This window comes from Dermacentor andersoni, chromosome 2 (genome assembly GCF_023375885.2).
Source record: "Dermacentor andersoni chromosome 2, qqDerAnde1_hic_scaffold, whole genome shotgun sequence".
NCBI lineage: Eukaryota > Metazoa > Arthropoda > Arachnida > Ixodida > Ixodidae > Dermacentor > Dermacentor andersoni.
In genome coordinates, this window is record NC_092815.1 from 187189944 (window position 1) to 187250891 (window position 60948).

General features: G+C 44.2%; 2 protein-coding genes across 2 annotated transcripts; one reads left to right on the top strand and one right to left on the bottom strand.

Annotated features, from left to right (window-relative positions):
- Positions 1–4281: 4281 nt before the first annotated feature.
- Positions 4282–15560, bottom strand: LOC126540328 (uncharacterized). Its single transcript, XM_050187122.3, has 4 exons — positions 15187–15560; positions 13623–13768; positions 12066–12149; positions 4282–6075 (listed from the first exon to the last, which is right to left on the bottom strand). The coding sequence occupies exons 1-4, from the start codon at positions 15434–15436 to the stop codon at positions 5956–5958; spliced, it is 600 nt and encodes a 199-aa protein (XP_050043079.3). The 5' UTR covers positions 15437–15560; the 3' UTR covers positions 4282–5955.
- Positions 15561–16026: 466 nt separating this feature from the next.
- ATP6AP2 (ATPase H(+)-transporting accessory protein 2) lies at positions 16027–60673 on the top strand. Its single transcript, XM_050187121.3, has 8 exons — positions 16027–16136; positions 16727–16869; positions 21104–21235; positions 26493–26594; positions 29550–29741; positions 40353–40499; positions 44415–44531; positions 58045–60673. Exons 1-8 carry the CDS (start codon positions 16109–16111, stop codon positions 58300–58302), a joined length of 1119 nt encoding a protein of 372 aa, XP_050043078.1. The 5' UTR covers positions 16027–16108; the 3' UTR covers positions 58303–60673.
- Positions 60674–60948: the final 275 nt, after the last annotated feature.

Genomic DNA, 60948 nt, shown 5'->3' on the forward strand with positions numbered 1-60948 from the left:
AGCCAGGTACTCGCGGCCAGTCGGTGACTCTTATGGCGACGAAGGACGTCGACCACCATCGCCGCTACAAGGGAATGTGCGAGACGAATCGCAGTTACCAGCACCCCCATCACTACTACTACTACGACAAAAACGGCAGCAGCAACAGCGGCAACATCGACACGGCCGGCCGACGGCGGCGGCGCCCGCCTTCTCCATGGCAGTCGTAGATACAAAGGGAACGATCCGAGTCACGGCATCAGCGAGGCTGCCGTCAGCCAAAGCAGCGGGAGAGATGGCCATAGCCCTTGCGGTACTCCACGGAGGTGCGGAGGATAACCTGACCATCAGCGACTCCAAATCAGCGATTCGGAACTACACCAAAGGTTGGGTGTCCGCGGATGTGGCGCGCATGCTTAACGCCCGGACCGGGGATTTCGGATCCGGCACGATTACAAACAAGTCCCTCAAGTGGTTCCCCGCGCGCGTCGGGGAGCTTGGCAGTAACAACAACAGCCGCGACAATAATGACAACAACAATGCTAACGGCCGAAGACGCACCGACACTCCACCCAACCACAACGAGCGCGCCCACCTCGTCGCGAGGCAGCTTACCCGCCACAACGTGGTCACCCAGAGGGCAGCCGCTGCCGTTGTTGTGCGGGACCCCAGCGAAGGAGCGACGGCGGCGGCCATCCCGTCTGGCGCGGCCGCTGTCGTTACCAACACAACACAAATCGCGGCGGACGGAGCTGGGGATCATGCGGACCCCGACTGCGATGTCAAGGAGTTTCCGGCAACGCACAGAGAGGTGCTTGGCCACTATAGGAAAGAACGAAGAAAATACCCACAACCCCACCGGCGCCTAGACAGATCCCAGGCGGTCGACCTGAGACGGTTGCAGACGGGCACTTTCACCAACCCCTACCACCTACACCGCCTGTGACCCGCGCTGCACCCGTCGCCCGGCTGCCCGTGGTGCGAGCACGAACGGGCCGATATGGCCCATGTGCTTTGGGAATGCCAACGCCATGAGGAATAAGGACAAGGAGGAAGGGGGAAGACAACAGCAGGGCCCTCTGAAGCGGGGCACCTCGCTAAGGGATGGCAAGCCGCCCTCCTCAGCGAGGCACCCGAAGACCAGGAGTGGGCCGTCCAGCGGGCCAGGGCCATTGCTGAGGGTCTCGAAAGATTTTCCTCGGGCGATGGACCCCTGGCAGCCTAGCCCCATGCACCAACATCAATAACCGTTGGACAAATAAAGTTTATTCCTATCTTATCCTGCGGCAAGAGGAGTTAATAACGCAATGCAAAAACTTCAGTGATTCCGTGCATCGGCGATCTGAGAAACGGTTGTAGCCTAGGGATGAAAGCGCTCTATAAGGTGAAAAATCCCTATCATACCTACAGCATATGAAGCGGCATATGATACAAGATTCAGGCCCTAAATCGAAATTCCGCTGCCAACAGTCACTAGAATTTAACTCTCTCTCTAAAATCCAACAGATTTCATTAAAATAGGACCAGGGATTATCCTGGAAAGGATGTACTCGGTCTCCCACAGATGTGAGAAGGCGTCTCGGAGTAACTCAGGTCCTGTCAGCGATCGTACAGCAGTGTGCACGTAAATGGGGAACCTCAGATACGTGCTCACCACCTAAAATTAGCAACATTAACAGCCTTCAGGACTTATTTCTACTTCAAGTATTCGCGATACAATAGCTAAATAGACGCCTGAAATAAATAGAGCATCAATGCTACACATACTGAGGTGGCACTGGTCAGACATGAATGTGAGCGTTTCCTCATCATTTACGCTGCGCTATAATCACGAGAAACTGCACCTCTGACGATGGCTCCCAAACTCAAATATCTGGTAGCAACAACTAGCAACAAGCAATTCACCCCGTACAGACCAAAAGGTTCACAGAAGGGGGAGAAGCAACACATTATTCCAAGTTCTTTTGTCCGCTTGACGCAATTCGCAATATGGCGGGCAGCACTCAGGCAGCTCTCGGCCTTCCGTGCCGCAACTGTCTTGAGGACCTCGACCCTCTTAATGGATGTGGAGAAAGGTTAACTCCCCCGTGAAAAGAAAGAAAGGACAAACCAGCATTTCCGCTAAAAACATGGTTTTAAGATGCTTTCGAGAAGACAATCGAGAGTTTTAGATTAGGGGGACACAAGGCTGGGGACCCCTTGCGCTTAAGGCGACGGTACAGCGCATGTGCAGTACCGTCGCCCCAGACGCTAGGGGGCCCCAACGCTTGTGTCCCTCTAATCTAAAGCTCCCCAATGATATAAATAGTTTTTTTGAAAATGTTTGGTAAGAAATTTTAATAATGAAACGGTCTGACTAGTCCGAGGCGTCTTTAAGACATTGAAAAAGGTCAGAAACCGTTTGTCTGGTGTATCCCTGAAATCGACGTGTTTAAGACTTTGTGTGCTACCTGGGTTGGGGTGCTACCCTCAGTGGCGTCACAGCACTTTGCCTACTTCAGCCATCTTGAGCCCATCCACTCACCCACCCACCCACCCAACTTCGTCCGTCCATCCGTCCGTCCGTCTGTCTGTCTGTGCCAACATAGTGGGCCAAGTTGTCTACCAGCTTTTGTAGTCAAACACTTGTCATCATCCCATTGTCCTCATACCTTTGTCATGCTTGTGTCATCATCATAGAGCCGTCATGCTTACACTGTCATACCGTCTTTGTGATGCCGTCGCGGTCCTTCCATTGTTGTCATTCTAACTTCGTCATGCCATCATCGTCATGCTGTCGCTTTACCATCGTCATCACTTAAGTAAAACAACATCCCATTGTTGTCATGCCTCGTCGTTTTACCACCTTCGTCGATCCATCGATGTCATTCCTTGTTCACTATTCTATCATAATCATATTGTCGTCATTCAGTTGTGATTATGCCACCACTGTCATGCAATCGTTGTCAGAGTTACTATCATGCATCTGTTGTCATACCGTTATCGTCATGCCATCATGGTTGTGCCGTCGTTGTAATTCCAGCTTCGTCATTCGGTTGTCATCACACACCCATCCTCATCCCATTGCCTTGTTGTATTCACATCGTCACCTACGTTATCGTATAAAAATTGACATCTCATTGTCATCATGCTATCCTCGTTATACTGCACTTGTTGTTCCATAGGTGTCATTTCTTCGCCATTCCATCGTCGTCACTGCATCGGCATCATACAGTCATCGTCATGCCACCACCGCCATGCTTATGGGTCGACCTTGGCAAATGAGTGGCATAGCAAAGTGGGATGACACTGGAGTATGTCGTGTATAACCGAAGCAATGGAAGGCTCAGAATAACCACTATAAATGTTAAGTAAGTGCGACTTCAAGAATTTGGTGTGTCACTATATTCCTCGAATATTAATTGCATTACTGTCGACTGTCATCATGAGATGAGTTCTCTTGTAATTTTTTTTGTCCTGATACACTCACTCAATGTATGGTGCATGCTGCTTGGATAAACTTTTCATGTCCCTGCTGTCCCCACAAGCTTAATGATGGCTTTTTCGAAATTGACCATAGGTCGGCAACATATATCATAACTCAGACTGACTCACAAAAATTATTTTTTGCTTAAGGCTTACTTGGACTCGGACTCACTAAAATTCTTAGCAGGGCTCAGTCAGACTCAGACTCACCAAATTCTACTCAGACGGGCTTCCCTGAGACTCAGACTCACCGAAATTTAATTAGTCGGACTCGTTCACTCACTAAAGTTCTGTTCAGCCAGACTCACTCAGACTTATGGTTCAGTCTGTGTAAGTCAACTCACGAGTCTTCCGACCTATGATCATAAGCAAAACTTGTAAGGTCCATGTGCTGAAAGACCTGGTGTCCTTAATTACAAAATGAGCATGAATACAGAACAGTTCTGGGGTTTTAGATGTCAAAATCAAAATCTGATTATGGGGCAGACTGTAGCGGTGAACTTCACGTCAGTTCTCACAATCTGAGGTTATTTAACGTGCATCTAATGCCTCGTAGAGAAGTATTTTTGCATTATATTTTCATCGAAATGCAACTATTCTTGTATATAAGGCCAATGCACTGGTATGGTATAAGATTTTAATGTAATAACTTGGCTATGAGATGCTATAATGGAGGGCTTCAGATTAATTTTGACCACATAAGTTACTAATTGTCCACAAATTAGACAAAGATGTGGGGTGAAAGACAGCTTTGGTTTTGACATATATTAATTGAGGCAGGATAATGTTGAAAGGCAAAAAATTACCTAAATACCAGTGTGCATCATGCAGTCAAAGTCTGGGCTGAATTTGGCCTTTTATTAGCGCATGACAGCAAACAACATAGATAAAAGTTTACAGAAGAAAACGCACTCTTTTCACCTATGTGCTTGATGTCACTGCATGGTTCTTTTAATATGTTTTTTCAGTGCTACCTGTCTCATTAAAAAAATATTTCAAAGCCTTCCGAAAAGAACACACTTATTGCCTGGTTCCGACAATACAAGAGACTAAAACATGAAACATTCACATTACAAAAAATGACTGGTAACTGTGATACGCTACAATAATAAGCATTTGAAGAGCTCACTAAACTTCAACTGCTAAGGAATTGTTAACATCCGTATACAATGACAACCTAAGAATGCTGTGGCAAGTGAGCCTTAAAGAAAGACATGTGCCAGCAAATCACTTTCTCTACCTTGTCCTCCTTTTGTGCTACACCTGTCCACCTTGTGACACCGTGCAGTGGCTTGAGCATTTCCTATAAAAGAAGCATGCAACTCAACCCAACTAGTTGTGTTATTTCTCCATCACCTCTCCTTGAAAGGAGGTTCTAGCCACCACATTCCTTATGAATGGAAGCAGCTGCCTTACAACAGAATGGACAGGGAAGCAAAGCAATTGGCCAGTCCATGATATTTGACGTATTCCCCTAAACTCTTGACCTTTCATTGATAGAGATTGCACGCAAGCAAAAATGCAAGTTCTTCATAAGCGGAGAGCTCAGAAGCAAGCAATAAAACAGCCCTTACAAAAGGTTGAGCTGCAAAAATAGCATTTACTATCACATTGTTCAACAAGTTGAGCATGCTCCAGGGTATCTGTGTTGTAAGTACATTGAAAAACATTGTAAGGCATGCCCTACACGTCCTTGCCAATGCAATACTTTGTGTTCTTGGTGCTCCTGTTTTGCCAGACTGTTTTCTGTCCTTTCTTGTATGGTGGCCTGATGATCTTAATTAAACAATTCTCACAAGCTTCTTGCACTAATGGTCCCCATCAGCCATCACCAGCATTAGTTAGAACAGGTCTAAGTCTCCACTTTTCTCAAATATAGCTGTCTGGTAACCTACCATATGTTTTACTTGCAAGTGCAGCATGACTTCCCGTGATATGCTTTACTTAAATATGCCATTACACCATCAGGACCGAGTGTTACTCTAACCATAATATGGCATGTGAAACATAAAAAAAAAAAAATGAGTAAGTCTGCAAACCGCATAGCAGGCATTTCGATTTTGAAACTGGAATTTCTTTTTTTTTTGTGCGCAAACAAACAGGGACGTCCTTGTGGTGGAACTTCTGTGCAATCCACCACCAAGCATGCCTTTTGGTACGCTTTAATATGGATGGTCATGTTCTAAAGAATCAGATATTCCGGAGGCAAAGCTATAACAGTTGAACACACTTTATCCAGAACTTTTGTTTTGTTAAAAATTAGTCTGGTACATGTGGCAAGAGAACAAGATAAGTTTTTCATGTAAGTTGTTCACACACTGTGCTTGTACTTCATCATTGTCAAGGCTATTCTCTCATTCAGTGCAAGTGTATGCTTGAGTGATTCAGAATACTCTCATTGCATATCACGTGCGTAAAAAGATGTGATGAAAATCCAGTTGGTGAGTTCATGTTCTCGGTGATTAACGAAGCTGCTTGCAAAGTCACCTGAGGTAATTTGTATTAGCCTTTTCAGTAGCTCCGCTGGGTGGAGTTCATGTTGGCCAGGATTTCTGCCACTTCTTCATTTCCAGTGTACACGTTCACCACAAGTTCCTCACTCTTACACTTGAGATATTCTTGGGGTGTCTCCTGCAGTAAGAAAATGAGTGCAGCAAGCATGTTTCTTAAAGCAGATGTTCATTTGACCTAAACCGCAACTTATTTTGTATTTTAGTGATTAAAACGAATTGTCGTGCCAAAAGGAAGATTCAGCAAGTACACTGAAGCACAGAAAAAAGCAATCAAGAACACCAACAAAAAAACAAACAAGGTAATTATGGTGAAAAAAATTCTACATTCGAAGCAGCAGCGTAAATACAAAAATATCTAATGTTACACTGTGACCTCTATGGTAGTGCTGAAATAAGCACGTTGATAGTTACCAGTATGAAAAGTATGACAATGGTGGCCTTAACACAACAAACCACAAGTCTGCTCATGTGTCATAACACACACATGTGAGCTACTTTACATAAATATAGTTAATATTACAAACGAGTCAAATTTATCATATATTCTTTCCATACCAGTATTTTCACAGAATCTGATAGTCCTGAAAACATATCTTCAAAAAGTGCTGTACTCAAAAGAGTCATGAAATGTACTTATAATATATTCTTAAAGATGCACAGTGCTGAAACTAAAACTGTATCATTCAAAAATTTTCAAAAACGAGACAACTATATAATGGCGGATGTCACAAAGATCTAAGCCTATATAAGCGGAGTGATGGTCAAGGCCCTTCACATTTCAGCGGTGCACAGCATGCTTCACTGATGCTGTTTTTGTGAAAGAAACTGCTTTGTGAAAAGAAAGACTGTATGTAGAAACACTGCAGAAAGGAACCACAGAATATGTCACTGAAAGAAAAGTATAGCATGATTCAAGAGAAGGTAACGTCAAACCTGAGATCAGTAAAGAAACAATACTTTCGTAAAGAACTCTCAGAGAAAAAATGAATGTAAGGAAAACATGGGAGATACTGAATGAACCAATGAATAAATAGGGGAAGCTAACAACTGACGAAAAAGTGAAAGTAAACTTCAAAGACAGAGATTCGCATAACCTAGCAGCTGAGTTCATCAAGCACTTTTTAAAGTTGTTAGAATATTTGCAAAACTCTTCAGTTTATGACAGCGCTAGTGATGAGAATGCCATTGTTGCATCTCGCTTACATTTGGGGTTTCTCCTACCAATGACTGAAAATGATATTAGGAACATATTGAGCTCAATGCCCATCACTAAGTCAGTTAGGGGGCATGAATGGTATTAAGCCTTCAGACATATACAAACATTGTGAAACTCAAAGGGATGATACTGCATATCATAAACAAGGCCTTTACGACTGGTATATTCCAAGAAAGTTTTAAGTATCTGTTATTAGGCCTTTGTACAGTAAAGCTAAGAAGGTGATGTTATGAACTGCAAACCAATATCATTGCTTCCAGTAATATCAAATATCATATAGAGTCTTTCGCCAAAATTATTACAACATTCCGTGAAAAAAAAAAAAAAACGGTCTGCTAGTGAAATGCCATTGACATTACACTACGAAGAAATCCCGGGATCCTAGCCATAGACAGCTGCACTGGAAAAATTAATGGAACTGGGCAGGCCATGCAATGCGTAGGGCAAATAACTGGTGGGCCATTAGAGTTATGGAATGGATGCCAAGGGAGGGGAAGAGAAGCACATTCAACGACAGCAGAAAGTTAGGTGGCGGGATGACATGAGGTAATTTGCAAGCTCTAGTTGGAATCAGCTAGCGCAAAACTATCGCGTTCCACTCTTAAAGGCAAAGCTTAAGCATCCTCCAAGTTTTTACTGTGCTTGGCATTGCAGAGTGCTAGATTATAGCACTATAGTCAAGGCGAGAGAAGACAAGGCTCCTGTACAAGTTCAGAAGGAATTTTCAATCACTACCCCAAGTTGTGCTTGATAGCGCTTTAAGAGGTTCATTGTGCTTACATGTTTTGTCTTCAGGTATTTAATATGGGGAATAAGCTTAAGTAAGCTTTGAGTGTATAACGATTCCTAGGAATTTATGTTAGTTGCAATACTTGGCACTGGTGTTAGGCCATTCTTTTTTAAGAAGAGTATGCAAATACTTTTCTGGGTACTTAATTTAAGCCCATTTTCATCTGCCCATTTGGACAATTTGTTTATACAAATTGCACTTGTCATTCGCAGATGGCAATATTGCATGATTTGAAGCCTATCTGCACATCATCGGCATAAACAGAATAAAACATTGTGTGTAGAATGACTGCATGCTGGGAATTTATTTTTACAATAAACAGTGTGCAACTAAACACGGACCCTTGCGGCACGCCAGTCTCCTGGGTGAATGGCTTAGATAAAGCTCTGCCCACTCTGATGCAAAATGTGTGCAGCTAGACAGATAACTTTTGATAGTGTTTAACATGTTGCCACAGGCACCCATCGTGGAAAGATCTCCAAGAATTTTGAAGCGCCATGTCGTATCATAAGCTTTCTCTAGGTCTGGAAACACTGAGAGACAGAACTGCTTATGTACAAAAGCATCTCTAACGTATGCCTCAATATGAACAAGGTTGTCTGTTGTGAATATGCCTTCCCTGAAACCAGATTGGAGGGAGTCTAGGATATTGTTAATTTCCAGAACACAGCTCAAGCACCAGTTTACCACTTTTTCAAATAATCTGCAAAGACAGCTTGTCAATGCTATTGGCCTATAACTGCTGGCTAATGATAGCACTTTGCCTAGTTTGAGTATGGGGATAATAATACTTTCCTCCCAAGAGGATGGAATTTAGCCAGCTTCCCACATGGTATTGGAAGCACTTAAGAGCGTATTTAGAGTATCAGGGTGTAGATGCCTAATCATTTCATACATTATACAATCGCCACCTGGTGCCGAGTTCTTGCAACAGTTGAGAGATGCCTGACGTTCAGCAAGACTAAATGGTCAATTGTATGCCTTGTTTCGTGCACATTTGCGTTCGAGGGGCTGTCACTCTGCACATTCTTTGAACTCCAGGAAAGGTTTGGTGTAATGCGATGCACTTCGTATATATTCAAAGTGTTCATCCAGAAAGTCTGCCTGACCTTCTAGGCTATCACAGAAGAGGAAATCTGCTATTAGATGTCCTCTTCCATTGCAACTGGGAAGGATGTATATAGAGTTGATAGTGACTAACTTATCAAGCGACACCGCTCGGACAGCAATTGCCTCTAGGAGCGTACAGAGTTTTAGTTCCTGACAGGCAATGCCTCTGTCTACTATGAAAGTCACACCACTGGATGGTGCGGCAGTGTCACTGCAGTCTTTATGAAAAATAGTGTATAGTCGAGAAAATAGGTCTGTTTCTTGAACACACAGCAGCCTGGGACTAAATGTGCAAAGGAGCTCTTTAACGGCATCAAGTTTGTGAAAACGGCCTCTGATGTACCAATGAATTATACGAGTGTCCATATGAAAAAAGAGTTTTGTGCTGTGTGTTTAAGAAAAGAAAGCTTACAGAGCCTTTTTTGGGCCCTGTGACGCAGGGTTTATCTTTTTTTTTGGAGCAGTCAAGAGATTCTTGCCTATCCTTAGGTATTGGCTGTGCTGTCTGGTTGGGAGCCGTGTCCATTGCCCTTTGCGGGGCACTGGACGGCCACTTCTGCAAAGAATGGGGAAGGCCTTGTCTCTATGGATGAAACCCTGGAGGCCACCAGCCCGGAGTTTGATTGGCCTCTTTTGGATGGCGGATCAGTGTTAACTGTAACTGCCAAGGGGCCAGTTGGCATTGCTGCTCATTCACTGAGAGCGGGCCAGACAGCTGCCGAAAGTCATTGTGACGCTGCTCCTTGACGCGTCACTTCGACAAATCTATTTTTTGGCAGGTAGAACACCCACCTGCATGTCTCTTTAAATGATGTGTTCTCTTTGACTTTCAGTGCATGAATTTCTTTTTCTTTTTGCGATGTAGGGCATATGATGACCACGAGTATGCGGCATGCTATTCATCACAGTTCACACAGTGTAGATCCTTCTCGCATGTTTCAGATGGGCGTCATATGTGCTGCGTTTATTAGTACAGGCCCCTTGACCTTGCCAGTTCTGGGAACTATGGCCGAATCTTTAGCATCTGAAGCATATAAGAGGGTTTGGTACTTATGGTCTTACACGGATCTTTGCATACCCGGCCTCAATGGTCTCGGGTAGCACACTTTATCCAAAGGTAAGAGTTAGATGTTTCGTCTAAATTTCTTTTACATTGTGCCTCTTCTTAATTAATCTGTTTTAAGTTAACCACATTTTGTTCTTTCCGTGCTTCCAAAAGCTCCTCCCTCAGTGTTCTCCATCAAGTCGTCTGAGCTGAAGCTTCAGATGGTTTTCATGGTACGGTGAGGGGCGACTGCAACTGGGATTTCTCCGGAAGACACTAGGTTAGGTAGCTTTTCGTACTGCTTTTTATCATGGAGGTCCACGAGGAGAAAGAGAAATGATAAGTTAATGAAAATGAAAGTGGATGAAAAAACAACTGGCTGCAGGTGGGGCACAAACCCATGTCTTTGCATTACACGTGCGGTGCTCTTATCAGTTGAGCTACTGCGGCACCGTTTTCCCATCCACTTTCTGGGGTACTTATTTTTATCTACTAGAACTAAGCCTGGGACTGTTAGCCAGCGCCACACTTCCCGGCCTTGACGGTGTATTTGGAACATCCTCTTTTGGCCGCAGGCATCCCGTGTACATGATCATTTTGGATGAAGGCAACTGGTTAATAAATCCACACATGCTACCTGAAGGCATCAATGCTGCGGGATTCGAGGCCTTGCTGTGTAATGAACAAGCAGAAAGGAAGCCAAGGGCCCTATTTTTGTTAGTCATATCATAAGAAGCCAACAAAGACACCAACGACAGCATAGGGGAATTTACATGGATTTATTAACTGAATTAAAGAAATTATAAGATCATGAAAATGAAAGTAGATGAAGAAACAACTGGCCAGAGGTGAAGAACGAACCCACGTCTTCGCACTTCGTAGAGTTGTAACCTCAGCCTATAGCTTCTGTCATACATTTGGAAACGAAAAACAGTGAGATGACTCTCAGTGTCTTCTCTGGTCTCTCACTGTGTGTTCTCTATCTGGAGGCCAAGAAACTTGAAAACATCAGTGCACCCTGTTTGTGCGTGCGACCTGGGAGTTGGCGGAAGGAACTAGCCATGAAGGTATTCTTATTTTGGCAGTAACACCAGCCACCCACCATGGAGCCTAACAAGGAGATGCCGCAGAACGTGCAAAACAGGTCCTGGAAATGCCAGTTGTGCATTACTGCTATAACCTAACATGGTACAACCTAGATTGGTTACGTCATCCACCATTAACTCTTGCTGCCTAGAAAATCACCAGTTAAACGAAGTGAAGAGCAGAAAGGAGAGATGGAAAGTGATCGAGAAGGACGAGTATTGGAGAGGAAGACAAGAAAAGGCAACTACCGATTTTCCCCACGATGGGTCAGTCCGGTGGTGCTGTTTATGTGAAGCTGAGGTTGAGGCCAAAGAAATGTGTTGCCTTGACCGAGGGGCCATAAAGGTCCAAACACTCAGCATCGGCACAACCTCCAGTATCCCCTTTTCCTCAGACACGGCCAAGCTGCACATGGCTAGACTTCGGAGAATCCAAATCCCCATGTGCTCCGGTTTTTGGTGTCGCAACACACCAAACACCTGCTGACGCAGATGCTCCTGCGGGCTAAAGTCTTATTCTGGCTGTACAGCATACCCTACATAAGCATTAATTACTGTTTGATGTGCATTAAAGAGTTACTGCAATCCTTAATTTGGAAAGTGCTTACTGTCCTCAGAGAAATGTAGCGCAGTCTCTGTGTTACTCAACTAAAGAGTACGCTCACTGCAGCACAGCTTGTTCATGGCGATGTCTTAATTTGAAGGAACACAACATAGAAACTGTATCACTCAGGTCTCGGGCACATGAAATGCCACCTAGATAACAAAGTGATTGCAGCTTGTATGTCAAAGTTTCACTTTCATGCACACATGATCCACCTGCTTTCATGAGCACCTGTGGGTTAATACTGCGCATACTCACCTCTAGTATGTCTGGCTTTATATAGCTCTCATTTGGGCTTACAGGAGTGCCAGAGGTAGATGATCCAGCACCACTTGTTGCTTTCTGCATTGACATGAGTGAAGATACATTTACAAACTTGCTTTTATGATGACACAATAATGAACAATTATTACCTCTCAGTAGCCAGAGTGTATAAGAAACAACACTAAACGAATGTATGGTTGCAGACAGTTTCTCAACATCAGCATTAACTATTTCAAAGTTTTCTAATGTTCTGCAGTGTTCTGTAAGTGAATGAGAAAGCACACAACTTCAATGTCAACATAAAGCCTTCATAAAATGCAGAGCTCGAATGACTAAACACTTAGTCAGTACTGTCCAAGCAGCTTGCAGCAAGGTAATGCAGTGCAATAATAATCAACTTCAATTTTGTTTACATAAAGAATGGAGAAAGATCTCAACAAAAAGAAAAAAAAAACTTCCCACTTGACAGAGATTTCAGTACCCAGTGCGAAGGGAACATGCAGCAAGTAGACCAATGTCAGACACAATACACTTTCAAACACATTGCAAAAAGTGAGTCGGATATTTGCGCATGCCTCGTATTTATGCAGTAATCAAAGTCTGACAGATTGCTTAGCAAGCACTTAAAGCAACTCTGTTATCACTTGCTGTGGACATAAATATATGAATGATGCCTGCAGGTTCAGCGTGTGTGATGGTGTTACAGGTAAATAAAATGGCACACCTTTCACACACAGTCACTTCAAGTTTTTACAGGCACAGCATCCAAATACCTGCAAGTGGCCTGCAAATATTTGCTTCTTGCTTGAAGATTAATATGCAGAAAACAAAGATAATGGTGAACAGATTGGCAAGTGAAAAAGAGTTCAGGATTGTCAGTCAGCCTCTAGAGTCTGTGAAGGAGTACGTTTACCTTGGTCAACTAATCACAGGGAACCCTGATCATGAGAAGGAAATTCACAGAAGAATAAAAATGGGTTGGATCACATACCGCAGACATTGTCAGCTCCTGACTGGAAGCTTACCATTATCATTGAAAAGGAAGGTGTACAATCATGCATTTTACCAGTGCTGACATATGGGGCAGAGACTTGGAGACTGACAAAGAAGCTTGAGAACAAGTTAAGGACCGCGCAAAGGTTGATGGAACGAAGATTGCTAGGCATCACGTTAGGAGACAGAAAGAGAGTGGTTTGGATCAGAGAGCAAATGGGTATAGCCGATATTCTAATTGACGTTAAGAGAAAAAAAATGGAACTGGGCAGGTCATGTAACGCACAGGTTAGATAACCGTTGGACCATTAGGGTTACAGAATGGGTACCAAGAGAAGGGAAACGCAGTCGAGGACAGCAGAAGACTAGGTGGAGCGATGAAATTAGGAAATTCGCGGGCACTAGTTGGAATCGGTTGGCGCAGGTCAGGGTTAATTGGAGATCGCAGGGAGAGGCCGTTTATAAAAGTGGACATAAAATAGGCTGCTGCTGATGATGATGAATGTATGGGGCCTTAAATATAAAGCAGAAACCTTATGTTACTGTATGACACTACACCTTTGAACGGTGCTGCCTCCTGCGAAGTCTCTCTTTGTCCCGCTGCTGGCATCTTGCTGCCTTTGAAGCATCAAAAGTACTGGACTGAGGTAAGTTCCGGCTAGGCACCGCTGTTTTCTTGAGCACACGGCGGGCGCAATAGATTCCTGAAAAAAATTGCAACAATGGCAGATATTACCATTGCATTCCTGACAATTGATATACCCAATAAGTCCAATTAAAAGGCCATAAATGATACTATCATATATATTACACTGTGATCAAGACAGCATAAAGGTGTTGCTGGGTCAAACTGAACAGCCACTGTCGAGGCGCACTAGCCGCTTCGGGCGAAATACCATTCGCAAATGAACACCTCATTCTAGTTAAAACACAATATTGACGCAACAATCTTTGAACCAAAGCGATTCCTTGTTGTTTTCCTGTTCTCTGCTATAACAAACCGTGCAATCAGTAGGTCAGATCTACTTGATCCGAGCTTCCCGTAACACACCACTCTGTGTATATATGCAGTTGTCCGCACGATGCATGCAATTAGCGAGGTTTGCCGGCAACGTTACTATAGGAACGTGAAAAACACACTGAAGAACGCTTTAAGTAAGTATGCTATACATGCATGTAGTGCTTTTCGAACAATCCAAGGTTTGTTATCACTAGCTGAAACACGTACCACCACTCTATTAATCGCAGAGCAAGTTAGATGCTAAATACCATGGCTGATTCCATCAGAAGCCGCTTAAGTGTGAAAGAAGAGTGACCCTAGTGAAAGAATGCCAAGCTAGTGACAACAGCATCAGCTGGTGATTCACGGTGAATAGCAAAATGATTGTATACTTCTGACTGGAGCGATGTAGGCAACTGTGCAAAGCTAAATATTTCGCTTTAGCAAACATTTTTAACTGTGCAAACAAACGATTTTAGAGGGAGCAAACAAGGACAGGTGCAGACTTGTAACTAATTTTTATTCCTCATGGACCACATATAAGTACATCCCAAAAATACACCACTGCACGTGATGTAAAAACAGAATCACACACACACACAGAGACACACCTTACTGTTCATGAAATACGAAACCTAACTACGCTCATCAATAAACCTCATCTAACTGCTGTGCAGATAAACAGGTGTCGCAATCATGTCCCTTCTTTCTTATCATGACACAATCATGTCCCTCGCGTAACTCTCTCACGAGCGAGTGTACGATATAAGAAACCTCAGTTTATCTGCACAACAGTGAGATGAGGTTTACTAATGAGCCTAGTCAGGTTGCGTATTGAATGAGCATAAAGATACGTTCTTTTAATTTCTTTATTTTGTTTTTGCCGCGCACGCGCAGTGGTGTATATATCTGGGTTGTACTTTGTGGAAAAAAAATTTGTTGCAAGACTCCGCCTGTTCTTGTTCCTTTCTCTGTGGTCGTTTGTTCGCCCAGTTAAAAAATGTTTGCTCGTCCAACAACAAGTTCTTCTAAACTAGTTAGCTTTAGCTACAGATCGATTTAGTTAAAGAAAACAAACAAACAAACAAACAAACAAACACAAGATCAAGTAAGTTCTCTTACCTGGGAAGAAGTAGTCATCTGGCTGAAAATGCCGCGAGCATACAACCATTGTTGGCGTTACGGGCTTGCCCATCCGTAGTTTCTGGATCCATAGCTGCCTTCTCTTCGCCTCGTTGGCTTTTGGGAAACGATGGAATGACAACTCATGACTTTTCCATCTTGTAGATGTGCAGTATGGCACGCTGCAATGCTCTTTAGACTTCCTTTTGCAGGGTTGCTCTGGCGACGACGTCGAAAGTAAGGTATCCATAAACGCTGATCGAAACAGAGCTTGACAGGCTACCGTGATTACGGCATTCACTCGTACGGCGCGCACGGATCCCAGATAGAGTGCTTCGCGGCGCGGCCGCGCTGTGGCGTGTTTGGTGAAAATTGAGATAATTGGCGATATTTTCATGGTTCTTCTTCTCAGAACATGCTCCGTATACATTGTTTGCGTCCTGAAGACCATTGAAGCTTAATTAAAAGTTGTAAACTCCGTCTCATGTAAACTAATAATGTGGAAAACGTGCGGAATCTTAATTCACAATCACTTCTAGCCCATGCAGCTCCTAAAAGCATAGCCTTTGAGATTCGCCATTGTTTTTTGGGGGCAATTGTAGCTGGAATTTAGATTTGGACACCACCTATAAAATTAAATATATAAATTTAAGTCTTCTCTATGAGCCAAAGCACTTATTTCTTACTTCGATAAGTCCATAACGAAGCAAACATATACTTTGTGTGCTTAGCAGACAAGAGAACTGGCGCGCCATGAACAATTTTACGCAGAACGTAGTTTCATAATCATCGGCAGAGCGCGCTGCCGTGTTTTTGACAGCGTCGCCATCTGTTAGCCGAGTTCCAAAATTGCAGCGGCTTATTTCGTCTGTGGTCGGTGTGTCTGCTTGCCATAGGTGCTGGTTGCGAAGTGGTCGCTCAAATGCAGCTTTCAACGCTAGTATTCCTAGGTACGTTCGGCCAACGTCGTAGTTGAATTTTTTCTAATAGATCGTTTGAAACAAAGCCTTAAAAGCGAACTTTGGAAGCGCAGTCGGGGGCAGCCCTGTGAAGGCGGTAGTAAATACAGCGCCCAGGCGCTTCGCGTCACATGATTGTTTCGCTTACGGCCGGTGAAGCTTTCTTCGTACCTTTTACACTAATTCTCAGTCATTTCATTACAACCTTTATATTTTTTTTCTAGACGCTCACGCAAAATTTTTACTCCGGCTTACCCTTACTAATAGGAATAATACACGCTCACCATCGTTTATCAAATTTAATTCATTGAGTTGTTTGCCATAAAGACGGCCGGCGCTCTGATAAGCACGATAGTGTTGTCTCATGTAACCATGAATGTAACTGCAGTTAGAATGGAATAACGGTGATCTACAAGCATTGCAGCTGTTAGTGAATCTAGGGGAACCCGAAAATGTTAACGTGTAAAGTGCGGCGTGATTTGATGCAGTCCATGTAAACATGAACTGATTGATGTGACCGTTCTGTGGGCGCAGGGCTCTTCTGGCCACTCCGTTGATGTGTCGCTCCGTCTCTCTTGCAGGTTTAGTGGGTGCAGTATGTGCGACCGAAAGGGTCTTCATTCCGCTCGCTCCTCAGGCGGTGAAATTCGTGGCCAGCGAGACCATCAAGTCGTCGCAGATCGGCGATGTCCTGTCGAGCATTCTTGGTTTTACAGTTAAACCGGTAAGCACACTGTCTCCATAGTCTTCGCTTGGGCTTTTAATCCCGAGAGGAAATATCCGCCAGAGTTGATCTGAAATAGGACCTACAGGGACCCTGCAAACGTAGGAGAGACTTGTTCTTTCTTGTGGAAATAGCCTACTTCAAAAATATTCCTGTCCGACGACAGCCCATTTTGATACGTGTGTTGTCTCTCCATGACCTCTTCAGTTGCCCGTGTACTTTCATAATAACTAGACATCTAGTAGCACAGGGATATCGTTTTCAAAATCAGAAAAATCTGTTTCAAAGGAAGAAATTAGCACTTTCTTCCTGAGCATTCAGAATAAAATGATGGCAGATACATTAAGTGAAGTTGTGCTCTCGGTGGATGGATGCAGAGATTCATAAACATGATTCCCACAAACTGCCTCATGGCATCAATGAAATACTGATATCAGGTCTTTGTTTTCTCTTCTCCAGCTTAATCTAATGCACATGAAAATGTAGGACTTTTTTTCAGAAACACTCTTGCATCTGCATACTTTGCCTCCATAGCTTTCCCTTCCTTGCCATAGAAAGTTGTCTGTTAGTATAGTAACAAACACTCAACGCTTGGTCAGCTTGTTGTCTACTGGCCCCTTGAAAAAGCATGCTCTGCGCTTCAATACGTCATACAGGCAGAATGCATTTGCGACTTAGGCCATGCTAATAGATCTTCAAGGTATGCCTTGAAGGGTTCTTCATGGTGATATAACTTCAATCCACCTGCTGCAGTGACTTGGTGGAAGTGGCATTCTGTTACTGACAAGGTTGTGGGATTTAATTCCAACCATGGCATCTGCATTTCAATTGGGGCATAATGCAAGAACAGTGCATACCGATTTAGATGCATGTTAGTAGTAATAGCAATTTATTGTATTCAAACATTGGTAGTCCAAATTAATCCAGAGCCCTCAGCTATCGCATCCCTCATAACCCACTGCACAACTTTGGCACATAGCTTCAGTGAACTTTCAAAGGTGCCAGTGCCTTGCATGATTCCCATAGATGTCTGCTATTGGCCAATAGCTGACATAAATCAAGAAGGATGTTTAGATCATTGTGCCTCTTCCTACTATTACTGTAATAGAAGTAAGATTACTTTGTAATAATTAATTATGTGTAATTGATGCAGTTAACTAAACAAGCTGAAGTAAGCAAAAATCTGCGCAGTGAATTTCAATAAGAATTATGCACTACCGGAAGAAGCCGACTATCGTCTGTCCACGCTCGGCCTCATCTGCCCACGTACAAATGAAACTTTGGCCACGCTGCTTATCATTGTTGTAGCCATTGGGTCTCGCTAATTTTAATTAGTTTTGAATGCTCAATTTGCCTTGAACCACGGGAAACTTGAGCCTGGACCACGTGCCTGCTGCGCCTCATGAAGAATGGCAGTTAGCATCTACAAGGGACGCATGCCACCGTGCATTCACTCCTGGCCAACATTACTCCTGGCTCCTCCTGGCTAAATGCCTTGGCAGACATCGCTTCGTATTTAGCTATTGATAACACTTCAAAGTACTCAATTTAGATTGTCTACTGTTCCTGCAGGACAAGGTTGATCCGCACCACATAGCACGGCCAGGCTGGAGCATACGACTGCCCACTCCAGCCCTGCTGTTCACATAATAAACTCACTACAGTTGCTCATAGCTGCATCTGCTGCCTACCGTAGATACAGCGACCACCGCAGAGTGCTGTCACTAGACCTCTTGCCGTCGAGATATGCTGAGAACCGTGTGATTCTATTGGTTTCTGTGATTGACAAGCCTTAGGGGCCAGCCTCTGACTAGGACAGGTCATCTGCTTCCTGAGTTGCACACCGTTGAGTCGCGCCACTTCAGGGTCAAAGCTTGTTACGTTAGGAATCCTTTCAACGCTAGTCCGGAGCGCGGCATCCATCACTGAGCTGATGTGTGTGCTGCTGACATACTTGCACGAGCAAAGACAATGTTTTGTTCAAACCTCAAAAATTATGTGATTGCCATAGAGATTTGTGCGAAAGGAAATGTGCTACCCACACCTTCTAGTATGGGAAAAAAACGTACTAGATGTGTGCCGCTATCTTGTACACTGCAGCACAGCAAAGTGATGACTGACATTACCATAGTACTAACAGTGACTGAAAATATGTGTTGCCAACAGCGGCCATCAATTTCTGCTGAAAGAAGTACAGCATTGTGATGAAACAGAAGAAACACAACAGGTGACTTAGCACCGTAGGTGGGGCACCTCAGCCAGTGCCACTTTGTTCCTTCAGAACGGAGGACATTGAGGAGGAATGAGACGGATAAATATTGCGCTCATAGTATCTACATTCTTACTGGCCTTCTTGAAAAAATTATTTGCTAGTGTATCCCTGGGTGACACAATCTTGTTCCAAGGTGTTTTTGAGGGTCCAAAGAAAAGTGGTTCAGGACACCTTTCAAGGGATCATGTGGTGCTACGATAAGAATTATAAGATTTGGTGCTTCTCATAGTCTTTAATCTGTAAAACAACCAATACTCGTTTCTTGTGGCATCAACAAACCATCAAAACATTTGCAAGAAGCATTTCTTTCTTGGATGCGAGGCTTGACATCATATGGCTCATCTGCAATGTGTCCAGCGGCTCTCGGAAAAAGCCAGTGTTGTGCAATGAGTCTATGAAGCCCATGGAACCATGTTATGTGTGAAAGTACAATAGTTAAACTCAAGGGTGACTGGGGAGACATGTGATGTCACTGTTTACAGCGGAATTTCAAGCTTGCTTGAACAATGCATCAAATAAAGCTTCACTATCATGCCGATTTGGTCAGCCTAGCTCTATATATACAAGCTTCTATTACATAATGTCACAGTTCGCCACATTTAACGTCGCCCAACCCTTTCTTAAAAACAACCACTGCAGTAGCTTAGCACTAGGCTAAGGCATTGTGCTGCTAAGCTCAAGGTTGCAGGTTCGATCCTGACCATGATGGCCACATTTTGATGGGGGTGAAAAGAAAAGAAACTATGCTTGTGTACTTAAATTTGGGTGCACATTAAAAAAACCCAGGTAGTCAACATTAATCCGGAGTCCCTTACTATGGTGTGCCTCATAATTCCATTGTGGTTTTGGCACATAAGACCCCAGAATTTAATTAATTTTTAATTAAATTGCTTAAAAGCAGCTTGGTTGTTGTTGCTGAAGTGCTTCAGCACTTTACAACAAAGCAGTGGCTATGACGTACTGCTGCTAGACCTTAGGTCATTAGTTCGATGCCCAGCTGCAGTGGCAGCATTTTGACGAGGTTGGAATGGAAGAACGCTCCTGTACTGTGCATTGGGCGGGTGTTCAGGGGGTGGTCAAAACTAAGCCCTCCTCTACAGGGCTTCTCATAACCCACTGTGCGGTTTCAGGATCTCAAGACCTGATGATTTTTAATGTTTTACAATTTGCACAGCTGGCACAGTTCTATGTAGACAGCAAATGTAGGTTGCTCAGCGAGGTTTGAGTGCCTAGAGTAATTAAGACAGGCAAGATTTTTTATGCATTGAATAAAAATTGCCAGTGTTCTCTGAATCAAAAAACAAAAAAACCAAGGAGTGAGCGGTAGCCTTTGAGTGAGCTGGCAAATTGATTATATTTAATTTTTTTTTTTTGCTGCTGTGCCAGTTTGTTGAAAAAGCAAATGGGCTGCCATTGGTGGCCACATTTGTAGCTTTCGTAGGCCTAGTGTGCACATGCATGTCTCATGGCTACTGACCTCGGCAGCACACTGGTGAAGAATGTCACGAAACACTTTTGAGATGCTTGGTACCTGGAGTGAGAGCTTTGGACCCACTATGTCATTTTTTGTGCTCATGGGGTAGTGTTATAGATCATAAGTGTAGGAGCACCTGCAATGGCATTATGTTCCTGCTAATATTTTGCTGGTTGTCTCCTGCCTCGGAAATGTCTTGATGTAGCTTGAAGAGAATACAAAGCACTTCAAATATCGGCTGTTTACCTTAAGGCAAGATGGCCCTTCAAGATGTACAGGTTTCTGTAATGTGAGCACATTGATGGAAATGTATACTATTTATTCATAGTATAGAGAAACGTGGTCTTGCCAGCACAAAATAGAATGCACATTATGACATTTGGCACCCAGTATGGGCACTTTGTTTACAAATAATGAAGATTGCAGCATCCATTGTACATGTGCAATTAATGACATTGCGTCTGCTAATATATCTCCATGTTCTGCAGTCTGACCCCTGGAACAGCCTAGCACCTGTGAACCCTTTCAAGGTCCCCAAAACGACCCTCGTACTGGACTTTGATGGCTTTGATGGCGACACAACATTGGATGTCTCGGGAAAAAATTTTCCTCTAGAAAACGTACGTACGCTTGTATTTGCACCACTCGTGCTAGAACTTGAAGCTTGCTGTTCATGTAATCATGAATTAAGGTGGGTTGTGTAGTCATTACTAGTGCTAAAGGCTTTTCACAGCTCTGAAGAGACAAAAGAAAGCAGTTCTTTTGTGACTTTGGAGAGCAGCCAATGGTTTGGGAGGCTGAATGTACTGCCGAGCAAAGCTTGCATTGGCATGTGAAGGGACCCACCTATCTCACTATAGGGACCCACTATATCTATGGTGGCTTAGTGCACATGGTGTTCTGCTGCTGAGCACAAGGTTGAGGGTTCGATTCGAAGCCACAGTATTCCGGTAATGGCAGATTATAAAAAAAAACATATCTGTTTCATCCTAAGGTGAGAGCAATAACAAGGTTTAGTGTTCCACTGAATGTGTCTTGAAATGTTAGTGCGATGAGGAACGTGCCAGTGGTGCTGCAGGTCTCGCTTCTCAATGGCGCACAAAATGGGACCAAAGGAACACCGTCGGTGTTGTTCAATGTCCAAAGAAAGGATAACATAAATTTAGCTCAATGTTTACCACGATGTTGTGTGCACGCAGCTGCTCAGAAGAAACGTTAATGTATGTGCATGCACACAACGCTCATGTCAGCAGTGGAAACCAGAATGCTGCCCTGGCTCCGGTAAAACCGGTTGAGTGAAGTGCAATTGTGCTTCCACTTTGCTTCGTCACTTCTAAAGCCCCTGGAGGCCTTCTAACGTCCCTGGAGGCCTCGTAGTCCTCCACGTGTGGACCACACGTGCGTTGTTGATAGCAGGACACCACAACAACATTGATGGTGCAGATGTGCCTCAAACGTCCATATACCTAATTGCTATCACAATAAAACACTTGTGTACTGGTTTAGGAGCATGTTAGAAAAACCTGGAAACCCTCCCCTATTGCTTGTCTCTCGCAGCCTCTGTGTGTTTCTTTGGTATGTCAATACCACAATTTGATTTGACACATGAAGTTGTCCTTATGAACTTTTGAAATAAAGAGCTCATTTTTGAAACAATAAGCTGCTAGTATACCTGCATGTAACTGTTACGTCTGCCTACTTACATTCGTTAAGCTAGTAGGCATGACAGAAGAACAGCATTGGCCACTACTGCATCCATTGGCATACATCATCCTGGCTAAGGTTGCTTAGTCAGTCAGTGGCTGATAATAAAAATCTAATTACTGCAATTGAAGAAGTGTGCCACGCTGGACTGGTTGGTTCAATATGGCTTTTGAAAGTAAACAGCCCAGAAAGCGAAGACAGAAGGAATGGACATGTTCATTTTTTGTGCTGTTTACCATGGTGAGCCATTGCACTTGAAGACAAAAGACGCACAGTTTGACTGCTTTTATTAGGCATTTCTACCAATGAACTTGCTCATCCCTTGACACTGTTTTACCAACAAAATTTTTGGCACACGGCATGCTCTGTTTCGACCTCGAAATTACCATTTTGTTAAATAATCTTGTATGGGGTTGACTATCTCGGATGTCATGGAGAGGCTGCAAGGTCACAACCCATTCATGGGCTTTTGCAAGCAATTTAGAATGTTTTTTTTTTCTTCAATGTTTTGCTCTTCTCTAAGAACAGAACAATTGCTTGCAGATTTTAATGACTGTAAGGAAGGGCTGCACAACACTTGGCCCATTGGGTGCATGCAGCTCACCGTTACATATTTAGTGGCACCTGGCTGAGTTCGGACTTGTAGGGTGCACTGGTTTTCCAATCAGCAAGTGGCCATATGAGGAAAAAGCTACAATTTTGGCTGTGTTCCAATAGTCGCCATAAATGGCAAAGTATACGGCTTTGGAAGAGGACCCAGTAACCCAGGAAGAGGACCATAGTGTTGAAGCAATGAACGACAATCTTATGGGCATCATTAAGGAGTGCGCAATAGAAGTCGGTGGTAACGCCGTTAAACAGGAAACCAGTAAGCTATCGCAGGAGACGAAAGATCTGATCAAGAAACGCCAATGTATGAAAGCCTCTAACCCTACAGCTAGAATAGAACTGGCAGAACTTTCTAAGTTAATCAACAAGCGTAAGACAGCGGACATTAAGGAACTATAATATGGATAGAATTGAACAGGCTCTCAGGAACGGAGGAAGCCTAAAAGCAGTACAGAAGAAACTAGGAATAGGCAAGAATCAGATGTATGCGTTAAGAGACGAAGCCGGCAATATCGTTACTAATATGGATGAGATAGTTCAAGTGGCTGAAGAGTTTTATAGAGATTTATACAGTACCAGTAACACCCACGACGATAAGGTGAGAGAGAATAGTCTAGAGGAACTTGAAATCCCACAAGTAACACCGGAAGAGGTAAAGAACGCCTTGGGAGCTATGCAAAGGGGGGAAGGCAGCTGGGGAGGATCAGGTAACAGCAGATTTGTTGAAGGATGGTGGGAACACTGTCCTAGAAAGGTTGGCCGCCCTATATACACAATGCCTCATGACCTCGAACGTACCGGAATCTTGGAAGAACGCTAACATAATCCTAATCCATAAGAAAGGGGACGCCAAAGACTTGAAAAATTATGGACCGATCAGCTTACTGTCCGTTGCGTACAAAGTATTTACTAAGGTAATCGCAAATAGAATCAGGAATACCTTAGACTTCTGTCAACCAAAGGACCAGGCAGGATTCCGTAAAGGATACTCAACAATAGACCCTATTCACACTATCAATCAGGTGATAGAGAAATGTGCGGAATATAACCAACCCTTATACATAGCCTTCATTGATTACGAAAAAGCATTTGATTCAGTCGAAACCTCAGCAGTCATGGAGGCACTACGGAATCAGGGTGTAGATGAGCCATATGTAAAGATACTGGAAGCTATCTATAGCGGTTCCACAGCCACCGTAATCCTCCACAAAGAAAGCAACAAAATCCCAATAAAGAAAGGCGTCAGACAGGGAGATACGATATCTCCAATGCTATTCACAGCGTGTTTACAGGAGGTATTCAGAGACCTGGAGTGGGAAGAATTGGGGATAAAAGTTGATGGAGAATACCTTAGCAACTTGCGATTCGCTGATGATATTGCCTTGCTTAGTAACTCAGGAGACCAATTGCAATGCATGCTCACTGACCTGGAGAGGCAAAGCAGAAGGGTGGGTCTGAAAATTAATCTACAGAAAACTAAAGTAATGTTTAACAGTCTCGGAAGAGAACAGCAGTTTACGATATGTAGCGAGGCACTGGAAGTGGTAAGGGAATACATCTACTTAGGGCAGGTAGTGACTACGGATCCGGATCATGAGACTGAAATAACCAGAAGAATAAGAATGGGCTGGGGGGCGTTTGGCAGGCATTCTCAAGTCATGAACAGCAGGTTGCCACTATCCCTCAAGAGGAAAGTGTATAACAGCTGTGTCTTACCAGTACTCACCTACGGGGCAGAAACCTGGAGGCTTACGAAAAGGGTTCTGCTGAAATTGAGGACGACGCAACGAGCCATGGAAAGAAGAATGATAGGTGTAACGTTAAGGGATAAGAAAAGAGCAGATTGGGTGAGGGAGCAAACGCGGGTAAATGACATCTTAGTTGAAATCAAGAAAAAGAAATGGGCATGGGCCGGACATGTAATGAGGAGGGAAGATAACCGATGGTCATTAAGGGTTACGGACTGGATTCCAAGGGAAGTAAAGCGTAGTAGGGGGCGGCAGAAAGTTAGGTGGGCGGATGACATTAAGACGTTTGCAGGGACAACATGGCCACAATTAGTACATGACCGGGGTAGTTGGAGAAGTATGGGAGAGGCCTTTGCCCTGCAGTGGGCGTAACTAGGCTGATGATGATGATGATACGGCTGAGCAGACAGCGGTCCCCTTAAGCCTTGTTCCAATCCTGACGAAGCCATCAAAGTGGACAGCTTTGCAAAGACAGCATCGAAGTAAAAAATGATGCAGGGTACTTTGCTGTCCAAACAAGATGGCTGAGGAGCATGTTTGAGAACTGGGTGGGAAAGTCGTCTTAAAGAAAACTGTGGTCACGTTTTCTTACGGGCGCAAATGTAATCTATATAGCAGGATTGCAACTGCTGCTCACTAGTTCATTTGTTCATTCGTTTGTTCATTCGTTTGTTCATTCATTTGTTCATTCATTTGTTCATTTGTTTGTTTGTATGTGCTATTCGCTTACATTGACAATCATTGCGAATGTCTTCTGCATAATATTTTGACACTTGAATGAAAATGGCTTTTTTTTTCAGTGATTGCTAGCATCAGACAACATTTTATAATTAGAAAATAAACGTTCATGCATGGGGAGCAGAAAGTGCAACACTGTAACTTCTGAGCATGTTGAGAACCTCCTGGCGCAGTTTCAGCAATGCCTCAATTCATTTGGAGATGGAAAACGGAGCGACCATCTGTTTGTCAGCCATTTCCCAGGGACACAGGAAGACTGCAGCTCCTCAGTGCAGCTAGAGGTCATCAACCTACAGTGTTAGCTGGAGCTGAAAGGCATAAACAGGGAGTGGTACCTTGTTTCGTTTTATAGAAACCTTATTAAGAACAAGTACGGAAACGTAGCTAACAGCACCTTGAAACTGCTAGCTATGTTTCCGTATTTGTTCTTATCAAGGTTTCTATAAAACCGAAGGAGGGACTGCTCCTTGTGGCAGCACTCTCCGTGGAAGCCCTATATCTGTGAATGGAAGCTCTGTTTAATGTGTCTTAACAAGAGCCATCTTCTGGATTCTATTTCCGACAGGACAGGACAAGAAGTGTTGATGTCTGCAAACACAGACAGCCTTGACTGCTCTCATAGCCTTACTTTGCTTCTTGCTTATTGCATTTTTGGATGAACATGCACGCTGTGCAATGCCAGCTGTACTGAATATTGATGCCTCACAATTAAATTAATGCACTGTTTTTGAAGTAACACACATACACAGAGGTGCCTTTTGATGGTATACACTTTAATTACTTGAGCTGCAGTTCACTTACGCTGAAATTGGGCTGCAAAACTGATTTGAAAGTGCAGATGGTTTTTGTCATTGTAAAACTGAGCCACCAGCTTAGTTCCGTTAGTCACTGGCAGAAGGTTGAAAAATGCTTTGTTGCCGTGATTGTTTCAGAGAACTTGCACTTGCTGGACCGGGGTTCAGTTGTTGCACACTAGTATTGTACTAGTACACTTTCATTATTTCATTAGAACACACTGTGGTCCAACTGCCATTGTGTAGACATTGCCGAGTGTCTTATTCATGCCTTCATTTTGTAGGATGCAAGCCTTCAGCAGCAACTGGAGCTGCTTTCCGAGAGAACACTGGAGAGGTTTGCAGAGCAAGAACCTGTGGTCCTCTACATGAAGACAGGTGAAAAGGTGCGTACAACGTTGTCTGTTACTGTACGTTGTTATTTGCACTTCAGAGGGAAACAAGGAATGCGTAATGAAATGTTTCACATAGGTGTGAACAGACAATTTTTGTATGCTTCACAGGGGCTCTTTTCCTTGTTGCTCAAGTTGATGGCCCTTGAAATTCCTTTAATTGAAGGAGTTCGTCAATGCTATGTAGCATATTAGTGTGAACATACTGTGGGCAAGGGTACTTTTTCATGCCATCCACGGTGCAGCTCGGCCCACTTTTAAAGGGTACATGGGAGTGTAGAGCAAGTGCAGGATTTTTTCTCTGGCAAGTGTACAACCACCTGGCTTTGTAGCAGATGACGTGCAGTTTGGTAGCGCTGGCGCCTGTCTACACCCCTGTGACGTAGTGTTGGCCTGCTGTTGCAGCAAGAGCTCCAGCAAAGTGATAGCCACATGTTAGAGTGATCCCTTTAAAATGGGATTGACCTGTAAATTGAGTGCTCTTGAGATTCTCACCACCGAGTCAGTATCCTATCGGTCAGCTCAATAAGCTATTTTGATGACTTTTTAAGGGTGCCCAGTTATACTCGTAGTAGAACCCTGTTGACATGTTTCTCACTGGTCTATAAATGAAAGCATAAGAGCCAAGCAAAGGTAACAGTGAGGTAACTACCAAAATAAATGAAGGCAGTGTGCTTTTACCTTTAAACTTTCATTTGCTAGAACTTGCTCTTAAAGGCTTAAAGAAATCAAGAATTAGGCCTGCTATTTCTCTTGGCCATTCGTCACTGCCACACATTCTCGAGCATTTGAAGAGCCACACTGCATTGAGAAGCCACATACCTTCACAAAAAATTTACCGTCATGAATCTGCTTAGCTTTGGCACTGAAGAGCATGGAATTTTCTTCGAAACAGTGCTGTTAAGTGCCAGAGGTTGCAGTCCCAGCTCCATTGCAATGAGGATTTTCTTCCCCATTGGCTGGTTGTCAAATGTGCAGAGTTCTTCTTGGAATTGGTGCATTTTGCATTAGAATTGGATAACTACTGTAATTATTCATTGTGAGCTGCCATTTTCGCTTTAAAGTCTTCCTGGGGCAGGCAAAAAGTAGACGTTTTCAACAGGAGAGGACATATGTTTTGATGCATTCACTGTAAGTCCTGCCAAAACAGATGCTGCTGCTATAGGTGGTGTCCAAAACATGGTGTCTGTGACATGTTTCCAGCTCTGCAATTGCTTCCTGCACATGCTGTCTGCAAAAGTATGGCCTTCGAGATCGGCTTCTTTTACCCAAAGAGAGCCATTACAGGGATGTGACTTGGACACCACCCATAAGTCACCACTGCGGTCACTTTTGTGGTTGGGTGCATGCATTATGAACAGCCAAGTTTGAATTATCTGGCGACGACTAATTTTGGGATTCAAATAGTGAAAGTTTGGTCCCACAGGTATGTATGGGCACCATCCGGAATCTTTGGTCAGGATTGAAGTACAGTAGGCAGATATTGTATGCAAATGCAGCATTGGACGCACTTTGTCCCAATTTTTGTTATCCTTAGCGGCATACATACAAAGCTTATATGCAATTAATTTTTTTTATTCATTTAGTTAGACCATTGCTTGGCAGGTGGTATATGGTGTGAGGTGCCACTGAATTGTAGGATCTCTTGGAGCAGCTGTGCTGTCACCACTGTGCCACGATCTGTTGTGACAAGAGCTGAAGCACCTTGGCAGAGGAAAATGTTTTTAATAAAGTAAGTCAAGCTGGAAGTTGTAGCTTGCTGAAGGTCTTGGGTTTCACAGTACCATGTGAAGTCATTGGTGGCAACAACAATTGAACGTTTATCAGCCAAAGAGCTTCGAGAACCTGCCAAGTAAATCCATAGCGACCTATTCAAAGGGTGCATGAAGGAGACTTATGGGCTGGAGAGATCGGCCGGCCTCATGGGGGGAACCTTGTGGTGTTGGCAGTTGTGGACAGTTTTGATACTGTGCTTGACATTTTTGTTTTCAGCCAGCATTAGCAGTGCTTGATCTGTGCCGTAGCACGTGTGAAATTAAGAGCTTGTGCTCATCGTGGCATGTACTCATTGAGTGTAATCAGTACAACCACCAAGTAAGCTGTTTCTGTAGGCTAAAGAGTTACCCTTCTAGAGCAAGTCATTGTGAAGGCAAAAAGATGACAATTGGTGTGTGAACAGTAGCAGGGGTTGCAGTCGATCTCCTTCCAGGTATTCTATCGGTGCTTGCAGCTCTATATCATCACGTTACTGTTGACAGAGGTTGGAAGATGCAAGGTCAAAAAATAATTCCACAGTCATCCGTTTTGACGGATGGCGCAGGAAAAATAGTCAATGTCAGTGTGTTTCTGGCTGAACTTGTGCATAACCATGACATCAAATTACTTACTGCAATCAAAGCCTCCATAATGCAAGAGGCCCAGAAAGATCCTTGAAATTAGTTTAGTGAATTTTGCAGTGGTAGGCTGATTATTAGAACACAAAGTGAAGGTCAAAGTTCCAATTTCTAAATTTTGTGCCGAAACCCCAGAGTTGGTATGTCAGTGTGTTGTTACAAATTTTGAAGTATTTTTTTACATTTAAGGGTCGTTATGGCTTCGTAAATTTTCTTGAAACTTGCTCAATTTGGTCTTTGGCTCTTCTAAATTGAAACGCAATCCATAATAACTAGGCCCAAGCAGATGGTGTCAAATCTATGTCACGATGAGCTTGTGCGGGAACCTAAAAGTGATGTCACTGCCCATCTTTAGTTTTAAATTTTTTTTCTGGCTTACCGAGCCTCTTCCCACAGTAAAAATGGCTTTAGTTTAACAATCTAAAAGTATTTTGTGCTTTAGTTTCTCTTGCATGATGAATTCTATTCCTTGCTGTCTAAATTCATACACCTCAATGATTTCTATCTGTGTACATTTACCAAGTGAATGACTCGTTTCTGTTCCCTGTGGCTGCAGCTGTATGGTGCCAAGATGGCCTATCCTGAACTGCTGCTGACCGTCTCACCGGAGGTAGACAGCCGCCTGAAGGAGGCCGTCAAGGACGTCGAGCTGTCGAAGGTGCTCCGCGATGGCACGTTCAACGTGTCCCTGCCCGGAGATGACCAGTTTGCTGTCGAGCTGCACACTGCTAAGCTCATGCTGGAGCAGGTATGCGAGTGCGTTTTGTGCCATGTGATAGCATTGTAAGAGATGGTTGCCACTATAATACGTTCGCTGAAAAAAAAAAAAGTAAACAATGTGCGCATGTCGGTATTGGGTATCGGGAAAAGAGCACAGGAGACAAATCTGGCATTCGTACCTGCGGAAGCACCACACTTGATGGTTCGTCCAACATATGAATACACTCAACTTCTGTTCATTTGACTTTGATGGGACTGGTGAAATTGATCGAATTATCTGGCTGGTCGAATGAATTGAATAGGCAGAACAAATGACCAAGCTGCTTCATTTGGAAATATTTGCCTGGTTCTAACATCCCTCTGATTATATTGTGCACCCAGTTCTTATGGTTTCATTGTAAAAGAAGAATTCAGTGCCCTTCCACTCTGTGAAGAAGGATAACCAGCGAAGCTGTGTACATGGGGCCCTTGATGGTGAACTGCACTTCGACTGCTGGTCGGCCCCGCATTGCAGTGGAATAAAACCTCGTTAATTCACAACTCGTTAATTTGAAATTTTGGATAATTCAAAGTAGCAGCCATAAATCGTCCTGCAATGTATTGAAAGCAATATGTAGCACATCCCGCTAATTCACACTGCAATCTGCATCCCCACCGATAATTCGAGCTCCATGCCATCATGGATGGGGAGAGTGCTAGTGCGCAGCAGCTTGTTGGTGACACTGGCATCGCTGCGCGGGCCGCGCAGCTTTGCTTTTTCCATGAGTGGCAATAACGATAACACCATCGCCGCGCGCCATGTTCTTTGTGTATGAGCGAAAGCGTGCGAAAGTGAGCCGGTGAACGCGGCTCAACCTCGCATGCGTAAGCAAGGAAGGCGGGGCTGAGCGCACCCTCTCCTGTCGTGCACGAGGCACGGCTGTGAGGGAGGGGATGTTCTTCTCCGGCCGCTGCTGCTTACAGTGTGGCCATGCGGGCACCATACTTTGAAAGCAATCTGCGACATGGCCAAAGTGCACGCCTGTGTGCGCCTTATCTTAAAAGTAATCTGCGATGTTTGCAGAGTGCGCATAGTGCTGGTAGCTTTGTATGCGATGTGCTTTCTACGTTTCGTTCGCATTGAAGCGAGAGCTGTACAAAAATCAATCCGCTCGCTGCAACTGCCACATTTCCTCACTCCAGCGTTTTTCAGCGAGTTTCCGTGGTCATCGAGCGAGATGTGTTCATGCTTACCTGTGCACGTGACACCGGGCTTGCTCATTTAGTTAGTACCGTATTTACACGATTGTAAGTTGACCTATCTTTGTAAATTGTAAAATCTGAAGTGGAGAGGTCTACTTACAATCGAAACCAAAACATGGCACCGGCAAAAAAGCGAGACCAATGGGAGCTACAACGTAGTTACAATTTCATGTTTGCTCTATGGCCCTACCCGTAGCTGTTCGCTATCCCGCTTATTTGTTCGCTTTTCGGAAGGGTTTTTCAACATTTTTGAGAGTTTTACAGTGCACACAACACTCATGGGGGGGTGTTGGTAGTTGATGGAAGCACCTCTGTTCCATTCACGGTGGCATCCTCAGAACGGTGGCACTTGCGGGGAGTATCGGTAGTTAATGGAAAAGCAGACAGCGCTCACGTGTTTCTCTTTCCCTGTAGCTCTATGCCTGTAGCTCTTAGCTTTCTCTATGCTCTTGACCAAAGGCATTGGTTTGACGCGTTCGACTTGACCGCCGGCCACGTGCTGCTTCCATGCTTCCTCAGTCGTCATGAGTGCTCCAGGCCCACTAATCAATTGGCACTCTCACAGCAGTGTTCAAGAGGGCTGCCTTCCTTTACGCAAAAGAAACAAATCACTGCGCAGCGGGCCGCAAGTTCGACGTTTCTGAATGGATGGTGCGAGAGTGGCTACTGCAGCGAAAGTGAAATTTTCACCTGTGACGGCAAGTGAGGAATTTCCCATCATGTACCGAAGTCTGGACGCTTTCCGGAGTTGTAGGCCAAGCTTGCGGCATACGTCGCTGAAATGTGTGATCGGTCCCTGCCGGTGAAGTGCGACATGGTCATGAAACAAGTCCAGATCTTCGCCTTTTAAGGACCTGCTCCACTGGGAGTACAACGAATGGTTGGCGGCAGAAGACCGCGAAATTACGCCAACCGGACCTGTCAAAAGAGCCCCCTGATGGCTGCGTGTGGTTAGGCGCATTCGGAGCGGGCTGCTGTTCCACAAGATGTCGTGGTGCGGTTGTTTGCCAAATGTGGAATTTTGCTGGATGACAACGCGCTGCGGGACTGTAGCAGCGATGACGATGGCAGCACTAGTGAAGACGAGTAGTCCAGTGACCATGTCAGCTACCAATAAATTTTTGTTATCGAATGCGCCCATGGGTATGCTCTATTTTTTTTTTCCCCTATCGCACGCAATGTGGGGGGGTCGACTTACAATCGTGTAAATACGGTAAGCGAATACGGCCGGTAAAACTACTATACTTACTTTGTATAGCTGTCCACTAATTTGTTATTGCGATCGATGGTTCGCTTTGCAGGTGAAACTGCGACATTTTTTTTTCTCCACGCCAGTCAGTGCGACGAACACGCAGATGGAGCAAGAGCTACCTTGACGTCGGGCACATCGGACCGCGTTGACCGTGTCCGGTTACGTTGGCTGCACCAGTGATTCGAAGTGTAGACGTTGTTGTTCACGCCGATATGACATAGTGTGTGCGTGCGCGTGCTCACGCCGCGTCGGACTACCGTATTTACTCGCGTAATGATCGCACTTTTTTGTCAGAAAAATTGACGCAAATTCAGGGGTGCGATCATTACGCGGGTTAAATTTCCTGCGAGAAAAAAATTTTTTTTTTTCGTCCCGCGTTTGCTGCGGAATGCGGGTGCGGGACACCAAAACAAAAATGGCGACCGGCGGAGCAAGCCGAATGCGCCAAACGCGATCTTTTTTTTTCTTCTCGTGAGTACATTACGTGCATTGAAACAGTTTCTTCCGTATCAGTGATGAATAATATCGTTAATATCGGCAAGTTTGCGGCAATAACGTAGCCATGTCCACTTTGAGGGGACAGAAACAGAGATGGGCATGCTTAGCTGCCAGTGACATCGAAACACATGGCCGGCGTGCTGCGGAAACTGCGGCATCTGTCTTCACTACTATCCTAACATGGCATGTTTCCGCTAAGGGTGGGCAAATATCTTAGCTGTGTTACAAGCGTCGGCGTATGAATAGGGTACACTTTTAACGTATCAGTGAAAACGTGGCTACTATCATTGCCGCGCGCGAGTTGTTGCGTGCCCACAAGTGCAGACGAGAGGAATCGAAAGCTGCCTTTTTTGTTTTTGTTGACCACAACCATTATAAAGCCTACCCATAATAAAGGCAAGTTTGGTTGTACGTCTTTTTGCCATGGAAGTGCGGAAAGTGATGAAAGTAATGAAATGAGGCATCTACTTAAGAATGTTTGGTGCGTGCAGACGAGTCGTTCGCGTAGCATTCGACAGATGGTAAGCGCGATCATTATTAGCTAGACTTGGCACACGACATATCGCTGCGGCAAGTTCAGGGTGCGATCATTACACGGGAAATAAAAAAAATCGAATTTTGACGACAAAATTAAGGGGTGCGATCATTACGCGAGTGCGACCATTATGCGAGTAAATACGGTATATGTGCGCCTTAACCGAGCAGTTTTTTTCTCTGACTTTGATTAGTTCGAATTTTGTATAATCAGAATTTTCATGGCATTCCCGTGGAATTCAAGTTAGCGAGCTTTTACTGTGTCTTTGGGATCGGCTCATGTATGAGGAGTGCTTAACGCCTGCGTCACCTCTGCCGTGGGTTGGCCCGGCATTGTACTATCTTCGGGATTTATTTTCTACACACGGACACGATAGTGGGGAAAGTAGCCCCGAATAGCTTCGTTGTAAAAACAATGTGCAGTCAATACTAAAGTGCACCTTATCTTGTCACACAATATATGTAGCACTGGCAGTCAGAAATCATAAGAAACTTGCAGAATTTGGCTTCATACAATGAAAATTTATTTACAACCAATGTACATCATAATTAAGTCTCGAACAACTCTTTATCGCTGTCTACAGACCACTGCATGTCACCTTCTTTGCAGTCCATTGTGTTTGATACTCCGAATTTCTCAAAACACCCCACTACAATTGGTAACGAGACACTGACCCGCACCTGGACTAACTGCTTCGGAAGTTTGTCCTGTGATGCATGCAAGTCTGGACTGGCAAAAACATGTGACTCGATTCTGTTGCTGCTAGCTTAAAAGGCAACAGAACTCAACTTTTAAATGAGGTTTTATAATTGAAGTGTGGAAGCAGTGAGTTGTAGTCATGATCCTACAAGAAAACTGGTTCTGTCACTGTGTTGTGATGACACTCGTCTTGTGGCGATGGTAGTCGAAGTTGTTGCATGTTCATGCTGTGTCTGTTCAGTAACAATGGGATTGACAACTAGCATGAAAATTATTAACTTGCATTATAATTTTCCCTCATATGTCACTGTGGTCACTGTGACTTCTTGTATTGACTTCCCTGAAGGTAATTTGTCATTCACTTCATTTCAGAAAATATTTTAGGGTAACTTGTAATAAGGAAAAAAAGTATTTAATCCTGATGAGTGTAAATTTTTGCCCATTGAGCCCTTCATTGTCTCATTCTGTCATCATCGTGGTAGTAGTATCTGTCAAGTGAGAAGTTTTGCTGTTCAATTCTTCCTGATAGAGGCTGCTATGAGTTTCTGTGCTAGCACATTTAGAAATTGCACCCTCTCAAGAACTGAATTGAATGGTGCTCTCAACAGATTTTGGGTCCTTGCTCACGCTGGTTGCCAGTTGTTGATACAAATGGCAGCGCTTGTTCGGGCTGTTTTCTGTGCCTTTTGTCTAAGTCTTCTTGCACTGCTATGTGTGCCGCGTCCTTTCTTTTGTCCACATCTGATGAGTGCACTGACACACTCGCAAGCCTGAACACAGCCTCTGGCACTGCCAATACTGTTTAAACATGCTGGATCTATTCCGCGTGAGAGGACGGATATGGTGGTGATGACAATGCCATCATTAGCAGGACAGTAACTAATGCTGTCTAATAGTGGCTTGTGGAAGTTAAACAGCCCGTGGGTGTGACCTCCAAGATCGTAGTGTTGCAATGATGCAATCTCTGAGGACACGCATGTAGGTACTGTGCACGTGATGATTAGTGAAACTTTTATTTTCCCTTAATTTTCGTGCTCAAAGTGGTGGTGCGTGGCTTAGACGAAGGTGAGCTTTGTCAGAGTAAATATGGCACATTTTCACAGAAAATAAGTGTTACTTACTGGAAGCTGCAGTGATGAGCTAGCAAATTGACTGACCGTGTTCGTTCATGGGTTTGTTTGTCATAGGATTAGGTGTGGCATAGGGTGGTGGGGAAAAGTGATATCTGACCTGGAATTTAAGAGGCAGCTTTAGCTCGGGCCGAACTCCGATGCTGTCTATTCAAATACATGTGAAATGCAGAAACGCTTTTCTGAAATAACCACTGGGCTGATTTTAATCAAATTTGTTGCATTTGAGAGCGAAAACTAAATTCTGGTGACTGTTGGAAGCAGAATATTGATTTATAGCCTGAATTATTTAAAATTGTTTTCAAAAATTCGTACGCTTGAAAGAAATAGAAGCACAATGTTTACAAGTTTGTAGCTCTTCACCAAGAACAGATATCACAGTTCTGGAAAATGCATCTGTTCGTTAGTGTTCAAAGCAAAGAAATTTGATAGATCAATTTATCTCCTACGTGAATTAGTTACATTGCTTACAAGGGTTTTGTAAAAGTCCTACTAACAAATTAGTGGTCTACTTGAGAGGCCTGTATAATACATTAATTTTGTCCGCTTTGGATGTATTATTAGTTGAAATTTACGGAAAAGTGATACAGTGAACTCTCACTTAAGTGAACTTCAAGGGACCGAAGGAAATAGTACACTTAACTGAAAGTTCACTAAACTGAATATTCACTAGACCAACATAAGGCATGGCATCCACAGTGTTAGAAATGTGTGAAATGGAATTTCTACATATCAACAAGTACAAGATTCATAACAGTTATAATGCTGCCCTTCTCACTTAAAGAAAGAATCTCTAATCTTCTCCTGTACTTGCACTTTTACAGCACAGGAAGTAACAAAACTGTCCAAAGAGTCAATCTTTTTGTACACTTCTTCTGGCACAGCTTGCTGTTGAGACACAAAGTCTCAACTTTCCAATGTACCCTACAACCTCAGCTGCAACATGCTTGCTCGTTTTGTGCGGGCGATCTCGCAGGCAATGCCTCGTTGCCGTTCGTTTTCCGCGCCGCCGCTTTGCCCCAGGGCCGCTGGAGCGGCGGTTTGATGAGGGCGCGCATCGGTTGCGCCTGCAGTGCAGTGCGCAAAACTTCGTTGAACTGATCGTAAAAATAAGCCTTGGTCCTTTGAGCGAGTTCGCTAAACTGAAATATTGACTGTTCCGAAATTTGTTTCAGTGAAACACTTTTGCATAGAATCTATAAGAAAACTGCCGGGGATTTTTAAAAAGTTCGTTATTCTGAAATATTTGATAAACCGACGTTCGTACAACTGAGAGTTTACTGTATTGTTTTTCATTGCCGAGTTACAGTTCTAAACTTGATAGTTCTGTCTTGTGAATAATTGCAGTTTTCAACAATTTTTATTAAGAAATTGACTGTCTGTATAGAAAATTTACTAACAGTCATTAGAGCTTAAATTTTTCATTTAAATGCAACAGACCTCATCAAATTTTATGCAGTGGTTGCCAAGAAAAATGGTTTCTCTTTTCTCATGTATTTAGATAGGAGCCCCTCCGCTAAAGCTTCCTTTTAACTAATGGTCTTGTGTTTTCAATCCGAGAATTCTAAACACTATGGCATGCCCTTTTCGTGCATGTGAACAGGTACGAACAGTCGAATCTTGATAACTCGAACTCAAAGGGGCCTGAAAATTTGTTAAAATTAAGAGAAGTTCAATAAATAAATAAATAAGTTAGAATTAAAGGAAGCCAGTTGAATGGAGGACTTACCTGCAGTGGCGCGCGTGCACTGAGCTAACACGAGTGGGAAATTCCACAAGATTTATTCACACGTAGGTACAAATTAGTCAGTTATTGGGCATATCGATGCTTGTACTGTGATAGGAGGCGCCAGGTGCACGCGTGTACAATTAAAGGAAACACACCATGTCCCATGACAATTGCCCCCTTTGAACTTTTGGTATGCGTCACTGCGTAAGAGTGCTATATTGGGGCGAAGTTCAATTTCGGGAACTGACATTATGCAATGCGCCATGCTTTCCACGCTCCAAAGCCAGTGGCGAAGATTACAAAGGTGGAGTCAGTGCCATTGCTAACAGCAGCGAATTGTTTTAATGAAAAACATGGCACCGAACAGCCATAAGCTTGGTAGCGAATGAGGCGTAGCGTTGCCACCGTGTGGCTGCTAGGCCACACCGCTAGGCCTCGAATAGATCCAGCCAGCAAATCTGCATGCGAGAGTGCCGGCTCGAGCTGGCACGATAATCAAAATAGTGATAGCGGTGGCTTCGATTACTGCCGTTACGGACCTGCGGTCATGGCAAAAATTGGACGGCGGAGGTTTCCTGCGTCTGAAATTTCAGACGTTCCTGTACATTAACTCTATGGGGTACAGGGCGGTGCCGCAACACTAACAGAAGTCACTAACTCGTCACGAACAGTGTAATTGGTGATGCGCGGTTGCACACGCCTGCACACAAATTTCCGCCACGTTTCTTTTTCCTTCGCGCACAACATTGAGGAGTCTCTCCTAAGCTCTTCCTCTGTGGCAGGGTCAGAGCAATGCTGGTCAGAGGTGCTGCCGCATGATTTGGCGGGCTGCTGAGAGCATTGTCGGAGCACAGTATGCTTGAATTAACCATCGTAAATGCTTGCCTGTTTGAATTTCACCCATTAGAATACACATAATTTTGACGGGACCATGGCGTCAGTTCGAATAAACCTAATGTTCGAATGAAGCGTGTTTGAATTAACGAGATTCGACTGTACGTTCGTTGGGTGCTGACAGAAGTCAACAGTTTTCCGGTGGTCTCTTTTCATGCAGTGTGCTACAGCACTTGGCTATGTACTGTATTGATCAAGATGCAGTGGCACGCACACATTGCGACATCTGAATTTTTTGTCACGTGTGCTTTATGCAAAATGTACTGGTTCATGAAGCAAGCGAAAGATAAAAACTTGTTGACTGAATGTGAGAATATTAAATGTACCAAGAAAACATTTAGCAAATGCTTGCTGTGTTAACACAACATGAGTATGTTTACTGACGAAACCCACAAACATAATTTCTGTTTTCCATAAATTGGCACAGATGCTGTGGTTACTTCTGGCCCTTGCGCCAAGAAACTCCAATCATCATCAGAATGCGTAGGTCTCGTCATATCGTGACTGATAAGTATCGGCAGCAGTGCAGAATGCGTGCCTTCATATAAGTACTGTCTCAGACTGATAATTCGGACATGCTTGATTATTTGGACAGCTTTGCGAAACCACCACTGGCCCCGTAGACCTAATGTATAAGGACAACCAGAATTTCGGATTCCTTTCAGCACGAAGTTCAATAATTCAGACATTTTCTACATGCAGTTTTCATGCATTTCCGTTGTGGTCATCATCATGGTTGCCTGCCATATCGCCGGTGCCCCCTCGAAACCGAAGCTAGTGAAGCCTAGATGATCTAGTAGCTGCCGGCAATGCCCAAACAAAACAAGCCAAGCCATTAACCACTGTAAAGGCTGTCGTGCGAGTGGTACGAGTTCCATGCATCTGGCATTTGTGACTTGCGGGAATTCTTTTCCTACTGTGGGGATAACACCTGCTTTTTGCAGGTTACACTTGGGTTCTTTTCCTGAAGGAGCTATTCACTCAAAATTAAATTCAATACATGAAAACAAACCAGAATAAATATGCATTTTAGACATAGAAGTTCTAGGCATAGAACATAACATCTTAATTGCCATAAACCATATAGAATAAAGTTGAACCAGACTTATTCAAGTATGCTTGTATGTAAAAAGAAAAGAAAATGCTAAAAAGATGCAAATTTTTCTCTTTAACAGTACTCCCAATACAAAAACTTAATTGGAAGGCCTATAGTTGTACGTTCAATGTGGCAAAGCAGTTCCTTGATGAAAACAAGAAGGGAATGTTGCAAGTCTTGCAGTAAATTGTTTTATTTTTCTTACTGCGTTTTAGTGTTGCATTTCTTGAAATTCCAGTATGTATCCCTTTTTGGAGGCTTGTGCTGAATGGCTTGAGCAGGTGAAGGAGTTCGAATATGCAAGGCCTTTGCAGTCGCCACTCTCATAGTTAAATTCAGATAAAAAAGCAGTGCCCTCTCGCTGCTGCTCAGGCCGTCAAGAAAGATCAACCCGTAAAAAATGAAACGATAAGCTCTTCAGCGTGCAAACCCTGGGTTTCGCTACAATGCCAATCTGCTAGTGCACCGAGCTGCAAGCTTATATTAGTGGAGCGGCTATCGCTTGCATTATCCCTGCCTGAGATATGCGCTTATGCAGATCCCCGAGATATGCGCCAATTCTGACTTTGCTTGACGTTGGTTGTTTTGGATTGCCAACTTTCCCCTCGTACCAAAAACAAATCACGAATATTTTGGTTTCACTCCAAAACAAAATAATAAACGATGTTTCGGTTACGTTTTTGTTCCATTCTGACACTTTGTATGTCAGAACGAGAGCCACAGTAGAATTGCTTTTCATCTTTGATTACTTCTGCAATATTTGTGACACTCTGTGCCATACACTGAATCAAAATGAAACTAATGCGCCCAACAACCACTGCATATGAATCCAAGATTGCTGTTGTTGCAATCGCAGATGACAACCATGCAGTCCTGAAGGCATGTGGCCAATGCATTGTCATACAAGCCATGTATTTATGATGATCCTGTCATGGTACCCGCTGATAACATTAGTGGACTTTGTTGCTTTGTTTCAGTTGGACACTCTTGCTCTGTTGCGTCGCACATTTCTGATGCTTCGTGCACTTCGAGGGTCATCCAAATTAACCGGTGCGCAGCCAAACACATCCAAATAATGATTTATTGATGCCATGAAATAATGCACATGCTTGCCAGGATTAGAGGCAGTGCACGAATTCAGAATTCCGTGCATTCCATGCAGTTTGTTGTGCAAGCTTTGCAGAAGCTGCTACATCGGCTCTCATAACAAGTAGCAGCAGTCGCAGCAACAAGTACCAAGCAACCTGGCAAGCCATAGTGAATGTCAAAATGTTGCACTGTCCTGCTTCCACGTGACCACATACTGTATCATGTCATGTCATAGTAGAAGTGAAACCAAAAAGAGACTGTAGAAATGCATTTACACCTAAATTATTTGGGATGCTCCGAGGCTTCCCATTATTTTGAGGGGGCTTAGAAATCTAAGGCCATCATTTATCGCAAAAAAATTACTTTATAGTTGGAAATATCATGTTAGTACTCCTCTAAGAGCAGTGCGTTCTGCATTGAAACAGAATCCCATTGAGTAGCAGTGTTTGGCTGACAGCTCTCGTTCGCCCCACAGCTGTCAAGACAGGCAACCAAGAGCGCCACGGCTCCGAGTGTGGTGTGGCTGCGGCTGAGTGGCCTTCGTCATGTTGTGGATCGTTATACGGAGGAATCTTACCAGGCCTCTCATGCCTTGCGGCTCATCCGCGAATTCGTGGACAAGGTCAGTATTGACTGTATTACAATGATAGTTCTTAATAACTTAGGGTTGAATGTATGCAAATACATACATTCATCCTAAGGCCATACAACGAAACTAGCTACCTTATGAAACCTCCATATTTGTTTCAGGTGCCTGTACTGAGGTTTTTTAACTTTTCCTTAAGCACCGATGACAGTCTCAAAGTATCGACATTGGTAATGAAAAATTCCAGTGCAAGAATATCTCTTCTAATCTAGTATCACCGGTACTGCGAACCTTTGTTTTGTTTCAATATTGTGAGCAGTATCAGCATGGTAATATTCACCTGCAGTGGACTGCCACTAGGCATCTGAGAGGCATAATAAGACCAGAAGGTGATTTTAAAATGAAGAAAGTTATGTGCCCATCTTTTAGACAAAGGTCTGATAAGGGAGCTTGGAGACAAAACAAAGGCTGGGCAAGACACCTTAAAATTGTATCTAGTATTTAGGGAAAACAAGGGGAAGGCAGGAGATGGAAATTCAAGACGATGAGCAAAATGAGAACAAGGTGAAAGCGGGAGCCAATGTTTCGACAAGTGGATTTGTCTTTTCGTCGCCTTGTCTTTTATGTCGCCTTGAAAAATACAAGTCCACTCGAAACATTGGCTCCCGCTTTCACCTTGTTCTCGTTTTGCTCATTATCTAGAATTTAGACACACAATACCCATAAAAAATGTGTTTCAGATACAACTATTGTTGGGTGATCTCAAGCACTCTAGGAGCAAGGAACACATTACACAGTAGTGTAAAGATGTAAAAGGGCATTTATCGCACATGGTTTCAGTGAGCCAGCTAGCCGACACACAATGTATGTAGCATGCCAATGGAACTGTCTTGGGAATCAAGGAAATTCAACTCACTGTGCAAGGATATCAAACAATATGTTTGCCCCATGCAGGAAACCAATGCCCAAGTTGTTTACAGGTGCAGTCACATGAAATAAGACATGTTTGAGCGATCGGGAAGGCCTCTGCGGGTCAGTTCTGCGGAGCAGACAGACAAATGTGCAATCAGTCCACATGCTATAACATCCTGCAGCCAAAGAGGTGGAAGCGAGCTTTTCTTGCATCCACGTATCCACGCCGTCAGTTGGCTCTGGCATCAGAATACTCTGGCCGTCTCTCATCATACTGCACAACTACACAGACTTGTGCAGTCATATGTGCTATTCAGGAAAGCCAGATTCCAGGAGACCCATCAGGGAATGTGAGAGTCAGTGACCCCACAATGCAAAATACAGACTCATAATTGGTACTTGATGCAAGTACTTGCTCTTGTATTTTAGATATAAGAGCCAGTATTCGAAATGAGAGCAAATCTCATTGCAGGAATATTGTTTGGGCTGCTAAAAACTACCATCTTGATTGGGTACAAATTATTGAATGTTGATTATCCTACAGCATTACTCGTGGTCTTTCAAATAAAAGAAAGATATGTCAATGGCTTAAGCAGATTACTCTCATTTTATGTCTTTTTTGTCAGTGGATGTGCAGAACCAACATAAGTCAACTCCTGGAGCAACATGAACTGGTTTTTGTTCTGATCACATAGCTTAAAGTTCAGGCATAAATGTTGAGGTTTTTCTTTTATTTTAAGTAGCCCCACATCAGGGTTGGCCATTGCAAACAGAGAAGCACTTTGCATAGATTACGCACTGACAATCGCGGCTTCAAAGTATCAAACTGCTCCATTCTTGGGCAGCACACATAAAAACAAAACACCAGAAAGAATACAGGACAAGGATCGTTTTTTAACATTGTCACACGCGAGATAGCCAGAAGAACTACCACTGAACTGCAGAAGGATTGAAAAGCAAGGCAAGTTGAAACCTATTCCCCCCGTTCTAGGGCAGCACACATCCAAACTCACACCACTCCACGGCGTGAAAACGTGAACTTTGAACAAAGGCCGATGCACCCTCCCTTTTGAAGGAGCCCTACCTCCTGCTGGAGAATTAAGGTCACACGCACAAACGCCTATGCATAAGATTCACTGCCTGCAACGTCACCAACTAATGTAACCTAATAATAACCTAATAATTAGGTCAATAACCTAATGTAGAAAGCACAAAATCACCACTGGAAGTGCCCTGTACAAAATGAAGAGAAGAAAAATGAGAAGGAGGCGGGGCTTATCACGTGGATGTGGCATAGTCCCTGGGCTCCGGTATGAGAGAAGGTAGGGAATGGATGTCGCTTGCGGACACTAGTTGAGGCAAAACAAGGGAGTATCTCTGTCGGCAGCTAGTTTCGATAGAAAAATATATCAGGACTGTGAACTTCAGAATACCGAACTATTTAGAATAACGATCATTATTCAGTTTCTGTGTCATGTTAACAATGCCTCACTACTAAGAACTAATATTCCAAAATCTAGGAATTTGTAGATTTCTGTGTGTCCTTTATGGCAGCCGAAACAGTGGGCTAGCAGACGACAAGGCTCAGAAAGCTGATGCTGTGAACATGGGTTCGGAAAACCCGAGATGGTGCCGGAGGAAGAAAATGCTGGAAGAGAATCTTTTTCATTTTTCTGTGCCAGAGGCGACGGTGTATCGGGTTTTGTGAGCACATGCTCCGCCCCGACAACCCAGGCATGTCTCTTTTTTCTTTCGCCTTTCTTACTGCACAAGCCTCTTCTTTCTGTACCAGCTACGCACGAAGAAATGTAACCTCCTTGTTCGCGGTGATGCCATGCACTTGCACTTTCCGGATGGTGTAGTTTACAAGCGCTTAAACTTTGGAGTAGTTCAGCTGTCCACCTCGAGTGAGACAGTTGCGGTGTTCACAAACAAGCAATGCTAAAAACAAACAAACAAAAAGAAACATCACGCTCTATAGGCGACATGGAGCTCCTTCTTCGTCGGTGCTTTTCTTGGCATCAGTGTCTTTTTTTGTGCGCCACTCTGTACATGGTGCTACAGTGGTGTGTGGTGGCGGAATCTATGGAAAATAGCAACAGCACAGACCAAGAGCCAGCAGCAATGTTTTCGTGGAAAGCTCAAACGGTGACAACTAATAAACTAATGGGTTGATGGTCGAAATGGTTCGTTTTGGGGCTTTCACTATAACGCCCTTTCATAATAATGAACAATTTGCTGTGATCCCCTGAAGTTCATTATATAGAGATTTTACTGTGAAACCAAACTTTCCTATTGGGCCTTGTGAGGGGTCCTTTAATCGTGCTGCATGTGAATCGATTCCCCGCTCCACAGAGTGCACAGTGAAACATGCCAATCAGCTTCCTCAAACAGCCTGTTTACTCTGACGGAAATTGAAATGCATGGGGGGGGGGGGGTGCATATTTGTAACCGCAAGCAATAACTTGATGAGAATAGAAAACTGGGCAAGTTGGTATTGCTTTACAGCTAATGACAACAATGCACTGACAAATGAAGATGAAGAAATGTACAGACTCGATACAAGTGCTTACTACCAACTGGAAAATTCAAGGAGGGAATGGGTTCATGTACACATCGACTGTCCGTGAATCTGCAAGACACCGAAAGACATTGTGGGTAGATCATTTAAAGCTTTTCTTATGGTGTCTAGTCACACTAGATGTTATATGTGTTTTGTCACTTATTCAACTTGCCTCATTCCATTTTATCGAGAAAATAAAATTAATTTCACAAAGCAGGGGTTTAGTGGGTTGTGTTCCTTAAAAATCTTAATTATATCTGCAGATTCAAAGCAAAATCTTTAGTAATTGAGCCTGTATGTGCCCAAGAAACAGTACTTGGCACGTATATATGCCCTGAATGACAGCTTTAGTACCTGTTATAGGCCCCTAAAACATAAGTTTTTAGGGCTTCCAGTCTCTACTTGTTAGTGTTGACTGACTGCTGCATGTTTCTGCCAAAGTTCGTGTTTACATGGCTGTGTGGTTTCCCTTCCAGGCCAAAAGCACCCTGAAGAAAGCGTATGGCGACAAGGCCCTTCTGGTGGTCATCACGCAGAACGACAAAACAACGGGTCCCGTCCGCAAGGCTCGCTCTCTCCTTGCAGCTGAAGACGTAAGTCCTTGTTGCACACAATTGCAGCACATCGCTTTAGCATATGAAGCCAAGAAGAGCATAGGGCATTTAAAAGTTATTTAACTGAAATGTAGAAGTAATAACTAGGGTAGTGTGAATACCGAATCATAGATTTCAATTTGAATATCGAGTATAAAAAAATTCAACACAAACTTTTATGCTTGCAGCTTTTGTCCAAGAAACACAGCGCTGCACATGCTCAGGAGGCTAATCACATTACTTAATAAGAATCTTGCGAGCTATAAGTAACTTAGGTACCTATGAATCGAGATGCGCTCTATTCTTAATGAGGCAACAGCAAATTAGTATGCCAGCATTGATAACAACTCGGTATAGAAGGTCTGGAAAATATTTCTCATTGATAATATATGTGTCAAATAGAATTAAGTGCGTTTGTCCTCTGAAGGTGAACAAATAGCATAGAAAAGTTGTCCTAAGTACCAGTGAGGCTTTCAGTTTAATACTGGGCCATGCTGTGCTTACTGCTTTTCAGTTTTCTTTCTAGAAAACAAGACAGTTTATCATTTTTATGGCAGGTGGTTTCCGTTGGTTATCGCCAGCTCATTATAAGGCCAATCTGTGTGACAGACAAAAGAAGGGAATGCGCACAGCGTTACTTGGCACCGTTCTGCATTGTCATCGATGCTGACCATAAAGAGTTCTGAAATTGGGAGGCCCACAGCAAGTTCGCGTGACTTCCCCCCTCCCCCCCTTTTTTTTGTCGGCATCTGCCATCTGTGTAAATGCGCTTGCAGCCAGGGATCGGCATACTGTCACATAATATTTTCGAGCCGACCATGTAAATCCAAAGCTAGCCTTGTGACGGCTCACTCGAAGCTACGAAAAGAGAACATTGTGGGCCTACAAACGGTGTTCGGAGTGAGGGGCCGCTGTACGGCATTTCACAAAAGGTGGCGAGTGTGAACATGCACTGGCCATCCAGGGCACTTGCTTTCTTTGGCGAGGCGGTTTGTCAGCTTTCTGAGAGTCGTGTGTGCCTCCCCGATGCAGCACAGTTGCTGACCAATAGTTTGGACACCTTACAGTGTGCCGCTTGAGTTTCAGACTGCGTCCTTCTCCGCCTGCACGACCGCATGCCAATTTGACCACTGAGTTGACAGAGTCGAGCAGAAAAGCGAGAGATTGATATGTTGCTGGTGCCTCCTTGAAATCGAAAGTAACAGTCTGCTTAGTTGCCTAGTTGATACCACTTGTAGTCAACTCTACCCTAACCAAGGCACAAGCCAATCCAAGACCAATCCAATCTAAGAGGGAAAGCAATATAACAGGAATCGCACAAACATAAGCCCACAAAATGCATACACACAAAGTCTCTTGCTCTTGGAGTCTGCTTTTAATGCAGTATCACATGAAAACTGAGCCTTTTCATCAGGGCAGTGTAGACAGAATGAAAATAGTTAATACATACTTATTATTTTATACTGCACAATAAATATACATATGAACAGCTATACATTTTTTTTTGTAAGAGGTACGAAAGTCAATGCTCCTCAGGTGTAATTACACCACTTAAAAACGTTTACAGTCGTTGACCAAGTCCCTTTCTTTTCGTTGGACTTGGTCAGTGACTGCAGACCTTTTTTCACTTCGATGCCTGACCAGACAAATTTTCATCGAAACCTTGACTAAATTACAGCAGTTGCAATATATACAAGTAATGATGAAGCAGTATATCAGTGTACAAGTAAAAACGTTGGGATTATCATTCCTCCTTGGCGTCATGCAAAGCTAACAAATACCCCGTCTTTTTATTTTGTGCTTGCGAGTGCACTTGCAACTTGCGTTCCAATCTGCTCAGTGCGTGAAAACAAGTGGCACACCAAGGGGAAGGGTAAAGCACTGTGCACAGAACACTGTGATGTGCATTGCTCATTTCAGAGTTAGTCGAACCCACTTATAATGATACCAGTTTTAACAATACATCGGTTATAGCAATGAGAAGCTGCTGCACCGTCAACTTTTGTATATTTTCCATTTTCAAATAACCCGCTTACTACAATGCCCCGGTGCCACTTATCAGTTATAACAATTAAGTCTGGCTGCTGTGTGTCCGAGCCGAAGGGTAGTGAAATGCGAAATCCTTGAAAAGAAAAAAAGAAAAATGAGATGTTCGAGCCACTGCACGGTGGGCTTATGCTTCAACAGCTACCCCGTGCTCATTTTCCAGCCATCAATGCTTGCCTCTTACCCATAGCCCTTCCACCCCTTCAAACACGAATAGGCTGTGCCCACAGCTCTAAGCCGCCTCACCCTCTGAAATGCAAATGGACCGTGCCAACTGCACTGCTCACAGATTGCTCGCATGTTGCTCACTGGCACCTCATTCATCGCAGTTCTGCAAACAGCTTAATCACTCGCGTTCGTCTTTGTTGGTTGCGTCGAAATTGTTCCTGGCCACGCAGTTTCTCAGCCTGGTTTGACCAACGGTTGGTTTGACTCGCTGCCGAATTGGAAGATGGCTGATGCGCCCACTGATCATCGGCAATGCACGATGTTGCTGGTGAAAAGAAAGCCTTAGTGCTTCTAACCGATCAGGCAATCGTTGCGAACATGCTTGTATTTGATAGTGACGGTGACGATGGCAGCGATGACGCGGTAGGGCAGGATGTCTCAACGTTGTCCTCACAGGAGGCCTGGCCGATGGTTCAGTCCCTCCGAGGCTTTGTTCTCACTCAGAACGTTCCACTGCACTAAGTGGAGCACCTGAATGCCTTGTAGAAGGATGTCATCAAGCTTCACATAAAGCATGCAAGGCTGACAGATGGGGTTTTCTCATTCAAGCCAGTGAGAAGTATGTGGCGAGATGCTTGTGGCAATCTCGCCCTGGCGTTTCTTCTGGATTTCTCAAGCTGACAGGTTGCCGTAGCAGACTTCTCGCAATTTTTAAAAGGCCCCTTTTGGGGCCACCACAGCAATGCCTTGGTGGTGCTCGTATATCGCTTGCTACCCGTGACCCCTCTGTGCAGTTGCTATAGCAGTGCCATTTTCGACACCAACAGCTGCGGCTTGCCACACACGATCAGAGTGCCCAGGAAGCAGTTAAACGAGTGAACACAATCGGCAGCCGGATGGAGGAAGGTGGTGGAGAGGGGCACTGGGCTCCCCACTATTGCAGTTTCTTCACATCAGCTCTGCCATTCCCCTATTTTGATTTTTTCATGCAACCCGGTTATAGCAATTATCAGTTATAACAATGGAATTTTCGTGGCACTTGAATATTGTTATAAGTGGTTTAGACTATATTATTTATGAGAACGAGCTTGTTCAAGGCAGTGCCACTTAATCATGCTGCTCTAAACGGCCTGGACTAACATCCAAGAATTCAAGGCAGAGGTAACAAGCAGAGAGAAAGGAGCGAGATGGATGTCTGCACATAGTCATGCAGTTGCTCCATATTTCAAAGCGGTTGTTCGCTCAGTAGTCCTGGTGACAAATCCTTTGATCATGTCTTCTAGGTTGAGCGTGGCGGTCCTTTCCTTATGAACGTACAAAGTTCATAAGCAAAGTGGGTTAGCATCCTCTGCATCATGTGGTTCTGCAAATAAGCTTTTATTCGGCGTAAGGCGCTGAATGAGCATTCTGCCAAAGCTACAGATGCAAGTACAGAGAGAAGTTGCGTGTATTTGATGACTTGGTCTAGAAGCTCATGGACTTGTTTAGATTTTGCCTGCAGAGTCTTCGAAATGCTTATAATTGATAAAGACTCAACGTTGGACAAAATAGAAGGAAAAAGTAAGCACTGCACCAAGAGACTGCTTAGATCAAATTCAGTTGCATGCCTGCCTAATGCTGTTTTAGAATGTCAGCCAAGAATTGTCTTCTTCTGGCGGCATCAATCAGTGTGCCTTATAATTTCACTAGCTGCTTCCTGCTAGACTGATCAAAGTGCCGCCGCATTTCGCTCATAATGCAGTCAATTGCCTCAAAGTATTCTTTGTGCTGTGTTGCTTTGGGATCGAGCGCAACTAGCGGGAGAGATGAGCTGGACATTTCAAACCTCTTTGGCGAATTTGTCTTCTCCTTCAGACCTAGCTGAGTTGCAACAACGCTCGTGCACTACTATGACTGCTGAAACACGGTTTCAGACCGCAGGCAGGACATTACCTTGCACAGAGTCTCTGCAGCTTCCTTTCAAACCTGCAGCACGAAACGTTGAGCGTTGGACCACCCTTGCTAGTTTCTCACACGGACGAAACAGAGCTGTGGAGATATTTATTCCCAACCAACAACATTTTAAACTTGTCCTGGAATGTTTCATATAACTTCATAATGGCTTTGCTGCCATTGCTATGACTTCCATCGAGCCTGTTCCTTGAAGGCTCTTGCTCAGTGTTTCTCGGACCCTGGCGTGGCTCTCACTGAACCTTTTCATCGACCTTACCCTGACTGTCCACCTTGTTGGGCACAGTGGCAAAAGGCTATTTGACATTGGCTCTGGCTTATCCGTTGAATCCCCTACTGAGGAAAGAGCAATAGAGGAGTAAGCATTTTTGCACTTGTTTGATTGAAGAATGACTTCAAAACATACTTCTACGGTACTCGAAGCATCACCAATTATATCGCAGCTCTTACTAGTTTCCTGCAATACAAGATCTAGGCACTGATTACTACCATGCGCAAGTGCCCCAGAAAGTAGGTAAATGGAGCACGTGAGTGGCAGATGAACTGCATCTTTGTGCACTGGTGTCGGCAGCACATCGTACAGAGCATGCAAAAGTAAACAGCGGGGGCCGTTAAGTACACATTTGACCACTGCCATATTCACAGCTAAAACGAAAGTGCTCTGCTTCCAACGGTCGACGCTAGGGGAGCTTTTTGCACTTGCAGCACCCATTTGTTGATGAAGCAGCTCTTGTCAGAATCGTTTGCTTTTTCTACAATCGACTAGCACCACTGGCCAAGCTTTGTTTCTCGAAGCATGCAACGATCTCTATTTTCTCCCCATTGCCGGGAACAAAATTGGTGGTCGTGCCATGGTTTGGCGATTAATAAACACGATAGACTACTGCTACATGTTAGCACGCTTTATTGAAGGAGTAAAAAATTGATTTTTCCAAAAAGCTGACAACGCGTTTATTTCTTCCAAAAGAGACAAAAGCTCGACCAGAGGTGCTCAGCACACATGCAGGAAGCAAATGCTTCTTGCAAGAGCTGCTAGCTGCTGATAAATGGTTGCTGCAAGTGCAAAGAGCTCCCCTGGCGGCACCCATGTGAATTAGCTCTCCTTCGCCTGAGCCGTCAGTGAGACAGTGGTGAGAAGCACATCACATGGCTGCAGCAGATTACTTTTGCGCATGTGTTGTAGTGCGCACTGTTGCTGCTAGTGCATGGAGATGCAGTTCAGCTGCTGCTTGCGTGCTCCGTTTACTTTCTGAGCACTTGTACATACAAAGGTCTTGATTCAGAATCGCTAATCTTTTGTTGGACTCCTGCAAAATGGCTGGATGTGTCAGTTGCCCCATCATACCAGTGGCGACGAATGTGGTGGAAACCAAGGCCAAGACACAAAATCATATCTTTGATGCCCATGTACAGTGTGTCAGGCTTGCTATCTGGCTTGTACAGGCCAATACAGTAGAACCCCGCTGTTACGTTCCTCACTGCTGCGTTTTCCCGGCTGCTACGTCGTTTTCATCCGGTCCCGGCATAGCTTCCATAGGATCCAATGTATAAGGAACCCCGCTGTTACGTAGTAGCTGTAAAAACGTTCCCGCATGATGCGTCGCAACCTGAACCCGCCTGGGCTAAAGTAGGCAACGCACTCCAACCGCCATTTTGGCTTTTGACGAGTTTTGACCGGGCTTGGCTATGAAACTGGCTGCAAAAAGCCGCGCGCCAGTTCGAGAGAAAAATGAAAAATGGTCTCGCTATCATCACTGTGATTACGGTCACCGCATGGTTTGTTGGACGGGTCGATTCACGGAGGAAGGAAACTCGGGAGTGGCCCTGATGTCACTCTTTGTGAAGCTATAGCTAAAGGGAAGCCGGAAGTTGGCGTTGCTCCGCCTATCGGGCCAGCTCTCCTCTCTTGTTTACATTTCTCGCGAAACCACGCCGCGCTGCGTGCAACCGTTAGCACGTTAGCATGATTGCGCCAAAGAGGGCAACATTTCCCGCGGATATTCCTTCGTCCGTTGCCATTGCCGTGGCGCGGTGACGACGAGGAGCACGAGCCGCATGATGCCGGGGAGTTTCCAAATCCTAGCTTTGGAGAAGCCGTTGCGGCTCTGGACCTCCTCCGCAAGTACGTCGCACCTCACAGCGACGCTGACAGCAATGCGGCCTTCCAGGCTATTGAGAAACGTGTGGTGATTTCTAGCGAGCGAAAGAAACGGCAAGCCACCATTCTAGACTTCTTTGTGGAAATAAATAGTCTATAGTTGAAGCTGCACTTTTTTCATTCATTTTCGGAGCTTTCCTCACTGTTGCGTTTTCCCGGCTATTACGTTTTTTTTTTCCTCGGTCCGGTGAAAAACGTATGAACGGGGTTCCACTGTATAGTTTTTGTGGACATTGAGTGCACTGCCGGACCAAGGTATGCAGATGGCAAACTGCTCTTCACCTGTCACATCACTTCTTCCATCAGCTGTTATACTGTAGAATGAGCTACAAACTGCATCTCTAGCAATTTCTCGCTGTATAATCTGGGACATTATCTCAATTAACTTGTTCTGCATATCACTGCTTATTCATTTGTCCCTTTTTGCCCCTCAATGCTCGAACATCTCCTGACCTTTCACCAAGGAAATCGACTAGATTTCCATAATATTTAGTGTGCCCAATCAGAGGCTGGCCTGTGCGACACAGGTGGTGAACGGAGCTGACAAATGACACATGGCACCACTCTGGCTTCCTCCTGCTGCTTGCTACATTGCTGTGTTAGGAGCTGTGTTGCACAGATACCCCCCACCTTGCCATGTTGTGGTTCAAAGGACTAAGTGAAACTGGCATTTTTCATGCCGTTGGAACCTCTCTATAGCTTTTTTCCTGTTATTAAAACCAATCCACAAAAGGCGATTCTGCTGCTCCAAGCCTGCAACCCTTTCCCTTGGAAAATGAAACGCACTCGTGACAAAGCACTACATCACTATTGCTGTAAAAAGTAGCCATGCAAATTTTTCAAACCAATCCCACTGGCAGGACCTGTTACTATTGTTTCCTGGAAAATGTGTAGCTTTGGGAAGGAAACGAGCGAAGGCCGGATGGAACTGACTCGTCCTGGCTCAGTTTGCTCCATGGTGAACCCCCTCCACCAAGCTAGTGCGTCCTGTTGCCTTGGTCAAGTCCACTCTTCTTCCGGTTTAGTCAACTGGCCCAGACATCACAGGCTTTTCTACAAGGAGAAGAAAATAAGTTTTTACTTTGGCCTGTGTGGTCATTCGGCAGACCTGTAATGGCTCTTTTTGATACTGAGAGTCCACCCTTCTTTTAAAGTTGTGGGGCACGCATTATAGCCTCAACACTAGAGACAGTTTACCCGCAAAACAGTCTCAGTCCACTGTCAGCGATATCTATGGCTGTCACAAGTTCCGACAGGGTTCGTGCGAAAGGCGCAAGATTTAAGTTGCTTCCATTGGCTGCTATTTAAAATGCAGTTTTATTTGACAACCCTTACCATCAGAGCATGTTGCATAATGTGGCTGCATTGCTGGGACGGAGACCCGGGACAGGCACCTACCACTGACAACACAAAATGAGAAAGTGAATTAAAGCAATAAAATTTACATGTGCGCCCAAGAAGTGTAAAGGAACACATGCAGGTGTGAGATGCAATACCTTGTGGAGTTTCGGTTCTTGCATGTAAGCGTATTGATGCTGTCAGAAACTGCTTACCTTCTGTTAAGAAGCCGGCATCGTGGCGCACATACAACTTGCATGCGCCACGATCCCTCTGAGATGAGGCGGAGCAGTGTGGACTGATACAAAATAGGCGCTAGAAAGCCTGACAAGATCTTACACAGTTTAATTATTTTATTTATTTATTTATTGTGAATACTTTCAGGACCTGAAGGCAGTACAGAAAGGAGTGGTATGGACACAAATGTGTGCAGTGAAATAACAGAAAAAAAAGAAAATGTTACAAGGCATTTTCTAAGGCGATCTTGAATCATTGTCACTGTCAATAAATTATGTAAAGATGATTGGTTAACAAAAGTTTGTAGCCTTGATGAGCATGTATCCTTTTATCCTTTTCCACGTCATTTTTTTTTATCACATCAAAGATGGCGCAACGTGAAATGTGAAGGCGACATGTCTAGGCAGATGACGCCAAGCGCACCGAATGCAAGTGGCTGGGAGACACTAGATTGGGCAAGGCTCTTTTCGCCGGCATATTTTAATCGCTTGGCCTTTATATGTACGACGAATGCACCAGTCAAACTGTGTACATATTTGTGACGTGATAAGCATGTATAGGCATGGTGCCTCACGGTGCACGGTGCACATATATGTGTATAGTATGCATTCGCAGTCACGAAAGAGTGTGAATAAAAGAAAAGATGGAAGATAATTGTCACGACATCACATTTCCTTGTAGTAATTGTGTTTGCTCGTTGCCGTAGAGGTTTGATCAGGTAGACGACCGTATGGCCGCCGCAATCTGGTGTTGCATACTGCGCCGAGCAAATGGATACTTTCAGTCTACGTGTCTGACACTCTAGTTATTTGCGCGCATTGTTGGCGCTGCATGCCACGTGCGGACCTTAAGACACCTTGCTTTCCAGTATTATACTCCAGCGAACTTTGGGGAGTTGGGTGCGGTGGTTCCACAATACTCGGCTCGTTACTTGTTTACATCTCAATTTGGCGCTGCCCTTGTAACTGTGTTGCACATTTTTTTACCAGCCCAGACACAGCGCCAAGGAAGTTCTTTGAAAAAAAGTTTAAGGAACTGACTGGTGCTGCTTAGTGAAAACTTGGGCTTCAAGTGGGGCAGCTCTGCATGTGGGGTCCTCACCAAATTTTGTCTCCAGCATGTCTGAGTGTAGGTCAGACACCACTTTTTGCCCATTTCACCCACTGGCATCTTCAGAGAGAAGGGGCAGATAACATGAGCGACATGGTGAGGGAGGAATTGATGACCAACTTTTCGTTTATTCGACATGCCAGCAACAGGCAGTAGAGCAAGCAGCAGCAAGCAGTACCAGTAGGGAGTGGGGGGCGGGCTGAGCCCTGTAAAGGAGAACTTTAGGAGGGCTCAAGGCCCCCCTTACCTGCCCGGTTCCGGAGTCCCTGGCCAGGGCTTTGGCCTGATGTATTCTCCAGTGTGCAGCTTCCAGTGTGCTAGCGGAGACGAAAAGAGAGAGAATGCCAACTTATACAGTAAAAGCTCATTAATTTGAATTCTGCGGGGATGCTAAGAAGATTCGAATTATACAAAATTTGAACTAATGAAAGCCCGAGAAAAAAAATAGTTCGGTTAAGGTGCGTATATAGTCCAACGTGGTGTGAGCACGCGCGCACACACACTACGTCACGTTGGCGTGAACAACATCTATACCTTGAAGCACTGGTGCAGCCAACGTAACCAGACGCGGCCAACACTGTCCAACGTCTCCGACGTTGAGATGGCTGTTGCTCCATCCGCACGTTTGTCGTGCTGACTGGCGCAGAGAAAAAAAATTGTCGCAGTGTCACCTGAAAAGCGACGCATCGATTTCGATAGCAAATTAGTAGATAGCTATATGAAGTAAGGATAGTAGTTTGATCGGCCGAATAAACTTGTAAACATTCGCTTACTAACTAAATTAACAAGCACGGTGTCACGCGTGCACAGGTAAGCATGAACACATCTCACTCGGTGATTGTGGAAACTCGCAGAAAAACACTGGAGTGAGGAAAGACGGCAGTAGCTGCAAGCGAGTTCACCTTTGTACAGCTCTCACTGCATAGAAAGCACATCACATACGAAGCTGCCGGCACTACGTGCACTCTGCAAACATCGCAGATCACATTGAAGATGAGGCCCATGCACGCGCACACTTTTGCCACATCGCAGATCGCTTTCAAGATACGACGCCCGTATGGCCGCGCTGTAAGTGGCAGCAGCCAGTGAAGAATGTCCCCCGCTCCCTCCCTCTCCTCACCTCCGTGCCTCGCGTGTGACAGGAGAGGGCGCGCTCCACCACGCCCTGCCTTCCTCACTTGCGCACGCGACATTTATCCGCATTTGCCAGCTTGCCCTCGCACGCTTTCGCTCGTGCACAAAGAACATAATGTGCTCCCGTACACTAGTACTCTCCCCATCCACGATGGTGCGGAGTTTGAATTATCAGTGGCGGTGCAGATTTCAGTGTGAATTAGCGGCATGTGTTACATGTTCCTTTCAACACATTGCTGGACGGACCGCGGCGGCTACTTCGAATTATCCGAAATTTCGAATGAATGAGTTGTGAATTAACGAGCTTTTACTGCAGTTGAAGGATTCAAAAAATGTTTGCAGCATAACATTCATGCGATGATGTCCTTTAACAGTCAGGTAATTATATGACTAGTTAGAAAAGTGTTTCAGGGTCCCTTTAAACTTCCGCACAAACGGGATCATAGTGGCCGATACAGAGTCCATAATGGTAAAGTGGCAGTTTTTTTATCTTCAGTGATTGGCCCTTGTCACTGGTGTTCATGTAACATAAGGTTACGGAGCAGAGTGTGTCCTCCTCCATAGTACCTAGACAAGGGCAGAATTCAAGGAGCGAAAGTCCCCACGTCTCTCGTACAACTCCCGCATGTGCATGACGGTCGGGCAAATACAAGAAACGAGCTTTCATTTAAAGGGCTACATTCGCGGTTTTTATACTTGTTCCTTTACGTGTGAAATTACAACACAATGCTTGACTGCTAATCTGAAGTTTTGTTAGGCACAATCGTCAAGCAGCTTCAAATGGTGTCAACTCCATCCTTAATGTCTCCATTGAAGTCGGCAGTGACTAAGTAAGGGTTCAACGTGAAGTGCGGACCCTGGTGGGGTGTTTTTAAGCCAGCTTTGAAAAAGGCCTTCGGAACTAGCTACATTAATTTCTGTGAAATGGCAACACTACTGATGGAAGTTGAAGCTGTGCTAAATTTGCGTCACCTCACCCATGTTCACACCAAGCCTAACGAGCCCGAACCACTCTGTCCAGCATCGTTCCTTACAGAAAGACGGTGAACAGCATTACCTCTCTTTCCATGCTGGGATATCAACGCATTGTCATGTGCAAATTTGAGGCAACTGATCTCTAAAAAAGAGAAGCTTTATGCGGATTTCTGGAGCTGATGGGCTGACAGAGCTCCACGTGATCCACACAATACAGGGTAAATGCCTAAATGGAGTAAGCGTCGCTCACGTGTTGTTACTGAAAGAGACGATGGAACCAAGACAGTTGTTGAAAATGGGTATAATTGAAAAGGTACTCACTGACCAGATTGTGTCGTGAGGACCTTTGAAGTGCATATGCACAGGGGATCAACACTTTGTAGGCCGATCCAGATGTTGGTTTGCTTCAATACAAGGCATAGACAAGGAAAATCACTCCAAAGGACTCGAACATGTTGGGGTGTTCCTCGGAAGGACCGCACATACACGGTCCTTCCGAGAAAGGATGGCTCCTCTCCACAGCTGTAAGACCTTAGGTCGTTTTCTTGGCATATCCCGAAACTGAGCACCACTTGGGGGCTAGGTCAGAACAGCCACTGTGAGCTGTGCCAGCATGGATACCCGGTCTGACATTAGAGGTGGGAGGAAGAGATGGCTGCGAGCGGAAAGGAGGAATGCGGATATGGAGGAATGGTGCAGAAAACGGCCAGTTGCCAATTGAACTTTGAGTAGGAGGAAACTGTTTGAGCTGGTTGTTGTAAAAAAAGCCTTGTATGTTTAATTAAAATCACTTCATTATTAATAAAATCACTGGATCCTGTCTTTTATTTGCCTTCGCTCACACATAATGCTGTCATTGCTGATGACCATTCTGGGACACCTTCGTTGTGAAAATACACTGTTTCCTATCATGGTCCACCATTTTGTTTTGCTGCCTCATCGAAGTTTTGCTTACACTGATTCCCATAGTGCATGGGATCTGCTTGTTTATTTATTGTATAGACAGCACACCTTCCGATTCCACTACCCAGTTGGAATGTTATACAGCACACAAACCTGGTGTGACCTTGGCTATTTGAGACAGTGGCATTTACTTGGGTCAGTGGTGTAGTGGTTCTTAATATTGGTGTCATTCCCAGGTGTTGGTTTGCACTGTCCATCTATGAGCACAATTTTCTTCTGCTCTTAATCAATGAAAGCTACATATAAGGGTTGGTTATATTCCGCACATTTCTCTATCACCTGATTGATAGTGTGAATATGGTCTATTGTTGAGTTGCCTTTACGGAATCCTGCTTGGTCCTTTGGTTGACAGAAGTCTTTAATGACTGCTGCTGGTGCATGTTGTTGGTGTACTGGTTTCTGTGATTGAGTCTTTGTTTTAATAGCTCATGTTTGATTTGCCCAATTCAGTACAAATGGATATTTTCTCAAGGCTCTGAAATCATCCATTAGCTTTATATGTTAGGCGGCATGACCACATCTGTCATTGCAAGGATTGCAGCTGAAGTGCCTGTAATATTAAAGTAAAGATTTTTTGCAGAGTGGGGTGGATTTCGATGCTGCGGTAGTTTGACTTCGAAGAGGAGGTAATGTTTAGGTAGGGAAAAAGATGTTGTCTGTAGGGCTTGGTGTTGATTGACTGGCAATGTCACTGGTGACGTCGTGACGACTGGCAATGTCAGTGGTGTTAGAAAGACATATTCCTTGTAACCCCCCATATTTAGTATGAACATATAGGATCATGAGATGTTCATACTAGATATGGGGCCCCCTATGATATATGGGAACATGGCATATCCATATCCTCATATGGGATTACTTGATACTGGGCATATATGGGCTTTTCTGATAGGGAATTCTTACAGCAGTTGTCCTCACCCTGGCTACACCTCTGGGGGATACGCATAAATTTTTTTATGTGATATTGTATTTGCTCTTCCATATTGCTTAGTATTGGGCTGTTGATTGGGCTGCCATTTTTCATGTGTCAGGTGTCTTTGGTTTATTCATTTGTCTGGCATCCGTTTGACCCGCCGTGGTTGCTTAGTGGCTATGGCGTTTAGCTGCTAAGCACGAGATTTCGGGATCGAATCCTGGCTACTGTGGCCGCATTTCGATGGGGGGCGAAATGTGAAAACACCCATGTACTTAGATTTAGGTGCATGTTAAAGAACCCCACGTGGTCCAAATTTCTGCAGTCCCCCACTGCGGCATGCCTCATAATCAGATTGTGGTTTGGGCACATAAAACTACATAATTTAATTCTTCTCTTTTGGCATCCGTCTGCTGTGCCTGTTAACCGTTTCGTCTGTCGTGCCTGCTACCTTCTATAATGCTTTATAGGTCAATTAAGGCATGCTAACGAAATAAGAAACAAATGTCTCAAACATGCAGGAGAAGGAGGCGGCACAGAGTGGCGGGGGCACCACAGTGCCCTCTGGTGCAGCAGCCCCACTAGCCAAGGACGGCAACAGCTGGAACCTGGCAACTCCGTGGGACCATGAGGCACATGTAGCCTTTGTGCTGATTGGCTTTGTGCTGTTGCTTTTGGCGCTCGCCCTTTTCGGCATCTCGGTGGGCCTGTGGTTCATGGACCCTGGTCGAGACTCCATCATCTACCGCATGACCACACAGCGAATGAAGAGGGACTAGTGTCTGTTGTCAGTGCTTGGTATGCGAACATGAGAAGTGGCACATTGGTAGTGGGGGAAGGGGTTAGAAGGAAGCCTTTATAATGAGGCACATTGTTTGCACATGCTGATTGGACAACAAGGGGAAAGGGGTGGGGGAGAGGGCATTCACACACTTTAGATGGAGTCGGGGATTTCCAAGCTGTTTGTGGCCTCAAAGTGTCTCGAAAAGCGGCAAGAAATTGCCTGCTGCTGAAAAAAAATGCACATGCATTCTTGTAATTCCATCTGTTTTGCCAAAATTGATAGCAAAAAGATTCTAATTAATATTGAGTGTGCATGATTCCACTTGCAAATACTGCAGAAAACATTTGGCATTATGAGAGTGCATACCAAATGTTTTTTTGCGGGGGTATGACAGCCTTCTCACTGGCAATATCAGTGGGAAAGGCTGATGACAAATGACTATTTAGGAGATATCAGCACTCGCAAGATCAAATGCTTGCATGAGGTACAGTGTGCAGAAATAAATATGAAATGAGGGTTCATGTTAGTGTTAAGGGTAATGTGAATCACTGCTTAGTTGGCTGCAGTGAAGGAAAAAAAAATGGTGATAGGAGGGCACTAGCATTACTGTCTGCAATATCATACAAAAAAAGAAAAATAAAGATGAAGAAACACTGTGTGGGAACCCCTGAATCAACTAATCTGCTGATGACTGCAGCTAGTAAATGGCTGGCTCTAAAGTATCGAAGCTGCATCTGAGGTGCCTATTTGTCTGCTGGCCTTAGTACTGGTAACTTAAAACTTGGCCTGTCTTCAGCTATGAGTGAATATGCTTTCGGGCAAAGCATAATAGAAAATGTGAGGGTGTAAGCTGTAGTCACCAGCTTTTTTATGACCTTAATTGTACAATAAATGACATCTGATGTGTTATTTTCTGTGTTCCTTTTACCCATGTTGCAAATAAACACATTCTCTTCTTTTTTTAAACTATTTCTAACCAAGTTTCTTTTTTTAATCACTTCCTTTAAGAAAACATTGACACAGTGTGGAAAAAGTAGTGATCAAAGTTCGTGTGCCATGTTTTCTGTTGTACTGAAACTGTTCTTGTGGTTTGTTTGGCTAGATATGTAGCATAATAGGAATACGAGTAAATATTGCTAAGGAAAAAACCTTCATGTTTTTATTCAGGTAAAACAGACTTATCCCTTGTTGTTTGCAGAGTGAACTTGCTTTGCAAGATCTTCTGTGCATTGAATCTTCTGTTTTGTGAAGTAATCTAACCCAGCTGGCAAAAGCAAGATAGCAGCATGCGTGAAGTATGACTTATTCATTTCAATGACGTCATTTCTATTTTCATTCTAGCAGGTTTCAAGCATCCTACTACTAATATAATCTCGACTACTTCCTGCTTCGTGAATCACTGCCGCTAAAGCAGTTGATGTGAAGGTGGCTCTGTTTTATGCAAACAGTATTCATTTTAGTTTACCCTGTGTTGGTAGATAAGGTATTACTGATTTTCATTTTTCACTGTAATAAGAATCATTTTATTTGCCAGTGGTGTGTAGACAATGTAGATTGTAATTTAGTGCCGAGAACATTCGTTTTGCTCCCGAACTGTAAATAGGGATGAAACATGTGGATGTTGCAGGGGACTTTCTTGATCTTGTAGTCGTGTGTAGATAACACCACCAAGATTTTGGGCTGGCCCTGTTTCGGCCCTTTCATTTGTGATCACCCCAAGTGTACATACCTGTCTACATGTGGAAACCTCTCAATGCTGCTTCTGCGAACTTGAAGAGTGTTCTGTGGTGTTTATCCTGCACTCCCGATATGCACTGTTTGCTTGCTTTTTACATGCTTCTTGCTACTTTGGTTGAAACTGGATAAAACCATATAAGTTGATGTCTGATCAGAACATAAGTGCATCTAGTCGTCGAGGCAGTTACAATGTTAAAAAGGAATGTAAAATTAGTAGCGCTATGCCAGTTAATGTAATTAGTGTAACCTATTATTGATTGGTATGATGGCGTGGCAGTGGTGCAGGATTGAAGACTAGGCAGGCCGATACAGTGTGGCATCACTAGCAGCTGTCCATCATATTCAATAATCTGATTTCTTCTAGGCTGGTGCAGAATTGATATTTAGCAGTTACCCCCTTTTTTGTGTGTGTGTGATTAAACATAGTGAACAGCATTGTAAGCACCCATTTATTTCAGAACTGCTTGCGGCGGTTGCAAGTTGACTGCATCAACCAAAGACTTGTAGGTCTCTCTAGCTTGGCTTGTGCTGCAAGCCAGTATTCACATTCCATATTTGGAAGTGGTTCTGCCGCTTACATGTTCTGACATGATAAATGGCTGTCTAGTAAAAACTTGAGTTATGTTGTTTCTGTCTCTCTTACTTGTGTCAATTTGAAGCGTGTAATCTCTGGCTCTGAAAAAAAAAAAAAACTATCGTATAGGCTGTGGCGGGCATACAGCCATGGTGGGGTACAGGAAGGGTCTTGTGCGCATTGCTGACTGTGTATGATGAGTGCAGAAAGGACATCACCAAATACACAGGTGACGTTCATTCACACATTACGAAAGCGTACTTGCTGAAGGAAGGAAGGAAGAAAGGAAAAAGTGAAGAAGGAAAGGCAGGAAGGTTAACCGGTTTAGCT

What these genes read in the sequence shown, in the direction of transcription:
- LOC126540328 (XM_050187122.3), bottom strand. Translation starts at nt 15,436, where the DNA reads ATGGATACCTTACTTTCGACGTCGTCGCCAGAGCAACCCTGCAAAAGG. An exon ending in AGATGACTACTTCTTCCCAG is followed by an intron (nt 13,769 to 15,186) that starts GTAAGAGAACTT and finishes AATTTTTTTCAG; the next exon opens with GAATCTATTGCGCCCGCCGT. An exon ending in TAAAGCCAGACATACTAGAG is followed by an intron (nt 6,076 to 12,065) that starts GTGAGTATGCGC and finishes TTCTTACTGCAG; the next exon opens with GAGACACCCCAAGAATATCT.
- ATP6AP2 (XM_050187121.3), top strand. Translation starts at nt 16,109, where the DNA reads ATGCAGCTTTCAACGCTAGTATTCCTAG. An exon ending in TTCAACGCTAGTATTCCTAG is followed by an intron (nt 16,137 to 16,726) that starts GTACGTTCGGCC and finishes TCTCTCTTGCAG; the next exon opens with GTTTAGTGGGTGCAGTATGT. An exon ending in TTGGTTTTACAGTTAAACCG is followed by an intron (nt 16,870 to 21,103) that starts GTAAGCACACTG and finishes CATGTTCTGCAG; the next exon opens with TCTGACCCCTGGAACAGCCT.